The sequence below is a fragment of the Ranitomeya imitator genome, chromosome 10, assembly GCF_032444005.1.
Source record: "Ranitomeya imitator isolate aRanImi1 chromosome 10, aRanImi1.pri, whole genome shotgun sequence".
In the NCBI taxonomy this organism is placed as follows: domain Eukaryota; kingdom Metazoa; phylum Chordata; class Amphibia; order Anura; family Dendrobatidae; genus Ranitomeya; species Ranitomeya imitator.
In genome coordinates, this window is record NC_091291.1 from 16,028,980 (window position 1) to 16,096,557 (window position 67,578).

The 67,578-nt window shown below is 46.8% G+C and overlaps 1 protein-coding gene across 2 annotated transcripts; it reads right to left on the bottom strand.

The window, feature by feature from the left end:
- Window positions 1–5,983: 5,983 nt before the first annotated feature.
- GSK3A (glycogen synthase kinase 3 alpha) lies at window positions 5,984–47,618 on the bottom strand. 2 transcript variants are annotated; one of them, XM_069741851.1, is made up of 11 exons: window positions 19,184–19,435; window positions 13,392–13,579; window positions 12,710–12,793; window positions 12,508–12,618; window positions 12,297–12,427; window positions 12,095–12,201; window positions 11,629–11,726; window positions 10,508–10,603; window positions 10,242–10,428; window positions 10,068–10,136; window positions 5,984–8,486 (listed from the first exon to the last, which is right to left on the bottom strand). In XM_069741851.1, the coding sequence occupies exons 1-11, from the start codon at window positions 19,314–19,316 to the stop codon at window positions 8,422–8,424; spliced, it is 1,269 nt and encodes a 422-aa protein (XP_069597952.1). In that variant the 5' UTR covers window positions 19,317–19,435; the 3' UTR covers window positions 5,984–8,421. The 2 variants fall into 2 exon arrangements, with proteins under 2 accessions (XP_069597952.1, XP_069597953.1); XM_069741852.1 differs by lacking the exon at window positions 19,184–19,435 and adding an exon at window positions 47,502–47,618 and having other exon boundaries at window positions 8,279–8,486.
- Between the last annotated feature and the right edge of the window lie 19,960 nt (window positions 47,619–67,578).

The window sequence follows — 67,578 nt, forward strand, 5'->3', positions numbered from 1 at the left end:
GTAGTTATAGGTTTCCTACTGGCCAGCAGGGTAGAAATTAGATTTGAAGAAAATCCCTTTTTTGTTAACAGTTCCCTTTCAAAAGCCAGGCCGTCATGTGCAAACTTTTTAATTGTGGGTGATTCACTGGCCCTTGATGCAGAAGGTCTGGGATATCTGGGAGTACCCATGGATCCGCTATGGACATTAGGCGTAGCCATGGGAACCATACTCTTTTCGGCCAGAACGGAGCTATCAATATCACTTTGGCTCTGTCTTCCCTGATTTTCTTCAAGACTAAGGGAATTAGAGCTATCGGAGGAAACACATAAGCTAGATGGAACTTCCATGGAATTGACAACGCGTCTATAGCCACTGGACTCCCCCGAGGATCTATCGAGCAGAAGGCCTCCGTTTTCCGATTTTGATTGTTTGCAAATAGATCTATATCCGGGGCCCCCCCAAAGATCCACTATGCGTTTGAATATTCTTGTATTTAACTCCCATTCCCCCTGTTTTAATTGGGTTCTGCTTAGAAAATCTGCAGTTTGATTTTCTGACCCTTTTATGTGAAGGGCTGTCAGGGAGGACAAGTTGGCTTCTGCTTGTGACATGATGAAATTTGTCACTTTCATTAGGGATTGAGACCTCGTCCCTCCCTGATGATTTAAATATGCTACTACCACCCTGTTGTCCGTCAGTACTCTCACGTGGTGGGAACGGAGGGATGTTAAAAAATGATTGATGGCGTACTGAACTGCTAAAAGCTCCTTCACGTTTGAACTAAGGTCTTTTTCTTCCCCTGACCAAGGACCTTGGGCAATTTGCCTGTTTAGGTGGGCCCCCCACCCCCAAGGACTTGCGTCTGTGGTCAGGATTATCGAGACCGGCCATACCCATGGAACCCCTCTCCTGAGGTTGGATGGATTTGTCCACCAGCTTAAGGAAGTTTTTGTCCGAGAGGATATTTTTAATTGCGTCTCTAAATTTCCTCCTGCGTGGGATACTGCTTCTAGTATTTCCCACTGGAGATCTCTCGAGTGGCTCTGAGCCCACTGTACCGCTGGGATACAGGATGTCATTGACCCCAGTATGGACATGGCTTTCCTTAGAGAGATCAGAGGCGAGATACTCAACTGATTCACTAGATGTATCATGTTGGATACTTTTTCTTCTGGTAGACGACACTCTTGCTTTGTCGAGTCTATTACTATCCCTAAGTACAGCTGCACTTGAGACGGGATAAGCCTGGACTTTTCCAGGTTCAGAAACCATCCTAGATTCGATAGGGCTACCATCACTGTCTAGTTGCTGGCTGCAATGAAGAGAGTTACTGCCCATCACTAGTAGGTCGTCCAGATAAGGCACAATCAATATGTTTTGTTCCCTTATATGGGCCATTACTTCCGCCATTAATTTTGTAAATACCCTTGGGGCAATGGCTAGACCAAACGGAAGAGCTCTGTATTGGTAATGTTTTAATCTCCCTTGTATCATCACTGCCACTCTGAGGTACTTTCGGAACTCCGGATGTATTGGCACGTGATAATACGCGTCTTTTAGGTCTATTACAGTCATGAAACAAGACGGGATAAGGGATCTGACACATGATTTTATGGTTTCCATTTTGAATTTCTCTATCACCAGGTATTTGTTTAGTTGTTTCAAATTTATTATCACCCTGAAAGTCCCGTCCGGCTTCGTTCGAAGAAAAAGTGGAGAATAAAATCCCCTCGTCTCTTCCTGTTGTGGAACTTCCTGTAAGACTTTCTTCTCCAGAAGACTGAGAACTTCTCTCTGGATGCTCAGTTGCTCGATCTCCGACTTTCTTTGTGGTGTAACCACAAACTGACTGTGTGGCATTGTGTGAAAGGCTGGTTTTAGGCCCGTCTTTATGATGTTTAGAGTCCAGGCACTTCCAGAAATTTTTTCCCAGGTTTGAAGAAAGTGAGTCAGTCTCCCTCCTACCTGGGGCACACCCTCATTGTGGCTGTTTTTTATTCTCCGGTTTGTTAAACATAAACCCTCCTTTTTTGAATTTTCTGTCTTCCCACCCCTCCTTTTGGTTTTTTGGGGGGCGTCTTTGTGTGAACCTTCTCCCTCGAAAGGGCCGCCTGTAAGACTGATTTGGGAATCCTGGAAAGGCTTTCTTTTTATCCACCGCTTTTTCGAGGACATCGTCTAGGGTGGGACCGAACAAATATTCCCCTTCACACGGTATGGAACACAGCTTGGCTTTAGTTTGCAGATCCCCCGGCCAGCACTTCAGCCATAATGCTCTCCTAGCCGCATTTGAGAAAGAAGCTGATCTTGCCGTCAGCCTGAGTCTATTGAGGCATCTGCTAGATACGCAGCGGCACCTCTCATTGCTGACACTGAGTCCAGTATAGACTCTCTCGGGGTTTTATTTTTTAATTGAGTCTCTAAATGATCTAGCCAGACCATCAGAGCTCTCGCTGTACAAGTAGCAGCAATACCGGGTTTTAGCCCCCCGCTGGCGGCCTCCCAGGACCCCTTTAGAAAGACATCGGCCTTTTTATCCATAGGATCCTTGAGGGTTCCCATGTCCTCAAAAGGCAGAGCGAATTTTTTGGAGGCTTTCGCAATGGCGTCTTTCCCCATGATGCGCAGGCTGGGTCGTCAAATGGGTATTTCCTTTTGGGTGTCAACAGTACTTTTTTGTCTGGTCTTTTCCACTCCTTTTTTATTAGGGTTTGTATTTTTTCGTTTAATGGGAATACTCTGTACTTCTTTTGTTCCAGGCCACTAAACATTAGATCTTGTACGGATTTTTTGGAACGAGTGTCCGCCAGGCCCATTGTTGCCCTAACCATTTTTACCAGTGCATCCGTTTCATCTATTGGGAAACAGTTGCAGCCGCTCTCTGAAGATGCGGAGGAGGATGATGAAGCTGTAGAGCTATCTGAATCCTCACTCGTGCTATCTCCCTCGCTGGAGCTGTAATCTGGAGTTTTTTCTTTACGTTTTCTTTTACGGTTTTTTACGCTTTTTAGTGCGTCTGCCACCTGGGTTTTAATTAAGTCTTTTAATTCAGATGTGAAACTCGGCGTCTCCTCATTAATGGTGTTCCTAATACATGACGCACGGAGTTTTTTAACCCACAAATCTGGCAAATCTGCTGAACAAAGCGGGCACACTGTTTACTTTTCCCTTGGCATTTCTTTCCCTAGGAAACAATAAACCCCTATTAGGATATACACTTTCACGGAGGTCACTTACCCTCCTAATGTGAGGAAGATACCGGTTGTGGCTTTGAGGATGCCTCCTCCACTTGAACCACCGTCTCCCTCCTGGATCCACCAGAGCCTCTGCTGCGCTGGGATCCTGAGCTGCTGCGCTGCGTAGGTTTCCGTGACGAATGGCGCTCCTTCGGATTCTTTGTCACAGGGGCCTGTGAAATTTCTTCCACCGACTGCTCTATTCCACTCATGGTGGTAATTACTGAGCAGCGGTATGCCCCTTTTTTCCCGGTTTTATGCTGACAGAGCGGCGCCAGGTAACTTCCGGTTTACCCAGAGGTACCTTGCGCCGACCCCGGAAGTGACCCCCACGCCTGCGCAGTAAGTTGCCGGACCTCGTGCGCGCGCTCACTACTTGCCGGCTCACAGGAGGGACGGAGCTTCTGCAGCCGCTGCTGCTCCCAGCGTCCTGCCGCTTGTCGGTGACCGGCGTCACCACCCCCTGTGCGCCTCATGGACCGGCGGAGGAAACCTCCAGGTAGCCGCCGCTACCTATTACCGACCACTCCATTGAAGAGAAGAGGCAGGCTCGGTAACCTCTTCACTGCCTCCCCTCCGCGCATATCCACGAGGCCCGCCGACCCCGGAACGCGCCTTCAGGGAGGAATCCACCTGAGACCGTGGCAGGGCCCCCCGCTGCCTGAACTCGGCCCGATGGTCCCTGGACTCCTGAATGGTGAGCTGTGGGATCCCCGTCGGGGACAGGAAACCGAACTGAGGTGGAGGAGAGGTCCCGCCTTTTTAACCTGTGGGTTTCCTGTCCCTGAGGGCGGATCCCTCTCGTTAGTGCCGTTATGGGGTAAGAGAAATCATTTTTGTGGAAAAAAAATAATTTATTTTCACGGCTCTGTTATAAGCTTCAGTGAAGCACTTAGGCGTTCAAAGTGCTCACCACACATCTAGATAAGCTCCTTGGGGGGGGGGGGGACTTGTTCCAAAAATGGGGTCACATGTGGGGGATTCCACTCTTTAGGCACATCAGGGGCAACTGCAAACACAACATGACAACTGCAGACCATTCCATCAAAGTCTGCATTCCAAACGGCGCTCCTTCCCTTCCGAGCTCTGCCATGCGCCCAAACAGTGGTCCCCCCCACATATGGGGTATCAGCGTACTCAGGACAAATTGCACAACAACCTTCATGGTCCAATTTCTCCTATTACCCTTGTGAAAGTAAAAATTTTGCTGTGAAAAGATCATTTTTGTGGAATTTTTTTTTTTTCACGGCTCTACATTTATAAGCTTGTGAAGCACTTTGGGGTTCATCATGCTCACCACACATCTAGATAAGTTCCTTGGGCGTCGATTTTCCAAAATAGGGTCACTTGTGGGGGAGGGGGGGTTGTTTACTGTTTTAGGTACATCAGGGGCTCTACAAACGCAACATGATGCCCGCAGACCATTTCTCAACGTCTGCACTTTAAAACATCACTGCTTCCCTTCCGAGCTCTGCCATGCGCCCAAACAGTGGTTCCCCCCCGCCCCCCCCATATGGGGTATCGGCGTACTCAGGACAAACTGAACAACTTTTAGGGTCCAATTTCTCCTGTTATCTTTTTGAGGAAATTTTTTTTTATTTTATTTTAACGGCTCTACGTTAGAAACATCTGTGAAGCACTTGGGGGTTTAAAGTCCACACCACACATCTAGATAAGTTCCTTAAGGGGTCTAGTTTCCAAAATGGGGTCACTTGTGAGGGGTTTCCACTGTTTAGGAACATCAGGGGCTCTCAAAATGCAACATGGCGTCCGATCTCAATTCCAGCCAATTCTGCGTTGAAAAAGTCAAACGGCGCTCCTTCTCTTCTAAGCCCTGCCGTGCACCCAAACAGTGGTTTACCCCCACATATGGGGTATCGGCGAACTCAGGACAAATTGCACAACATCTTTGGTGGTCTAATTTCTCCTGTTACCATTGTGAAAATAAAAATTTGGGGGCGAAAAGATCGTTTTTGTGAAAAAAATATGATTTTTATTTTCACAGCTCTTTCTAAACTTCTGTGAAGCACTTAGGCGTTCAAAGTGCTCACCACACATCTAGATAAGCTCCTTAAGGGGTCTAGTTTCCAAAATGGTGTCACATGTGGGAGGTTTTCACTGGTTAGGCACATCAGGGGCTCTCTAAATGCAACATGGCGTCCGACCTCAATTCCAGCCAATTCTGCGTCGAAAAAGTCAAACAGCACTCCTTCCCTTCCGAGCTCTGCCGTGTGCCCAAACAGTGGTTTACCCCCACATATGTGGTATCTGCGTACTCAGGACAAATTGCACAACAAATTTTGTGGCTCATTTTCTCTTTTTACACTTGTGAAAAGAAAAAATTGGTTCTGAAGTAAAATGTTTGTAAAAACAAAGTTAAATGTTAATTTTTTTCCCTTCCACATTGCTTCACTTCCTGTGAACCACATAAAGGGTTAATAAAAGTGGTGTCACGTTTGGGTATTTTCTGTCATGAACAAAATTTACTGCTTGGAACTTCAGAGACCTGTCAGAATTTTATAGAACAAAAGATCAATTTACATTTTACTCAAAAATATACCTATAAAGAGAAAATCAGACAAACTGAACATTTTGCAGCGGTCTCTTAATTTTTGCCAGAGCTGTATATATCGTTTTTACAATAATTGTACTTTGTGTACCAGATTCACCTCCATTTTCCAGGACTCTTTCCAATGGGAATATAATGGACAAAACAATAACCAGACACTACAGAAATCAGCGGAGAAAAACAGAAGTGAAACGTCTTCATGCCAATAATTTATTGAAGATTGCTGTACATTTCCAGAAACCACAGCAGCCCAGTGACAGGAGGCCGGGCTTCTACCATACTACATCCTGGCTTGGTTTTGTGTTTTGTTTTTTTTTGCATCTACAACAATACAGTATTTCACGTCTTGATTCTAAAACAGGAATTAAAAAGGATGGGGATGGAACAAAAAAAAAAAATTTGATTTTTTGTTTGTTTTTTTTTTGGAGGGAGGGGTGAAACAAAAGAGGCTAAAAATAAGTAAAAAGGGAGGAGAAAAAAAAAAAAAAGTGGACTCTACATCTTCATTAAGAAAAAAAAATAAAATAAAACAAATGAACATATTTACAAAGAAATCAACAGCTACATCTTCTCCGATACAAGAAATTGTAGTAGGCAGAAATATATATATTTACAAGAGGAAGTTGGAGAGGGGGAAGGAAGGAAGGAAAAAAAAAATAAGAGGCTGGGTGCAAATTCCAAGATGGGATTTTAAAGAAATAATATATATAGGATGTAACTTGTGATTGGAAATAAGAAAAAAAAAAAAATTTTTTTTTACAAAATTCTACCGGAGTGTGGTAGGGATAAGTGACGTACCCAAATGCACTGGAATCTGAAGAATACGGGAAAAAGTGAAGGTGACTATGGTTTCAAAGTCGCCCCGGGAGGGAATTTGCGGGAAAAGATTCTGTAGAAATGATGGGTGTACTTACTTTACTGTACTATAGTGCCAGAGAAGGGCAAAACCCATGCAATGATGAGATGAATGGTGTTTCCACAGAGGAACTGGACTTAAGACAAGTGGTAGAATCTAGAATTCCAGCTGAAAGTCTACACTAGGGGGAGCTGTGGAGCTGTGTGAAGACAGATCTCCATCAGATGGAGGGTAGAGCACATGGCGCCACGGTCCACGCTCGGGGCGGGCTTAGAAGACATCACGCTGGAGTGGCGCCTTGTAAATTGCCAAGCTGTGCAATAACGAGCCACTATGGGCCAATGACATCCGTGTGATTGTCAATAAGCACTGCCAAGACCACAAATTAAAAAGGGAAATGCGAGATTTACACCGCCAACCTCAAGGATCAGAGCGAAGAACGTTTCGCCATTGCTCGAAGGCGCCATTTTTTTCTTACATTTTTTATATTGACTAAAATGAATTTTTGTCCCGACCTACCAGAAACGAACGCCGCTTCTCTCTGACATAATCCCCGCACCCCCCCCAAAAAAAGGATCAGGACAACATCCATTCTGGACACTAATATGGCGACGCCGTAAAAATTAACAAAACACCGAAAAATTTGAGACGTGATTTTTTTTTTTTTTAAACCTACAAATTTTAGGGAGAAAAAACAAAAAACAAAACAGGAGGTTAAAAACCTTTTAATATCCAGCATCGCACCCTCCTTACTGTCTAAGGAGATCAGATCCCGGTAACATCTACAGCTAATAAAACCCGACGAAAAACACATGGGGGAGAACGGCACGGAGAAGTAAGTGGACCGGGGAATGGGGAGCGGTGCGATCTTCTCTAAGGACACCATGAGCAGAAGTAGATGCAAAACCCAAACTAAATAGGACCTATAGTCTTCAAAGCGGCCTTTTCTGTTAGTCGCATCCATAACTAGACGAGGCCTGCTGGGAGTAGTAGTGGCAAAGCAGCACGAACTTCACTAAAGGTGGAGCTGACCGGTATGGAAGCCTATGGGGCAATAATGGCTGCAGGTCTTAATGGTGACACCGCAGCGAGGATCTGGGGTCCAGCAATTCCCCCCATAAAAGCAGCAGAAGGAGTCAAGTATTACCTGTGTCTGTGGCCCCTATAGACTGGGGGGGGGCAGATACAAACGGATAGTTTAGGGGAAGCCTTTAACGCTATATGGAGGACTGGCCGCTTTATTCGGTAAAATAAAATCACAGAAGAAAAAAAAAAAAAAAAAAAAAAAAAAAAAAAAAAAAAAGGAGTTTGCACCTTTGCCCGGTTCAAAAAAACAAAACAAAAAAACAAAACACTTTACAACATGATCAGAGTCTGCAAGGAACCTGTCGAGGAGGAGAATATATCAGTACTAAGATGTCCAGAGGAGGATCAGGCGGGAAGCCTCGACCTTCACATCAATGCTTGGAGGTATCCGGAGCTGCGCTCTACAGTGCTACAGGCAGTTCGTTTCTGTGCGGGGGGGAGGGGGGTAGAGGGATCCATGACTTCTGACCAATAAACTGGGGGAGGATGAGGGGGGAGATCGGGGGGATTAAAACCCATCTGAGGATGACCACAACAAGAGCCATCGAAAGTCCGTGACCAGGAGCGGAAGAGACGTGATCTCCCCCACGCCGACCGAGCTCGTCTCCCACACGGCGAGTGTAAGATGTCAGCTGGGAGAAGGATGGGGAGAGGAGCTGGAGAAGGATGGGGAAGGGGACGAGGAGCGCTCCTCAGGAGGTGCTCAGTTCTGCTACGTCGCTGGTTTTGAGTCTGTCTGATCCAGTTCTCCCTTCACCTGTAGGGAAAAAAAAAATATATAAAAAAAAAATAAAAAAAAATATATATATATATATATATACCTGGTGCTGACATACTTGACCAGAATACATATACCGTATATACTATAGAGTATAAGCCGACCCCCCCTAATTTTGCCACAAAAAAACTGGGAAAACTTAATGACTCGAGTATAAGCCTAGGGTGCGAAATGCAGCAGCTACCGGTTAATGTCAAAAGTAAAAATAGATACCAATAAAAGTAAAATTAATTGTGACATCAGTAGGTTAAGTGTTTTTGAATATCCATATTGAATCAGGAGCCCCATATAATGCTCCATAATGTTTATGATGGCCCCATAAGATGCCCCATATTAAAATATGCCCCATATAATCCTGCATAAAGGTTAATAATGGCCACATAAGATGCTCCATACAGACATTTGCCCTATATAATGCTCCACAAATGTGGATTATGGCCCCATAAGATGCCCCATACAGATAATTGCCCCATATAATGCTGCACATGGCCCCATAACATGTCCCATACAGATATTTGCCCCCATATCATGCTGCACTTGGCCGGATAAGATGCCCCATACAGATATATGCCCCAATATAATGTTGCACATGGAAACATAAGAGGCTCCATACAGATGTTTGCCCCATATGCTGTTGCTGCCATAAAAAAAATATTACATACTCACCTCTCCAGCCCTTGTCACTTGCTATACTCACCTTTCCCGTTCCACCGCTGACTGCCGCTGTGTCTTCCCATCCTCTGCGCCGACGTTCAGGAAGAGGGCGGCGCGCACTAATCGCGTCACTGCGCCCTCTGACCTGAGCGTCACTGCGGAAGACACAGCGGCACCGACGGTGGAACGAGGAGCAGGTGAGTATCGCTCACTGCCCCGGTCATACTTACCTACTCCTGGCGCCGTCGCTGCTCGTCTGTTCCCTGGCGCTGCATATTCTTCCTGTATTGAGCGGTGACAGTTACCGCTCATTACAGTAATGAATATGCGGCTCCATCTCTATGGGAGGTGGGGCCGCATATGCATTACTGTAATGAGCGGTACCATGTGACCGCTCACTACAGGAAGAAGCTGCAGCGCTGGAAGAAGCAGGGACCGCGCCAGGAGTGGGTGAGTATAATTAGACAGCCCCCGCTCCCCCTTCCCTGCGTATGACTTGAGTATAAGCCGAGAGGGGGACTTTCAGCCCAAAAAAGTGGGCTGAAAATCTCGGCTTATACTCAAGTATATATGGTATATTCCTCTTCTACATTGCAATAAATGGGATGGATTCTAGGGAGTACAGGTCGTCCACTTCAGCCGTGCACCCACGAAGGAGCAATCCTAAATAACCCCCATTATAATGATGCATCCATCTAGGATATGGCTGCATTACGATTACCTATATGGAGTAGTAGAATGGGCAACCAGTGCTCCCTGTAATTAATCCTAATTGTTGCAGAGAGCTATATCTCTGGTACAGATCCACTAGACGATATGTACCCTCGAGATCAGGACACAATTGTAGCCCACCCACCACACAGAGTCCATACAGCACACCGCTCCTCTGCCCACCAAGTCACCTACCGTGCAACTGAGTCTGGTGCAGGTGCGGAGGTATGAGGACGGTGTTCAGCAAGGGCTCGATGGCAAGCTCTGCAAAAGAAGCTACAATCATTTCCGAGACCCTCCACCACCGAGTGTCGTCACAATGATGGCAGCAGCCCCGGCACAGTCACTGCACCGCTGCGCCAGACTCACCTACAGAGCTGAAGTTGAAGATGGGAGGCAATTCCCTGCCGCTCGGTAGACGCGCATTGGGGTCCCGGAGCTCGTCGAAGAAGGAGTGTGCACAGGCTTGTAGAGGGGAGAGGCGGGTGTCTGGGGTGTACTCCAAGAGCCGGCTGCACAACGTGATGGCTTCCGGAGCGGTGCGGGGTTTAAAGACCTGTCAGTGAGGAAACAAGAATAGTGAGGAGGAGAACAGCAACGGCCATGACAGTGGTCGGCAACTCCTCGCTCCTTACCTTCGTCCAGGGATGTGCTTTGATTTGTGGGAATTTGAATTCGGTATAATTTGGATTCATTTGTCTGATTTGTTCCCGTGTGGGAGTTCCCAACACCTGCAGAAATAAAACAGAGAAGGATTTTTAATTCTGGAGTCTAAATCCCCCCCCCCGTAACGTACGGAGGATGCAGACAGTTCACAGTTTATAGAACGTCACTCTTGAGCCAGCCTTGTTACTCCCTCTCTTTACAGCCCCAGAGAAGGGTCCGTACCGTCCAAATTACAGGATTATCATCCAGAGCAAAGTTTTCAGGTACGTTTAGACTTGTGGCGCTAATGAGGTGTTTAACTTAAGAAAATGGACCCCAAATGTTTTTATTACCACCGACCGTAGGCACCCGTTCCCCCCACCAGGGGTGCCGCACAGTCACGTCAACAGCTCACATCATGGCGGTAAAACAATCGCCGAGCTCCACAGGAAGGCACAGACCGCTGCGCTCAGTCATTGGCTGAAGCTCTGATGTGAGCAGTCGACGTTACGTCACCTCCTCTGCAGCGAGGATCTATAGAAGCAGCAGAGAAGAGCCAGAAACGGACCAGGGAAAGAAAAGGGCGAGTCTGCTTAGTTTATGTATTTGGAATTCACTTTTCTTGAACTGGAAAACCCTTTTAAATTGCCCCTTTAATAGCCGATCACAATTCCCAGGCAAGCGTTCTGTGCTCACCATTGTCCTCACCAGCGCAGGTCCTGTTTGCATTGGACAATGTGCTGCCGAGAACGATAATCCAAAACAATTGTTTGTCGGGTGAAACCATTATCTCACTTGAAAATCAGAAATATCTGCACTTTATAGGTTTTGCTTTTACCTTATGGTCTCATTTAGGTAAATGATGTTGTGAGACCCTGCAGACAATCTGCAGCTAATGAGCTCCGTCCCCGTCCCCTCCCAAACCTGGTTACAAGCAGCCACCCCATCACTTACAATCCCGACCCCCTTTGCACCTTGATTGTTGTCCTCACCTGCTCCAACCCGATAAACTGTAAAAACTACAGAACTATTCACCTCTGATGAATCACAATGTGCATATTCTGGAAGTCAATGAGCCACAATGGTCGCCCCGCTCCGTGGTTGGACTCACCTTTATGATTTCCACCAACTGGTCAACGCCGCTGTCCCCGGGGAAGATCGGCTGACCTAGGAGAAGCTCCGCCAGGACACAACCTGCCGACCATATGTCTAGACACAGAAAAAAAAAAAAAAGTACTAAATATGATAATCCACAGGCAAATAAACTTTGTTTTTTTTGGAGGGGGCATATGACCCAATATTGCACGAGTGGCTGCTATTTGTAACGGTTAGTGCCAATCATTGCAAAAACTATAAACCTACATCTGACGGCACAGGACATAAACAGCCATTAAGGGTCCGTTTACATAATTAGTTTAATGCGATGGACAACTCTGTGCACATTTTTTTCCGCAGCTTGGGACTATGATCTTAGTGCAGTGAGACCCCCTCCAGCTCTTCATTCTCTGGGGGTCAGACCCAGCGACAAGTCAAAGAAAAGACCCCCTGCATACGTTCAGACTTGAGGTCCGTCTTACCAATGTTTGCAGTATAATCTGTGGCTCCAAATATGAGCTCGGGCGCCCGGTAATATCGTGAGCAGATGTAGGACACGTTCGGCTCTCCTCGTACCAACTGTTTCGCGCTGAAAAAAAAAAAAAAAGAAGCGTTGAGGGTTAGTCTATGCGCCACATGATGCACAGATACGTCACCGTTCTATCCTCCACATCCAGGACTCACCTGCCGAAGTCACAGAGCTTCAGCACGGCTGTGTCGGGATCCACCAGGAGGTTCTGCGGCTTTATGTCCCGGTGGCAGACGCCTTGAGAATGGATATAAGCCAGGCTTCGGAATAGCTGATACATGTACACCTGTGTGTGAAGACGACGCAATAAATCCACCCATCCCGCGAGCATAAAACCACCCTCCGCCAAAGACCCAAACGCCCCACCTTCACGTAGACGGACGGCAGCATGGATTTGGCTTTTGCAAAATGTCGTGCGACGCGATACACCGTTTCTGGGACAAAATCCAGAACCAAGTTTAAGTAAACTTCATCCTTCTGTAGGAAAAAAAAAAAAAAAAAGAAATAGAAAAATAATGATGGATCTGCAACAACATGGGGAAAGCAGAAGTCTGTCCGCGGCCCTCACCTTCTCTCCGCTGGAATAGAAGAAGTACCGCAGACGCACAATGTTACAGTGATCCAGTCTGCGCATGATCTGAAGTTCACGGTTCTGGGGAAAAATAAAAAAAATGAATTAAAAAAAATTGGGTTAGAAGGTTAGATTCCACCACCACAAACCCCTTAAGTGTTGCAGTCACCCATGTAAAATGGCCGAGCAGCCGCTGCAAGAAGAGCACTGGTCCCAGTCTATACAGGGGGTCAAAAAGACCCCAAACAGTTGGTCGCCCCTTCCCGGTGTACATCCCCTTTAACCAGGTGTCCAGCGCTTGTATCAAGTGTTACATTCAGCGATCCGCTTACAGATTTCACAGCTCCGTGCCAAAACTCGCTGAAACGCCCGAGTGCTTTAGACACATTGCGCCAGGGGAGCATCAGCTGATGTAAGACCACCGCTTGTGAGGACAACGCGAGGACCGTGCACACTGGAAGCGTTATACAGCAACGCCCAGAGTGATGGGGCGGAAAGACGTGGACGGAAAACGTCAGGTTATAAGTGAGAAGCAAGAAATACGAGTCTCAACCTGGAAAGGATGCAGTCGGGGGGCCACAGACATGTGAAGGGCCAATGGTCCAAGTCCGCAGGCCCTCCGGGGATGTACACCATGCATGGACATTGCAGAACGCCGTCATCTCGAGAGCACATTTACCTTAAACCTCTTGTCCTGCAGGACTTTCTTGATTGCCACCATTTCTCCGCAGTCCACAAGCCTCGCCTGATACACCACTCCGAAGGAGCCATTGCCAATGACCTTGATGTCCGTGTAGGACACTTCCTGTGGACGGTCTGGCCCCTGACCCGGAGTGGCCACCACCGTGGTCACTTTTCCATTGTCCCCTGGGAAACCAACAAAATTTTAAAAAAATAAAGAGAATTATATATAAATGAAAGAAATGACCTATAAAAGGTCAAAGAAACTCTGCAGCGTCTGGGGCGAGAATCCACAACACCAGCCACACGTGTAAGACTTCACATATTTCTACTAATCCTGTATTATACCCCAGAGCTGCACTCACTATTCTGCTGGTGCAGTCACTGTGTATATACATTACTGATCCTGAGTTACCTCCTGTATTATACCCCAGAGCTGCACTCACTATTCTGCTGGTGCAGTCACTGTGTATATACATTACTGATCCCGAGTTACATCCTGTATTATACCCCAGAGCTGCACTCACTATTCTGCTGGTGCAGTCACTGTGTACATACATTACTGATCCTGAGTTACCTCCTGTATTATACCCCAGAGCTGCACTCACTATTCTGCTGGTGCAGTCACTGTGTACATACATTACTGATCCTGAGTTACATCCTGTATTATACTCCAGAGCTGCACTCACTATTCTGCTGGTGCAGTCACTGTGTACATACATTACATTACTGATCCCGAGTTACCTCCTATATTATACCCCAGAGCTGCACTCACTATTCTGCTGGTGCAGTCACTGTGTACATACATTACTGATCCTGAGTTACATCCTGTATTATACCCCAGAGCTGCACTCACTATTCTGCTGGTGTAGTCACTGTGTACATACATTACTGATCCTGAGTTACCTCCTGTATTATACCCCAGAGCTGCACTCACTATTCTGCTGGTGCAGTCACTGTGTACATACATTACATTACTGATCCTGAGTTACATCCTGTATTATACCCCAGAGCTGCACTCACTATTCTGCTGGTGCAGTCACTGTGTACATACATTACTGATCCTGAGTTACATTCTGTATTATACTCCAGAGCTGCACTCACTATTCTGCTGGTGCAGTCACTGTGTACATACATTACTGTTCCTGAGTTACATCCTGTATTATACCCCAGAGCTGCACTCACTATTCTGCTGGTGCAGTCACTGTGTACATACATTACATTACTGATCCTGAGTTACATCCTGTATTATACCCCAGAGCTGCACTCACTATTCTGCTGGAGCAGTCACTGTGTACATACATTACTGATCCTGAGTTACCTCCTGTATTATACCCCAGAGCTGCACTCATTATTCTGCTGGTGCAGTCACTGTGTACATACGTTACATTACTGATCCTGAGTTACCTCCTGTATTATACTCCAGAGCTGCACTCACTATTCTGCTGGTGCAGTCACTGTGTACATACATTACTGATCCTGAGTTACATCCTGTATTATACTCCAGAGCTGCACTCACTATTCTGCTGGTGCAGTCACTGTGTACATACATTACATTACTGATCCTGAGTTACATCCTGTATTATACCCCAGAGCTGCACTCACTATTCTGCTGGTGCAGTCACTGTGTACATACATTACATTACTGATCCTGAGTTACATCCTGTATTATACCCCAGAGCTGCACTCACTATTCTGCTGGTGCAGTCACTGTGTACATACATTACTGATCCTGAGTTACATCCTGTATTATACCCCAGAGCTGCACTCACTATTCTGCTGGTGCAGTCACTGTGTACATACATTACATTACTGATCCTGAGTTACATCCTGTATTATACCCCAGAGCTGCACTCACTATTCTGCTGGTGCAGTCACTGTGTACATACGTTACATTACTGATCCTGAGTTACCTCCTGTATTATACTCCAGAGCTGCACTCACTATTCTGCTGGTGCAGTCACTGTGTACATACATTACATTACTGATCCTGAGTTACATCCTGTATTATACTCCAGAGCTGCACTCACTATTCTGCTGGTGCAGTCACTGTGTACATACATTACATTACTGATCCTGAGTTACCTCCTGTATTATACCCCAGAGCTGCACTCACTATTCTGCTGGTGCAGTCGCTGTGTACATACATTACATTACTGATCCTCAGTTACATCCTGTATTATACCCCAGAGCTGCACTCACTATTCTGCTGGTGCAGTCACTGTGTACATACATTACATTACTGATCCTGAGTTACATCCTGTATTATACCCCAGAGCTGCACTCACTATTCTGCTGGTGCAGTCACTGTGTACATACATTACATTACTGATCCTGAGTTACATTCTGTATTATACTCCAGAGCTGCACTCACTATTCTGCTGGTGCAGTCACTGTGTACATACATTACTGATGCTAGTTGTGGGTGCCTTCCTTCTCTGGTGGTGTGTAAGCCATGAGTACACGGCGTGTCGGGGGTCCCTGTATAAGCCCCCACATGACTGAGCTGTTGCACATGATGAAAGCTCTGGGCCGATCTCTTGACGTCTCCGTGTGACAGAGGACTCGGGTGTGACCGGGGCCTTATGTGTCCGGACTTGTATCTGATCCTCCTGGACGAGTGCGGGGACGGCTCTACCTCTGTATAACCCCCAGCCGCGTTCTCTCCCTCATTGTCGCGAGTCTTAAAAATATCCTCAGCCGGAAATAAAACATGGGATAAGAGTCAGAAAACTAATAACCATGAGCTCAGCGGATAGAAACCATCCTGACGACATGCCCGGCCCTGCAGAAAACCAAGTGTCGCCACCTCGGGCACAATAATAGTGGACGCACGCGACGGTTTACAGCACCGCACTAGGGTCCAGCTGCGCCAAATTTGGCAGTTTCCGCAATACGACGTACGGACGCCGTGTGCCGCCAAAAGGCCCCATATGCCATGTTCAGTGAGGAGCACATGTTGATTGGTGGGGGTCCGGCACATGAGACCCCCCCCCCCCCCAGCGGATCTGTGGCGGTATCCGGCTGCGTTATTACAGGAGAGGGGGCAGGCGAATGCACTTATACGCGGGGTGGAACCAGCACCCATCATAAATCCTAAAAGAGCACGTTACACCCCCCCACCCTTGAATAATTTCCTACAGGGGGTCCTATGGAACCTGTATCCCCTCCATGAAATAGACGGGGTTTCCACAGCACGGCCCCCTTCCACCGGCGTTTTCATTGACGCCAGCTCCGCTTCATCAAGTGGAGAACAAAATAAGCGGCAGGAAAAAAAAAAAAAAAAAAAAGAAGTTTCTTGGATCAGTTTAATTGGCGCAAATGCTAACGAAACGGAATTCCAACGGCCGAGGAAAGGAGTAAAAATAAATAAATCTAAATAATTTTTTGAACCCACTGATTGCCCCAAATTTGTTTCATGCACCTTTAATTACCGCGGCGGTTTATAGAGAATCCGACCAATGGGAACTTCCGGTAGGACGTGTTGATACGGGGGGGGGGGGGGGTCACCATGGATGAAGAGAGGTCGTGGGGTCCGGCCGCCATAATACAGTGGGGTCCTTAGCGATGGCCCCAAGGACACCCCGCTCCCCCCCCAGGACGCCCCGCACTCCTAGGTCCTAAGGGCCCCCACTGTTTGGCTTTCAGTACGCCCCGCCGCCCCCCCCAGGACGCCCCGCACCCCTAGGTCCTAAGGCCCCCACTGTTTGGCTTTCAGTACGCCCCGCCGCCCCCCCCAGGACGCCCCGCACCCCTAGGTCCTAAGGCCCCCACTGTGGCTTTCAGTACGCCCCGCCGCGCCCCCCAGGACGCCCCACACCCCTAGGTCCCAAGGGCCCCCCACTGTTTGGCTTTCAGTACGCCCCGCCGCCCCCCCAGGACGCCCCACACCCCTAGGTCCTAAGGGCCCACCACTGTTTGGCTTTCAGTACGCCCCGCCGCCCCCCCAGGACGCCCCGCTGCCCCCCCCCAGGACGCCCCGCGCCCCTAGGTCCTAAGGCCCCCACTGTGGCTTTCAGTACGCCCCGCCGCCCCCCCCAGGACGCCCCGCTGCCCCCCCCAGGACGCCCCACACCCCTAGGTCCTAAGGGCCCCCCACTGTTTGGCTTTCAGTACGCCCCGCCGCCCCCCCAGGATGCCCCGCTGCCCCCCCCCCCCCCAGGACGCCCCGCACTCCTAGGTCCTAAGGCCCCCACTGTTTGGCTTTCAGTACGACCCGCCCCCCCCCCCCAGGACGCCCCACTGCCCCCCCCCCAGGACGCCCCGCACTCCTAGGTCCTAAGGGCCCCCACTGTTTGGCTTTCAGTACGCCCCGCCGCCCCGCTCAGGACGCCCCGCACTCCTAGGTCCTAAGGCCCCCACTGTTTGGCTTTCAGTACGCCCCGCCGCCCCCCCAGGATGCCCCGCTGCCCCCCCCCCCCAGGACGCCCCGCACTCCTAGGTCCTAAGGCCCCCACTGTTTGGCTTTCAGTACGCCCCGCCGCCCCCTCCCAGGACGCCCCGCACTCCTAGGTCCTAAGGGCCCCCACTGTTTGGCTTTCAGTACGCCCCGCCGCCCCGCTCAGGACGCCCCGCACTCCTAGGTCCTAAGGCCCCCACTGTTTGGCTTTCAGTACGACCCGCCCCCCCCCCCAGGACGCCCCACTGCCCCCCCCCCAGGACGCCCCGCACTCCTAGGTCCTAAGGGCCCCCACTGTTTGGCTTTCAGTACGCCCCGCTCAGGACGCCCCGCACTCCTAGGTCCTAAGGCCCCCACTGTTTGGCTTTCAGTACGACCCGCCCCCCCCCCCCCAGGACGCCCCACTGCCCCCCCCCAGGACGCCCCGCACTCCTAGGTCCTAAGGGCCCCCACTGTTTGGCTTTCAGTACGCCCCGCCGCCCCGCTCAGGACGCCCCACTGCCCCCCCCCAGGACGCCCCGCACTCCTAGGTCCTAAGGCCCCCACTGTTTGGCTTTCAGTACGCCCCCCCCCCCCCCCCCAGGACGCCCCGCACTCCTAGGTCCTAAGGCCCCCACTGTTTGGCTTTAAGTACGCCCCGCCGCCCCCCCCAGGACGCCCCACTGCCCCCCCCCAGGACGCCCCGCACTCCTAGGTCCTAAGGCCCCCACTGTTTGGCTTTAAGTACGCCCCGCCGCCCCCCCCAGGACGCCCCGCTCAGGACGCCCCGCACTCCTAGGTCCTAAGGCCCCCACTGTGGCTTTCAGTACGCCCCGCCGCCCCACACCCCTAGGTCCTAAGGGCCCCCACTGTTTGGCTTTCAGTACGCCCCGCCGCCCCCCCAGGACGCCCCACACTCCTAGGTCCTAAGGGCCCCCACTGTTTGGCTTTCAGTACGCCCCCCCCCCCCCCCAGGACGCCCCGCACTCCTAGGTCCTAAGGGCCCCCACTGTTTGGCTTTCAGTACGCCCCGCCGCCCCCCCAGGACGCCCCGCACTCCTAGGTCCTAAGGCCCCCACTGTTTGGCTTTAAGTACGCCCCGCCGCCCCCACTGTCTGGTATAGGGGGCTCTACAGGAATTCTAGGGGCACAATGTCTCGTCCCATTTGGAGGGGCTCTCCAGAAAGTTAATCTGGGGGCTCACCTTTATACATGTGGCCCCCAAAACCGACTGTGAAGAGGGCAACACAAGAGCCCCCTCAGAACCCAGGATGTTCTGCAGCAGCTCAGCGCCCCCCAGAGGTCACAGCTGGCTACTGACCACGGCCGGGGGATTAGGGGCCTTTATGACAGAGCCGCAGACCGCCACCTCCCGCCGCCATGTTTACCCCCCCACAGCCTCAGAGACTCACTGCCCAGCTTGATGGCGCTGAAGCCCGCAGGCACAGAGGAGGCGCCCCCCGTAGCTCCTCCGGGACCCTTCCCAGCTCCAGACGGATTTTGGTCACCGAAGACGTCGCCCCGGTTCCGGTTGCCGCCGCTCATGCTGATGAGCGAAGCGCACAGACGCTGAATGGTGGCCGGGCTCGGCGGCTCCCTCCCCGCGGCCGCCACACACACTCAGCCCCGGGGGCTCCAGGCCGCTTCGCTGAGCTCTCTGGGAAACAGAGTCCGTATCTACCTTCCACCAATCACAAGGAACACCTCACCGGACTACAATTCCCGGCATGATCTGCGGGGTAAGAGGAGGGGGAAAACGAGGGGAGAAGACGATTTAGACGCAAAGCATGCCGGGAGCCCGAGTGCACGTAAGATCAGGAGACGAGTACAGAGGTGACAAAATGAGACTACAACTCCCACTGTGCTTTGCAGGTAGCGGAGGACGTATGGAACGTAAGTTACGGGAAAATACGTCGCGCTGCGTTTGGTCGTCATGATCGGAAATGGGAATAACTACGATACCCAGAACACACCGCGGCAGACAAAGAACTATAAAAGCGACGTAGTGAATTGAATGGGCGTGGCGATCGCGGTGGGCAGTTGCCCGCGGCCGCCATTTTGAATTTGGGCGGAAGAATGGAAAAGCGCGGGAAATCAGTATTTTGGGGGGATTGAACCCGTGTACAGTGAACAGTAAAAAAAAAAATGAAGATCAAATTCACCATTGTGATAGTAAAATATAATAAAAACTTCAGATTTTCACCTCACAGTAGCCCATGAAGTACGTTACCACCACCAGGGACTTGTTTACATCGCAAGGCCGTAAATGACTGTTAGCTCCACAGAACAGAAGCCTCCTGAGTGATACCGCAAAACGCACGATGGGGCGGTGGAGGATCCTCATTACAACCGAGCCACCAATCTAAGGGTCTACTGCGATTCTTCATTGATGCCTTTCATGCACGCTTTTAGGCAGCACCGTACTCCATATGTACTTGAAAAGATAGTGCTGAGGTTCCACGTAATGTCAACTAGACAGCTCAATTTTATATGGTGGAAAAAATGGTGTATTTGGCTATGTGCACACGTTGCAGATTTGCCTGTGGAATTTCCTGTGCAGATTCTGAATTTCTTGGCAGAAAACGCAGGTCAGAATCTGCTCCTTTTTTTGGTCTGTGCACATGTTGCAGATTTTTGTGCGGATTTCTTCCTTTTTTTACCCCTGCAGGTTTAGATTATGGAATTTGTGCAGAAACGCAGCAGAACTGCACAAAAGTAGTGACATGCTCCTTTATTGAATCTGCTGCGTTTTCAGTGCAGATTTTTCCGCACCATCAGCACAGCATTTTTATTTTGCCATTGATTTACATTGTACTGTAAATCACTTGCAGATCTGCAGCGTTTTTGCGCGGAAAAAAAAGCTGCAGTTCTGCAGGAAATCTGTAACGTGTGCACATAGCCCTATTCTCCCATTCCGAGTTGGCATTGCAGGTTTCCCCCCCAACAAGCGGTAACACCCCCCTCAACGAGCAGTAACCCCCCTCAACCAAGCCGCACCGAGCGGTATCCCGCGCACCGAGCGGTATCCCGCGCACCGAGCGGTATCCCGCGCACCGAGCGGTATCCCGCGCACCGAGCGGTATCCCGCGCACCGAGCGGTATCCCGCGCACCGAGCGGTATCCCGCGCACCGAGCGGTATCCCGCGCACCGAGCGGTATCCCGCGCACCGAGCGGTATCCCACGCACAGAGCGGTATCCCACGCACAGAGCGGTATCCCACGCACAGAGCGGTATCCCCCACCCACGAAGCCCAAACCAGTGGTAACCCCCCCACCACCAAGCCCCAACGAGCGGTAACCCCACCACCAAGCCCCAACAAGCGGTAACCTTCCCCACCAAGCGGTAACCACCCATACCAAGCCCCAATGAAAGGTAGAAATAGAAAAGCTGAGCGCCATTTTCTGGAAAACCTCTGAAAACTGAGCAAGTTGGAATAAATTGACAATTTCTGAAGCTCAGTGTTCGAGTGTCGTGTGCAGAATACTCTGTATACAGCAGAACTTCTGACCTAGGTGCCAACCAGCAAAACCCACCAAGGAGCACGGGCATCCACATTTATCACCCTCATGGAGTCACCATTGTTTACATGCAACTCCCTGAAAATAAAGGAGAACGTCTACACCGAACGGAGGGGATGAAGAATAAAAAAGAAAAAAAAAAATTAAGAAAGGTTCCAGAAAACAGCGTCAAACTAGCAAGACTCTGGGTTGCCACTGAGGTCTCAGAAAGCAGTAATAGAGGGTTTTAGGTCGCGCTCATGGACTTCATAACTGGCATCCTCAGCTGGAAAAACGAATGAATCTGCTGTAGACTTGTTGGTGCGGTCTGGGCCGGATGGAGAACAAAATAGAAAAGGAATAATGAGAGATGTCACTTGAGACTTGCTGGCTGGCGTTACCACTCTTACGTAGGACTGCAAATGACCAACTAGATCTGCAGAAATAAGTCTTCTTGCAGCACGCTGCCATTCTTGTACCACCCTTTAGGCAGTTTCCAAAACTTGGGAATTCTTCCATTATGAAGCGCTGGTTGGAGAATACGGTAATGCCATTTAGCATCATGAAGGTGCCATTAACTAAACCCATCCCCCCCCCATGCAGGAGAACCTTTTTTAGATCTTGCAATCTTCCATCACAAGGTTATAATCGCTACAAAGGAAAACCTCAGATGAAGCAGCAGTTTCTATCGCTCGCCATCATTGCAGATCAGCAGGTGGAGATCGGAATCTCGCCGCACGAGAACAGCGAAAAGGCGAATTTCCAGTGTGCGGAAGCGGTGAACCAAACCTAAACAACTCACATTGTGTGATGTCTATAGGGGCCGATACTTCCAGCCAAGACCGAACCACATGATACAGACACCTTCCCCTCTGCTTCCTGCTCAACTTCCCCTCATTCTAATATCACAGCAATTATCTGCAACGATTACATGTGCTGGTGCACGAGTGCGTAATATGACCATTATAGAGAGCATACCGAAGACGAGTCACTGAGCACTCACCCGATGTAGATCCGGAGATACATCCTGTATTATACCCCAGAGCTGCACTCACTATTCTGCTGGTGCAGTCACTGTGTACATACATTACATTACAGATCCTGAGTTACATCCTGTATTATACTCCAGAGCTGCACTCACTATTCTGCTGGTGCAGTCACTGTGTACATACATTACATTACTGATCCTGAGTTACATCCTGTATTATACCTCAGAGCTGCACTCACTATTCTGCTGGTGCAGTCACTGTGTACATACATTAAATTATTGATCCTGAGTTACATCCTGTATTATACCCCAGAGCTGCACTCACTATTCTGCTGGTGCAGTCACTGTGTACATTGTCACGATTCCCCTGACCGCTGTCACCACCGGGTCAGGATTCCCACCGTGACCGTCACCCCTACGTCACAGATTGAGGTGACTTTAGGCCAACAGACGGCTATCACATGTGCAGGGGGGCTTATCTTAGTTATCCCTCCACTCCACGATGTGATGAAAAACCACACACAAGGCTATTGACCTCTTAGTTTACAGCAGGGGCTTATTCTAGGTATCCCACTGCTTTCAATATACCACAAACTGCAGGGATTTATGTATATCCCGCTTACAGTTCCACTTAACACTTGCAGCTCTCTGGCGCCCCCCTTACTCAGGTCAGATTAGGTACTGCACCCTGGGTAATTAGTCGCCAGAACGGCTGCCTGCTATGTACTGGCTATTGGGCACGCTGCAGCGACGCGATAACTAGTACATAGCAGGCAGTCTGTCTGGCGACTAATTACCCAGGGTGCAGTACCTAATCTGACCTGATAGTAAAGGGGGGCGCCAGAGAGCTGCAAGTGTTATGGGGAACTGTAAGCGGGATATACATAAATCCCTGCAGTTCGTGGTATATAGAAAAGCAGTGGGATACCTAGAATAAGCCCCTGCTGTAAACTAAGGTCAATAGCCTTGTGTGTGGTTTTTTCATCACATCGTGGAGTGGAGGGATAACTAAGATAAGCCCCCCTGCACATGTGATAGCCGTCTGTTGGCCTAAAGTCACCTCAATCCGTGACGTAGGGGTGACGGTCACGGTGTGAATCCTGACCCATTGGTGACAGCGGTCAGGGGGAATCGTGACAATTGGTGGCAAGGCGGTGGGATATCTTAGAGCATTAGTGATTTGGTTTGAGTAATCATTCCTCACTAAAAACTTGCAGAAAGTTCTTGCGAGGACTCTGCGCAAATAAGTTTGGAGAACGAACTCAGTGCTTTTTAGTTGTGAGACAATTGTGTACGGGTAATTATCCCCTCCCTTTCTCTTCGTTTTTCTATCCTATCTTTTATTTGGCAACCATGGCTGCGAAAGGGGAAGCCTGGTACAACCAGCAGAAGGACATTCTTGCTGGGATATGCACGTACCATGGCCTGAACCCCCAGGGCAAGACCAAGATTCAAATGGTCGCTGAACTGGTGCAATTTGAAGCAGACCAAGCCAGGTCACAGAGCCCAGAGGCCGCAGAAGCCAGCACAAGCGAACATGAGGCTGCAGCAGAGGTCCAACCACTGAATACGGGCCCTACTGGCAACCAGGGGGGTGCAGACCTCCTCCTGCAGCTGGCTCTGCAACAATGCTCCGCAGATGACCTAGAGAGACGTCTGCAGCTGATCCAGCAATACCAGGAGCGAGCCGAGCGAGAGGCCCAGGCCCAGCGCGCCGAGAGAGAGGCCCAGCGCGCCGAGAGAGAGGCCCGAGCTGAGCGAGAGGCCCAGGCCCAGCGAGCCGAGCGGGAGGCTGAGAGAGCCGAGCGCCAAGCCCAGCGAGAACATGAACTGGAGATGCTCCGGCAGGGGGGGATGCCCTCCACCGCCCAGAGACGTGAGCCCAGCAGCGCTCAGATACCTAAGCCCCGGCCCGATCACTTTCCTGTTATGGAGAAAGACGGGGACTTGGACACTTTTCTGCGGGCCTTTGAGAAAGCCTGCAGACAGTACCAGCTGCCTACAGATGAATGGGCCCGATACCTGACACCAGGGCTGAGAGGCAAAGCTCTGGAGGCATTTGCTGCCCTCCCTCAAGAACAAGATGGTGACTATGAGGCCATCAAGCAGGCTCTGATAGCCAAGTACCAGCTTACACCCGAGGTGTACCATAGAAAGTTCGGGACCCTCCAACGTGGCCCACACGACAGTTACAGTGATGTGGTGCATGGACTGGGGACCCACTTTGACCAGTGGACCCAAGGACTGTCAGTGACCACCTTTGCACAGCTGCGAGACCTGATGATCAAAGACCAGTTCTTTCATCTTTGCCCAGCTGAGGTGCGACAGTTCGTGATGGACAGAGAACCCAAAGACGTGACGAAAGCAGCACAGATTGCCGATGCCTATGAGGCCAACCGTAGATCGGAAGTGCTGAAGCCAGTCGCCACCAGCTGGAGAGGGGGTAAGCCTGCAACCAACGCCAGTACCCCTGCCAGCCAACACACCAGAGGTCCTGGCCCCGTGGCCAACAGCACCAGACGACCACCGAACCTCGCACGTGTTACACCTGCCATCAGACTGGTCATATCAGTCTCTCCTGCCCAACCAAGCAGAAGAACACCCAAGCCAAGGCCCCAGGGCCTAATGCAGCAGTTCTTTTGGTGGGTGGTGTGGTTGGGAGGGTGTGTGACGACGTACAGCACGTCACTGTGGGAGGCCATGTTGCTACAGGCCTCAAGGACACCGGGGCTGAACGAACCCTCATCCGACCCGAACTGGCGGCCCCTGAAGAAATCACTCCGGGGAAAACCCTAACTGTCACTGGGATTGGGGGCATCAGCTGTCCCTTACCGATGGCCCAGGTTTATATTGATTGGGGTGCCGGGAGCGGGGTGAAGGAAGTGGGGCTGTCTGATAATTTGCCCACTGATGTTTTGTTGGGGACTGATTTAGGGAGGATGGTTGCATACTACGTCCCTGACACCCCTCCCCAATCTACTAATAAGGGTAAAGTTAACCCTGATGATGATGATGATGGGAAATCGCATGTGTTACCTGACCATGCTTTATCTTGTAATGATGCATCTAATAACCATTTTTTCCATAGGATTGATGGTGAAAATGTTGTACCTGTGCCAGCTGAACCTTTTAATGATTTTTCTGTGAAGGTTAATGTGTCCATAGGTACAGGCATGCCCAGCCACGTCGCTCTGCGGAGTGAGACGGCTGAGGAACCCCTAACAGGGGCAAGTGTCGGTGCTACAGGAAATGGGGAGATGCATGGGAACCGTGAGGAAGGTGATGCCATGAAAGTGACCAGTGCCACCGAGGAAGGTAACTGGCCCATAAGTAGCACAGCCCCTGGAGTGTTGGGGGTGGATGGGGAGGTAGAGCCCATAGCAGCGCCGGCTGATGGGCCTGTAGAAATCCCCGGGGAGACAGCCTACGTAGCTGCTGTCACCCGCAGTCAGAGTGCCCGGAACGCAGATGCCTGTCGGCCTTCCGGACCCTCCTCAGTCACCAGTGTGACTGAACCAGAGGTGGACACAGAGCAGGTCCAAGAGGGTTCCCGTGGGGAAGGGACCCTGACGTCGCTTTTGGCTTCCCCTAGCCAGGAGTTTCAGGCCGCTCTGCACACAGATGCGAGCCTAGAGAGTTTGAGACAACTCGCCGGGACGCGCTTCTCCGAGACCGATAAGGAGAAGGTGTTCTGGGAACGAGGAAGGTTGTACCGGGAGACAGTACCCGGAGAATCACAAAAGGAGTGGTTGAGGGAAAGACAGCTGGTCGTCCCGCAGCAATTCCGGGGTGAGTTGTTACGGATTGCCCATGAGATCCCGCTAGCTGGACACTTGGGGATCAGCAAAAACTAAGGCCCGGCTGTCTCAACACTTCTATTGGCCTAAGATAGATGTGTCAAACTACTGCCGCTCCTGTATCACTTGTCAAAGAGTGGGGAAGGCGGGGCCTGCTATTAAGGCTCCCCTGATCCCTTTGCCAGTGATAGAGGAGCCTTTCCAGAGGATCGCGGTGGACATTGTGGGCCCGCTGGCCGTCCCCAGCAGCTCTGGAAAGCAATACATCCATACTGTGGTAGACTACGCTACCCGGTACCCAGAGGCAGTAGCTCTGTCCTCAACTAGGGCAGATAAGGTGGCAGATGCCCTTTTGGCCATCTTTTCACGTGTAGGATTTCCCAGGGAAATGCTTACTGATCAAGGGACCCAATTTATGTCTCGCCTAATGGAGGCTCTCTGTAAGAGAATGCAGGTGAAGCACCTGGTATCGAGTGCGTATCACCCACAGACCAATGGCTTGTGTGAACGCTTCAATGGTACCCTCAAACAGATGCTACGCATGCTGGTTGAGACTCAAGGGTGCGACTGGGAGCGGTACCTCCCACACCTGCTGTTCGCTTACCGAGAAGTTCCGCAGGCCTCGACGGGGTTCTCCCCCTTCGAGCTCCTGTACGGCAGGAGAGTCCGGGGACCCCTTGGGTTGGTAAGAGAATCCTGGGAAGAGGAGCCGAACCCTTCTGAAGTGTCCATAGTGGAGTATGTCATGCGCTTCCGTGACAAGATGCAGACCTTGACGCAGTTGGTGCATGACAACATGACGCAGGCTCAGGCTGATCAGAAGCACTGGTACGACCAGAACGCCCGGGAGCGGACCTACCACGTGGGTCAAAAGGTGTGGGTGCTGGTCCCCGTACCAACGGATAAGCTTCAGGCAGCCTGGGAGGGCCCGTACGTCGTCCACCAACAGCTCAACCCGGTCACTTACGTGGTCACGCTTGACCACGCTCGGGGTAGGCGAAAGGCCTTTCACGTCAACATGATGAAGGCTCATCACGAACGTGAACCTTTCGTCCTACCGGTCTGCAGCTTGCCCGAAGACGGTGAGGAAGACACCCTCCTGGACATGCTGGCCCAAGCCAAGGCCAATGGGTCCATTGAGGACGTGGAGGTAAGCGCCTCGTTAACTGAACCCCAGCGGTTGCAGTTGCAAACCACACTGGAACCCTTCCGGGTCGTGTTCTCCAACCGACCTGGGAGGACTGAGTTAGCCGTCCACGAGGTGGACACCGGGAATCACGCCCCACTACGGCGAACGCCCTATCGAATCTCTGACCAGGTGCAGCAGATTATGCGCCAAGAGATCGATGAGATGTTACAGCTGGGGGTGATTCGACGGTCAAAGAGCGCGTGGGCATCACCTGTAGTTCTCGTGCCAAAGAAGGACCGGACCACACGGTTCTGCGTGGACTACAGGGGGCTCAACGCCATTACAGCCTCTGACGCGCACCCCATGCCGCGCATCGAGGAGCTGCTTGAGAAGTTAGCTGGCGCAAATTACCTAACAATAATGGATCTGAGTCGGGGATACTGGCAGATTCCCCTGAGCCCTGAGGCACAGGAGAAGTCCGCCTTTATCACACCCTTTGGACTGTACGAGTCCACGGTCATGCCCTGCGGCATGAAGAATGCCCCTGCCACTTTCCAGCGGATGGTCAACCTCCTGCTTCAGGGACTGGAGACGTACGCCGTGGCGTACTTGGATGACATTGCCATCTTCAGTCCCTCCTGGAAGGAACACCTGCAGCATCTCGAGGAGGTGCTCAGGCGAATTCACCAAGCAGGACTGACTATCAAGCCGGGAAAGTGTCAGATGGGCATGAGGGAGGTTCACTACCTGGGGCACCGGGTAGGCGGGAACACCCTGAAGCCAGAGCCTGACAAAGTGGGAGTGATCGTGAACTGGCCCACTCCCGTGACCAAGAAACAGGTGATGTCCTTCTTGGGCACTGCAGGGTACTATAGGCGCTTCGTAAAGCACTATAGTAGCCTGGCAAAACCTTTGACGGACCTCACCAGGAAGAAGCTACCTCACATTGTCAACTGGACAGATGGCTGTGAGGGGGCCTTCCAGGCGTTGAAAACCGCACTGTGCAACGCCCCTGTGTTGAAAGCAGTCGACAGCAGTCGACCGTTCTTGGTGCAGACCGACGCCAGCGAGTTTGGCCTTGGTGCTGTGCTCAGCCAGGTTGACTCGGAGGACCAAGAGCACCCCGTGTTATACCTGAGCCGGAAACTTTTGCCGAGGGAAGTGGCCTACTCCACAATTGAGAAGGAGTGCCTGGCCATAGTCTGGGCCCTGCAGCGCTTGCAGCCCTACTTGTATGGTCACACCTTCACTGTGGTGACCGACCACAACCCTCTGCGCTGGCTAAATGCCATGTGTGGAACCAACGGCAGGTTGCTACGCTGGAGCCTTGCCCTTCAGCAGTTTGACTTCACCATTGAACATAAAACGGGCAAAGAGCATGGGAATGCAGATGGACTCTCCCGCCAGGGTGAACCTACTGAGGTGCCCATGGAGGCATACCGTGGGGTACTGCCTCCCTAGCGCACACCAAAAGGGGGAGGTGTCACGATATGGTATGAAATATCGTATAAGTTTAGTTGCTCGTCAGCTCATGAGGTGGGCTAAACCCCCCCTTCACTAGCTGACTCTACTTGTTTCTCTCTGGGCTACGGACTGTATGCTAGAAGGGGTTTTTATTGCCCTGGGGTCGTAAATTCCAGGCTCAGAGGAAAGTCCCTCACCCCTCCCACCTTCACTAGTCAGAACTGGTAAAGTGGCTCCAAAATTCATGAAAGATCCTTTGTTTGGTTTTGGTACGATATTATGCACCATGTTTACGGTAAGAACACGAAAATATATATTCGTATTCCCACTCGGTGTAGGTACCCATCCCTTTAAACTCGGGCTTCTAACTCCGTCTGGTAAAGAAGTAGGGTTTTCTCTGTAAATATGTATCCCAGATAGGACATATTTGATCTCATTAGAATGCTCACGTTAACCCGAGATGATTGATGGGTTTGTTAGAACTATGACGTGTTTTGTAGTGAAGTTATAGAAATTAGAGAGAATAGTTTAAAGTTTAGGCAGAATGTAGAGAGAGGAGGGTCTGGATAAGCCAGCCCTTCTGTGATGTCAAAGCCTTAAGGTATTAAGTTTGTGGCAGGAGCCCCAGCTCACTCTCTTCTGCTGATTACTCCTGCTGGACTGCTTGTCTTCTGAAGCCAGCAGCACGTCCAAATGAGCTGGGACATATGGAAAAACTCCACTAGCCTGGATGCCTGTCATGCTTTAAACATGTGAGTGTTGCTTTTCTCATTTATTCCCTTTATGTTATAATTACCCATGTACATATTTGCAATTGTCTCATTTGTAACATCTTTATAAACTATTTTTGATAAAGCACTGCCTAATTTTTATGGGATATAATATATATTAGTCCGTTCTCCTGTTCTAAACCGTACCCTAAGTCTTCTGAAGTGAAATACGCTACTGTTACTGTTGTGTTGGGTTAGCTTCGGACCCGTTTAATCGAAGCTGGTGGCAGCGAAAGTGTGCAGACTGTTGAGTGCTGCTGTAGTGACTGCGGGGTTCATAATTATTGTTCCTGCCTGTGTGGGAGTAGTTATCGCGTCGCTGCAGCGTGCCCAATAGCCAGTACATAGCAGGCAGCCTTCCTGGCGACTAATTACCCAGGGTGCAGTACCTAATCTGACCTGAGAGTAAGGGGGGCGCCAGAGAGCTGCAAGTGTTAAGGGGAACTGTAAGCGGGATATACATAAATCCCTGCAGTTCGTGGTATATAGAAAAGCAGTGGGATACCTAGAATAAGCCCCTGCTGTAAACTAAGAGGTCAATAGCCTTGTGTGTGGTTTTTCATCACATCGTGGAGTGGAGGGATAACCAAGATAAGCCCCCCTGCACATGTGATAGCCGTCTGTTGGCCTAAAGTCACCTCAATCCGAGACGTAGGGGTGACGGTCACGGTGTGAATCCTGACCCATTGGTGACAGCGGTCAGGGGGAATCGTGACATACATACATTCATTACATTAATGATCCTGAGTTACATCCTCTATTATACTCCAGAGCTGCACTCACTATTCTGCTGGTGCAGTCACTGTGTACATACATTACATTACTGATCCTGAGTTACATCCTGTATTATACTCCAGAGCTGCACTCACTATTCTGCTGGTGCAGTCACTGTGTACATACATTACATTACTGATCCTGAGTTACATCCTGTATTATACTCCAGAGCTGCACTCACTATTCTGCTGGTGCAGTCACTGTGTACATACATTACATTAATGATCCTGAGTTACATCCTGTAAGATGAAATTCAAAAGCAAAAATGTGTCCCTTCAAAGTGAGTACACCAGACTTGTCAGGTCCAAGAAAGCTGTTTAATAGTTCTTCCTTAATCTTGTGTTTACGGCTCCGGTATCTGCGCATTCCTCCTGACTAATGAAGGAAGCCATTGTGCTACATTTACGTAATACAGGACCTAGAGGGTTCAAGGAGAACACAGTCAGTGTGTTTCTCTGATACAGGTGAGCTCACGTGCCTGCTGGGAGTTGTAGTTGTAGAATCCCAATCGGAAAGCTTTGTTACAGATTTTAATAGAACGACATCACACCCTAAAATGGCGAACAATTGGCCTCAAAGATTAAGAAAAATATCTGTCCTTCAGTAAAGCCCTTAATGATAAGAAAAACAGTTTACCCAGTCACTCCTCCCAGCATAATCCCATCAGCTCCCATTGTCCCCCGGTCCATTGTTTCCACCATACACAGATCAGATTCCCAGATGCAGGAGAGGCCGGTAACCTTGTCATTCTGATTAATAAGCAACTGCACTAATCCCAGAGAAGTCACCACCTGAAAGGTAAATGTATCCGAGGCCGCAGGTAAACAATCACTGCCCTGATCTGTTCTCCACAAGTCACTGACATTCCAAGATGGAGACCCTTCACCCGGAACCACGGCTCGCGGAACAAGCGCCCCACCACCACCAAGGAACAGGCTGTGTCTCCTCTGCTCCAGCATGAACCCCAAGAATAAGGCAGCGTTCACACAGGCGAGGTTTACACCCCAACCACCCCTGCAAAACAGGAGGCTATAATGTCATCTCTCCTCCTGTACTTGTGTATGCCTTGTTTTACTCCTGTTTATTGTACTTGTCTATATTTGCCCTGTTCACATGTAAAGCGCCATGGAATAAATGGCGCTATAAAAATGTATAATATAATAATAATAATAATAATAATAATAATGAGGTCATGCATCGTTTTGGGGCATAAATGCCTCCTGGAGGCGGACACACGGATGTACGACAGAGCACACCTTGACTGTCGGTACCATCGAGGAATAGGTCCGAATAGAGTTTAGCAGGAGTCTCGGATCTAAGTCCTGACGGGGCCACTGTACGGATAACAAACGCAATGCGAAAGTACCCAAGTGACAAGCACATCTCCCTACATAAAAAGGGACTATAACTACTATAATACTGCCCCTATGTACAAGAATATAACTACTATAATACTGCCCCTATGTACAAGAATATAACTACTATAATACTGCCCCTATGTACAAGAATATAACTACTATAATACTGCCCTTATGTACAAGAATATAACTACTACTAGATGGTGGCCCGATTCTAACGCATTGGGTATTCTAGAATATGTATGTATGTATATAGCAGCCACATAGTATATAGCACAGGCCACGTAGTATATAGCAAATACTACGTGGCCTGTGCTATATACTACGTGGCCTGTGCTATATACATACATACTGTAGAATACCCGATGCGATAACAGCCCAAACAGTATACAACACAGCCCAAACAGTATACAACACAGCCCAAACAGTATACAACACAGCCCAAACAGTATACAACACAGCCCAAACAGTATACAACACAGCCCAAACAGTATACAACACAGCCTGTTATGGACCTGGTGGTTAGGAGCACCCGGAACGACCTGATGGTTAAACTCACACAGGACAAGCTCTGGGAAGTGGGAGCTCTGCTGACCGCAACCACTAATCCTATCACACAACTAGAAATAGCCGTGGAGCGCTCCTGACCAGGCCTAGACGCCTCTTCACAGCCTAAGAGCTAACTAGCCCTAGTGACAGAAAATAAAGCCTACCTTGCCTCAGAGAAATTCCCCAAAGGAAAAGGCAGCCCCCCACATATATTGACTGTGAGTTAAGATGAAAGTCACAAACACAGAAATGAAACAGGTTTCAGCAAAGGGAGGCACGACTTAAGGCCCCTTCACATTAAGCGACGCTGCAGCGATACCGACAACGATCCGGATCGCTGCAGTGTCGCTGTTTGGTCGCTGGAGAGCTGTCACACAGACAGCTCTCCAGCGACCAACGATGCCGGTAACCAGGGTAAACATCGGGTAACTAAGCGCAGGGCCGCGCTTAGTAACCCGATGTTTACCCTGGTTACCATGCTAAAAGTAAAAAAAAAACAAACACTAGATACTTACCTACCGCTGTCTGTCCTCCAGCGCTGCGCTCTGCTTCTCTGCTCTCCTCCTGTACTGTCTGTGAGCCGGAAAGCAGAGCGGTGACGTCACCGCTCTGCTTTCCGGCTCACAGCCAGTACAGGAGGAGTGCAGAGCACAGCGCTGGAGGACAGACGGCTGTAGGTAAGTATGTAGTGTTTGTTTGTTTTTTTACTTTTAGCATGGTAACCAGGGTAAACATCGGGTTACTAAGCGCGGCCCTGCGCTTAGTTACCCGATGTTTACCCTGGTTACCAGTGAAGACATCGCTGGATCGGTGTCACACACGCCGATCCAGCGATGTCAGCAGGAGTCCAGCGACGAAATAAAGTTCTGGACTTTATTCAGCGACCAACGATCTCCCAGCAGGGGCCTGATCGTTGGTCGCTGTCACACATAACGATTTCATTAACGATATCGTTGCTACGTCACAAATAGCAACGATATCGTTAACAATATCGTTATGTGTGAAGGTACCTTTACTAAACAGACTGAGGATAGGAAAGGTATCTTTGCGATCAGCACAAAAAACTACAAAAAGACCACGCAGAGTGTGCCACTCTGCATCCCAGAGCATCCAGCTAGCGAGACAAAATCATGATAACAAGCTGGACAAGGAAACAATGAACAAATAATTAACTGGCAGGGACTAAAGGCCCCGTCACACATAGCGAGATCGCTAGCGAGATCGCTGCTGAGTCACAAGTTTTGTGACGCAACAGCGATCTCAGTAGCGATCTCGCTATGTGTGACACGTACCAGCGATCAGGCCCCTGCTGTGAGATCGCTGGTCGTGTCGGAATGGCCTGGACCATTTTTTGATCGTTGAGGTCCCGCTGACATCGCTGAATCGGCGTGTGTGACGCCGATTCAGCGATGTCTTCGCTGGTAACCAGGGTAAACATCGGGTAACTAAGCGCAGGGCCGTGCTTAGTAACCCGATGTTTACCCTGGTTACCATCGTTAAAGTAAAAAAAAAAAAAACGCTACATACTTACCTACCGCTGTCTGTCCCCGGCGCTGTGCTCTGCTCTCCTCCTGCACTGGCTGTGAGCGCCGGTCAGCCGGAAAGCAGAGCGGTGACGTCACCGCTCTGCTTTCCGGCCGCTGTGCTCACAGCCAAACCAGAGAAGCAGAGCGCCGGGGACAGACAGCGGTAGGTAAGTATGTAGCGTTTGTTTTTTTTTACTTTAACGATGGTAACCAGGGTAAACATCGGGTTACTAAGCGCGGCCCTGCGCTTAGTTACCCGATGTTTACCCTGGTTACCGGGGACCTCGGGATCGTTGGTCGCTGGAGAGCTGTCTGTGTGACAGCTCTCCAGCGATCAAACAGCGACGCTGCAGCGATCCGGATCGTTGTCTGTATCGCTGCAGCGTCGCTATGTGTGACGGGGCCTTTAGCTTCTGCTGGAGTAGACAGGTCACCAAAAAGATCCAAGAGCGAACTGAACCAGTACAAGAACATTGACAGCTGGCATGGAGTAACGATCAGAGTGGAGTTAAATAGAGCAGCCAACCAAAGACTAAACTACGTCACCTGTGGAAGGAACCTCAGAAGCAGCAGCTCCACTCACAGCCACCAGAGGGAGTCCATGGACAGAACTCGCCGAAGTACCATTCATGACCACAGGAGGGAGTTCGACAACAGAATTCACAACAACAGCCCAAACAGTATATAACACAGCCCAAACCGTATATAACACAGCCCAAACAGTAGGGCTGTGGAGTCGGAGTCGTGGAGTCGGTAGAAATGTACTGACTCCAGCTTTAAAAAAAATAAAATAAATGTATTAATATTTCATAATTGAACTTTCATATGAATTTTATAAATGTTACTGAAATATATATGTTCTATCAAACTATGAACAGTGATAAGCAGTTCTGCTGGAGATAGAGACATTTCTTACTTCTTGTGTGTCACTGTTCTCCACTGCCCTTATCTAATCTTATACTTGGTTAACCTCATGCTGCCCCAACCCCCTACTTACAATGTAGTAAACTGAAAGTGAAAATGTGTTGCAAATTCTTAGTAGTAAAGCTCCTCCTCTAGACTAGATGTTTGGTGTGTGTCTTCCAAGCATCTCACAGCTGCTACTCAGACTAAGAAGTATTATCCTTTCAACAAACTTTGCATCAGTTAACTGAGTACATGAGGAATAACAGTATTACTGACCACTATATCAGTTGTACGACCTGGCAATAATTTTGTACAATTGTTTTTAGGAAAAACAATGGTCATTTGGATTGTGAAAGCAGAATTAAAAACCTGAGAATGTCAAAGAAGCGTCACATTAAATCAGCTGTATTTGAACATTTCACCATCATTCAAGATAGAAAACATTATGTCAGTGTATGACAAATGATCCAGCCGAAAACAAATGCTGTGAAGCCAAGATCAGTGCATATTCAGGCAAAGATAAAAATGCTCCTACCAGAGCTTCTAATCTAATGAGACATTTACAGCGCTTTCATCCAGAAGTACTGAAAGCAGTGGATGAGAAAGACTGCATCCAAAACAATGAACCAGTGCCCAGCTCTTCCAGCCAAACAAAGGAGCAGAGAACTTTGCAGCCATCAGTTGCAAGATATTTTGTCAGTGACAAAGTTACTGTGAAAATGACAGATACATTTAAAAAAAAACAGAACATAGAGCTTGTTGTAAAGGATAGTGTGCCTATTTCATTATTTTCACAACCAGCTTTTGTGTGTCTGAATAGGGAAATGGCCCGCAAGCTTGGTGTTTCTCTGGAGAGAGACAGTATTAGAAAATTAGTAATCGAAGAAGCTTTTAAACAAAAGGAAGAACTTAAAAAAACTCTCAAGGGACGCTTTCTGTTTCTTAAAATGGATGCCTGCACACGTCACAGAGTGAACTATTTTGCCATCAATGTCCGATTTGTTTGTGACAAATGTTTGAAATAGAGGAACACAGTATTGTAACTGAGGAGCAAACTAAAGTTGCTTCAGATGAACAGCAACATGATAGTTTAGATGATCTTGTTGAAACTGTCAATACGTTCTCTCATTCATCGCATGCGCTGTGTTGTGCATACGCTACAGCCGGCTATAAGAGACAGTCTGCAGGAAGGACATGCTGCTGCACTGATTGGCAAGGTGAGAACATTGGCTACTGTTGCCAGAACCCCTAAAGTTGACTCAATTTTGAAGGGACGTGCTGGAAAAGGGGCAATTATTGATCCAGCCACACGATGGGGCAGTACTTACTTAACCCCTTTACCCCCAAGGGTGGTTTGAACGTTAATGACCGGGCCAATTTTTTACAATTCTGACCACTGTCCCTTTATGAGGTTATAACTCTGGAACGCTTCAACGGATCCCGGTGATTCTGACAATGTTTTCTCGTGACATATTGTACTTCATGATAGTGGTAAAATTTCTTTGATGTTACCTGCGTTTGTGAAAAAAAAAAGAAATTTGGCGAAAATTTTGAACATTTCGCAATTTTCCAACTGAATTTTTATGCCCTTAAATCACAGAGATATGTCACACAAAATACTTAATAAGTAACATTTCCCACATGTCTACTTGACATCAGCACAATATTGGAACAACATTTTTTTTTTTTTTTGTTAGGGAGTTATAAGGGTTAAAAGTTGACCAGCAATTTCTCATTTTTACAACACCATTTTTTTTTTTAGGGACCACATCTCATTTGAAGTCATTTTGAGGGGTCTATATGATAGAAAATACCCAAGTGTGACACCATTCTAAAAACTGCACCCCTCAAGGTGCTCAAAACCACATTCAAGGAGTTTATTAACCCTTCAGGTGTTTCACAGGAATTGTTGGAATGTTTAAATAAAAATGAACATTTAAATTTTTTTTTCACAAAAATTATCTTTTCGCCCCCAATTTTTTATTTTCTTAAGGGTAAGAGAAGAAATTGGACCCCAAAAGTTGTTGTACAATTTGTCCTGACTACGCTGATACCCCATATGTGGGGGTAAACCACTGTTTGGGCACACCGCAGAGCTCGGAAGGGAAGGAGCGCCATTTGACTTTTCAATGCAAAATTGACAAGAATTGAGATGGGACACCATGTTGCGTTTGGAGAGCCACTGATGTGCCTAAACATTGAAACCCCCCACAAGTGACACCATTTTGGAAAGTAGACCCCCTAAGGAACTTATCTGGATGTGTGGTGAGCACTTTGACCCACCAAGGGCTTCACAGAAGTTTATAATGCAGAGCCGTAAAAATAAAACAAATTTTTTCACACAAAAATTATTTTTTAGCCCCCAGTTTTGTATTTTCCCGAGGGTAACAGGAGAAATTGGACCCCAAAAATTGTTGTCCAATTTGTCCTGAGTGCGCTGATACCCCATATGTGGGGGGAAACCACCGTTTGGGCGCATGGGAGGGCTCGGAAGGGATGGAGCGCCATTTGGAATGCAGACTTAGATGGAATGGTCTGCAGGCGTCACATTGCGTTTGCAGAGCCCCTAATGTACCTAAATAGTAGAAACCCCCCACAAGTGACACCATTTTGGAAACTAGACCCCCTAAGGAACTCATCTAGATGTGATGCGAGAGATTTGAACCACCAAGTGTTTCACTACAGTTTATAACGCAGAGCCGCGCAAATAAAAAAAATTTTTTCCACAAAAATTATTTTTTTAGCCCCCAGTTTTGTATTTTCCCAAGGGTAACAGGAGAAATTGGACCCCAAAAGTTGTCCAATTTGTCCTGAGTATGCCGATACCCGATATGTTGGGGTAAACCCGTGTTTGGGCACACGGGAGAGCTGGGAAGGGAAGAAGCACTTTTAGTTTTTCAACACAGAATTGGCTGGAATTGAGATCAGACGCCATGTCGCGTTTGGAGAGCCCCTGATGTGCCTAAACAGTGGAAACCCCCAATTATAACTGAAACCCTAATCCAAACACACCCCTAACCCTAATTCCAACGGTAACCCTAACCACACCCCTAACCCTGACACACCCCTAACCCTAATCCCAACCCTATTCCCAACTGTAAATGTAACCTAAACCCTAACTAACTTTAGCCCCAACCCTAACTGTAGCCTTAACCCTAACCCTAGCCCTAACCCTAACCCTAGCGGGAAAATGGAAATAAATACATTTTTTTAAATTTTTCCTTAACTAAGGGGGTGATGAAGGGGGTTTGATTTACTTTTATAGCGGGTTTTTTAGCGGATTTTTATGATTGGCAGCCGTCACACACTGAAAGACGCTTTTTATTGCAAAAAATATTTTTTGCGTTACCACAGTTTTGAGAGCTATAATTTCCATATTTTGGTCCACAGAGTCATCTGAGGTTTTGTTTTTTGCGGAACGAGTTGACGTTTTTATTGGTAACATTTTTGGGCACGTGACTTTTTTTATCGCTTTTTATTCCGATTTTTGTGAGGCAGAATGACCAAAAACCAGCTATTCATGAATTTCTTTTGGGGGAGGCGTTTATACCGTTCCGCGTTTGGTAAAATTGATAAAGCAGTTTTATTCTTCGGGTCAGTACGATTACAGCGACACCTCATTTATATCTTTTTTTATGCTTTGGCGCTTTTATACGATAAAAACTATTTTATAGAAAAAATAATTATTTTTGCATCGCTTTATTCTGAAGACTAACTTTTTTATTTTTTGCTGATGCTGTATGGCAGCTCGTTTTGTGCGGGACAAGATGACGCTTTCAGCGGTACCATGGTTATTTATATCTCTTTTTAATCGCGTGTTATTCCACTTTTTGTTCGGCGGTATGATAAAGCGTTTTTTGCCTCATTTCTTACGGTGTTTACTGAAGGGGGTTAACTAGTGGGACAGTTTTATAGGTCGGGTCGTTACGGACGTAGTGATACTAAATATGTGTACTTTTATTGTTGGTTTGTTTTTTATTTAGATAAAGAAATGTATTTATGGGAATATTTTTTTTCATTATTTAGGATTTTTTTTTATTTATTTTTTTACACGTGTGTACATTTTTTTTTTTTTTTACTTTTCTTACTTTGTCCCAGGGGGGGACATCACATATCGCTGATCTGACAGTTTGCACAGCACTGTCAGATCACTGATCTGACTAAGGCTGGGGTCACATTGCGTTTTGGTCAGAGAGCTAAGGGACAGCGTTGCACGGCGAAATTAACGCCATGCAACGCGTCCGTTAGCGCTCCCATTGCCCGCAATGTACCAGCGCATTGCTAGCACGTGTCATTTTCGGCACGCGCTAGCGACGCGCCAGTCTTTTGTAGCGCGCCTAGGACGCTGCTTGCAGCGTCCGCGGCGCGCCCGAGGTCCGTTCCCCGCTCTCGCAGATCGGGGATCTGCGAGAGCGGGGACGTTAACGCGACCCCGAAACGCGGCCCTTTAAAAACATTGCGTTAGCGCAATCCGCTAGCGCTAAACGGATTGCACTAACGCAATGTGACCCTAGCCTTACAGTGCTGCAGGCTTCACAGTGCCTGCTCTGAGCAGGCTCTGTGAAGCCACCTCCCTCCCTGCAGGACCCGGATGCCGCGGCCATCTTGGATCCGGGCCTGGAGCAGGGAGGGAGGTAAGGAGACCCTTGCAGCAACACGATCACATCACATTGCTGCGGGGGCCTCAGGGCAGCCTGCAGGGAGCCCCCTCCCTGCGCGATGCTTCCCTGTACCGCTGGCACACCGCAATCATGTTTGATCGCGATGTGCCGGGGGTTAATGTGCCGGGGGCAGTCCATGACCGCTCCTGGCACATAGCGCCGGATGTCAGCTACGATAGGCAGCTGACACCCGGCCGCGATTGGCCGCGCTCCCCCCGTGAGCGTGGCCGATCGCTCTGGACGTACTATTCCGTCCTTGGGAAGTAGGGCCCACCTCACATGGACGGAATAGTACGTCCAGTGGCAGAAAGGGGTTAATGATTCAGCGCTTGGTTGAACTGAAAACCTTTCTTGTAGACATGGCTAACCCTCAACTGACGCTAAATGAAAGTCAGTGGAATCAGGTGACTGAGCTGGAAAAATTGCTAGAGCACCCATTTACAGTGACTAAAAAAATGACAAGCAGAGGACTTAACTCCAGGTATGTTCTTAAAGGAGTGGAAGAACCTGATGTTTCGCCTGTCCCAAAGAGGAGGGATAATTGCAAGTGGCATTGCTGCATCAATGAAACGGAGAGAGGAGCTACTATTACAGAATAACATTTTTTTGGCAGCTGTTTATGTAGACCCAATGCATCGGATTCTTCTAGATGATCAACAGCTAACTAAAGGAAAAGAAGCTCTGTTTGAAATCGCAGTAAGGATGAAAGGGTTCAGAACAGTCAGGAGGAACAAGAAGAATTTGGTCGATCTGCAGCATCTTCACCCTCATCAACTGATGAAGATTTTAATTTAAAAAAATATTTGGATCACAAGGACCGTGCAAAGCGTTCCCGCATAGAAGAGTCATCCCCATCACAGAACACGGCCAGGACATTTCAGCAGAATCTTTCATGTGCACTAAAAGAACTTGAGAAATTTGACCGTTCATCAAAAATAACAACAAGCGATTCCTCTGTATCCGGACATTGTCAGAGATGTTGCCCGAGTGGTCACTGCTTTGCCACCAACCCAAGTTAGTGTGGAGCGGTCGTTCTCTGCTCTCAGAATAATTAGATCAGATTTGAGGGCATCCATGAAGGAGGATCTGACAGAGGCAATACTTTACTGAGGACAAATTTATAGATTTCTTCTAATTAACTGCAGAACAGTGTTTATTGCATATTTACTTACAAAAGTTTAGAAAAGTTTATAAAAGTTATTTGCTATATTCTAATTGTATTCTAATAAATACAGGTCCTTCTCAAAAAATTAGCATATAGTGTTAAATTTGATTATTTACCATAATGTAATGATTACAATTAAACTTTCATATATTATAGATTCATTATCCACCAACTGAAATTTGTCAGGTCTTTTATTGTTTTAATACTGATGATTTTGGCATACAACTCCTGATAACCCAAAAAACCTGTCTCAATAAATTAGCATATCAAGAAAAGGTTCTCTAAACGACCTATTACCCTAATCTTCTGAATCAACTAATTAACTCTAAACACATGCAAAAGATACCTGAGGCTTTTATAAACTCCCTGCCTGGTTCATTACTCAAAACCCCCATCATGGGTAAGACTAGCGACCTGACAGATGTCAAGAAGGCCATCATTGACACCCTCAAGCAAGAGGGTAAGACCCAGAAAGAAATTTCTCAACAAATAGGCTGTTCCCAGAGTGCTGTATCAAGGCACCTCAATGGTAAGTCTGTTGGAAGGAAACAATGTGGCAGAAAACGCTGTACAACGAGAAGAGGAGACCGGACCCTGAGGAAGATTGTGGAGAAGGACCGATTCCAGACCTTGGGGAACCTGAGGAAGCAGTGGACTGAGTCTGGTGTGGAAACATCCAGAGCCACCGTGCACAGGCGTGTGCAGGAAATGGGCTACAGGTGCCGCATTCCCCAGGTAAAGCCACTTTTGAACCATAAACAGCGGCAGAGGCGCCTGACCTGGGCTACAGAGAAGCAGCACTGGACTGTTGCTAAGTGGTCCCAAGTACTTTTTTCTGATGAAAGCAAATTTTGCATGTCATTCGGAAATCAAGGTGCCAGAGTCTGGAGGAAGACTGGGGAGAAGGAAATGCCAAAATGCCTGAAGTCCAGTGTCAAGTACCCACAGTCAGTGATGGTGTGGGGTGCCATGTCAGCTGCTGGTGTTGGTCCACTGTGTTTCATCAAGGGCAGGGTCAATGCAGCTAGCTATCAGGAGATTTTGGAGCACTTCATGCTTCCATCGGCTGAAATGCTTTATGGAGATGAAGATTTCATTTTTCAGCACGACCTGGCACCTGCTCACAGTGCCAAAACCACTGGTAAATGGTTTACTGACCATGGTATTACTGTGCTCAATTGGCCTGCCAACTCTCCTGACCTGAACCCCATAGAGAATCTGTGGGATATTGTGAAGAGAAAGTTGAGAGACGCAAGACCCAACACTCTGGATGAGCTTAAGGCGGCTATTGAAGCATCCTGGGCCTCCATAACATCTCAGCAGTGTCACAGGCTGATTGCCTCCATGCCACGCCGCATTGAAGCAGTCATTTCTGCCAAAGGATTCCCGACCAAGTATTGAGTGCATAACTGAACATTATTATTTGATGGTTTTTTGTTTGTTATTAAAAAACACTTTTATTTGATTGGATGGGTGAAATATGCTAATTTATTGAGACAGGTTTTTTGGGTTATCAGGAGTTGTATGCCAAAATCATCAGTATTAAAACAATAAAAGACCTGACAAATTTCAGTTGGTGGATAATGAATCTATAATATATGAAAGTTTAATTGTAATCATTACATTATGGTAAATAATGAAATTTAACACCATATGCTAATTTTTTGAGAAGGACCTGTATAGTTTTTGCTCTAAGTGGTCTGATTACTTATATGATGGTGAGAAACTGAATAAGCAAGATGTTATTATTTAACAGTAAATTTATTGTAGGAGTCGGAACCTGATAAAATCCAGGAGTCGGAGTCGCAACTGTGGCTTACTGACTCCACAGCCCTGCCAAACAGCGCATCACGCAGCCCACGCTGTATCTAACAAAGCCCAAGCAGTATTTAGCAGTGTGGGCACCATATCCCTGTAAAAAAAATAAATAAATTAAAATAAAAAAAATATTTATATTCTCAACCCCTAGGATCCAGCGAAACTCTGGCGATGCGCGCGCGGCTGCCATCTTCCGTTCCCAGGATGCATTGCGAAATTACCCAGATGACTTAGCGGTCTCGTGAGACCGCTAAATCTTCTGGGTAATTTCGCAATGCATCTCTGGGAACGGAAGATGGCGGCCGGTGCGAGCGCATCGTCGGACAACGGAAGGTGAGAATAGCAGGTTTTTTAAATTCTTTTTAACATTACATCTTTTTACTATTGATGCTGCATAGGCAGCATCAATAGTAAAAAAGTTGGGGACACACAGGGTTAATAGCAGCGGTAACGGAGTGCGGTACCCGCGGCATAACACGGTCCATTACCGCCGGCATTAACCCTGTGTGAGCGGTGAGTGGAGGGGATTACAGAGCGGGCGTCGGGCAGTGAGTGCAGGGGAGGGACTAATCGGACTGTGCCCATCGCTGGTTGGTCACGGCAGCCATGACAGGCAGCTGCCGAGACCAATCAGCGACACAGGATTTCCGTTACGGAAGTTGCCGACAGAAAGACGGAAGTACCCCTTAGACAATTATATGTATATATTAATGCTCCTATGTACAAGAATATAACTACTATAATACTGCCCCTATGTACAAGAATATAACTACTATAATACTGCTCCTATGTACAAGAATATAACTACTATAATACTGCCCCTATATACAAGAATATAACTACTATAATACTGCTCCTATGTACAAGAATATAACTACTATAATACTGCCCCTATATACAAGAATATAACTACTATAATACTGCCCCTATGTACAAGAATATAACTACTATAATACTGACCCTATATACAAGAATATAACTACTATAATACTGCCCCTATGTACAAGAATATAACTACTATAATACTGCCCCCTATGTACAAGAATATAACTACAATAATACTGCCCCTATGTACAAGAATATAACTACTATAATACTGCCCCTATGTACAAGAATATAACTACAATAATACTGCCCCTATGTACAAGAATATAACTACTATAATACTGACCCTATATACAAGAATATAACTACTATAATACTGCCCCCTATGTACAAGAATATAACTACAATAATACTGCCCCTATGTACAAGAATATAACTACTATAATACTGACCCTATATACAAGAATATAACTACTATAATACTGCCCCTATGTACAAGAATATAACTACTATAATACTGCCCCCTATGTACAAGAATATAACTACAATAATACTGCCCCTATGTACAAGAATATAACTACTATAATACTGCCCCTATGTACAAGAATATAACTACTATAATACTGCCCCTATGTACAAGAATATAACTACTATAATACTGCTCCTATGTACAAGAATATAACTACTATAATACTGCCCCTATATACAAGAATATAACTACAATAATACTGCCCCTATGTACAAGAATATAACTACTATAATACTGCTCCTATGTACAAGAATATAACTACTATAATACTGCTCCTATGTACAAGAATATAACTACTATAATACTGCCCCCTATGTACAAGAATATAACTACTATAATACTGCTCCTATGTACAAGAATATAACTACTATAATACTGCCCCTATGTACAAGATTATAACTACTATAATACTGCTCCTATATACAAGAATATAACTACTGTAATACTGCCCCCTATGTACAAGAATATAACTACTATAATACTGCTCCTATGTACAAGAATATAACTACTATAATACTGCCCCTATGTACAAGATTATAACTACTATAATACTGCTCCTATATACAAGAATATAACTACTATAATACTGCTCCTATGTACAAGAATATAACTACTATAATACTGCTCCTATGTACAAGAATATAACTACTATAATACTGCCTCCTATGTACAAGAATATAACTACTATAATACTGCCTCCTATGTACAATATAACTACTATAATACTGCCTCTGTACAAGAATATAACTACTATAATACTGCCCCTATATACAAGAATATAGCTACTATAATACTGCCCCTATGTACAAGAATATAACTACTATAATACTGCCCCCTATGTACAAGAATATAACTACTATAATACTGCCCCTATATACAAGAATATAACTACTATAATACTGCCCCTATGTACAAGAATATAGCTACTATAATACTGCCCCTATGTACAAGAATAGAACTACTATAATACTGCCCCTATGTACAAGAATATACTATAATACTGCCCCCTATGTACAAGAATATAACTACTATAATACTGCCCCCTATGTACAAGAATATAACTACTATAATACTGCTCCTATGTACAAGAATATAACTACTATAATACTGCCCCTATGTACAAGAATATAACTACTATAATACTGCCCCTATGTACAAGAATATAACTACTATAATACTGCCCCCTATGTACAAGAATATAACTACTATAATACTGCTCCTATGTACAAGAATATAACTACTATAATACTGCCCCCTATGTACAAGAATATAACTACTATAATACTGCCCCTATATACAAGAATATAACTACTATAATACTGCCCCTATGTACAAGAATATAGCTACTATAATACTGCCCCTATGTACAAGAATAGAACTACTATAATACTGCCCCTATGTACAAGAATATACTATAATACTGCCCCCTATGTACAAGAATATAACTACTATAATACTGCTCCTATGTACAAGAATATAACTACTATAATACTGCTCCTATGTACAAGAATATAACTACTATAATACTGCTCCTATGTACAGGAATATAACTGATATAATACTGCCCCTATGTACAAGAATATAACTACTATAATACTGCTCCTATGTACAAGAATATAACTACTATAATACTACTCCTATGTACAAGAATATAACTACTATAATACTGCTCCTATGTACAAGAATATAACTACTATAATACTGCTCCTATGTACAAGAATATAACTACTATAATACTGCTCCTATGTACAAGAATATAACTACTATAATACTGCCCCTATGTACAAGATTATAACTACTATAATACTGCTCCTATGTACAAGAATATAACTACTATAATACTGCCCCTATGTACAAGATTATAACTACTATAATACTGCCCCTATGTGCAAGAATATAACTACTATAATACTGCCCCTATGTGCAAGAATATAACTACTATAATACTGCCCCTATGTACAAGAATATACCTACTATAATACTGCCCCTATGTACAAGAATATAACTACTATAATACTGCTCCTATGTACAAGAATATAACTACTATAATACTGCTCCTATGTACAAGAATATAACTACTATAATACTGCTCCTATGTACAAGAATATAACTACTATAATACTGCTCCTATGTACAAGAATATAACTACTATAATACTGCCCCTATGTACAAGATTATAACTACTATAATACTGCTCCTATGTACAAGAATATAACTACTATAATACTGCCCCTATGTACAAGATTATAACTACTATAATACTGCCCCTATGTACAAGATTATAACTACTATAATACTGCCCCTATGTGCAAGAATATAACTACTATAATACTGCCCCTATGTGCAAGAATATAACTACTATAATACTGCCCCTATGTGCAAGAATATAACTACTATAATACTGCCCCCTATGTACAAGAATATAACTACTATAATACTGCTCCTATGTACAGGAATATAACTACTATAATACTGTCCCTATGTACAAGAATATAACTACTATAATACTGCTCCTATGTACAAGAATATAACTACTATAATACTGCTCCTATGTACAAGAATATAACTACTATAATACTGCCCCTATGTACAAGAATATAACTACTATAATACTGCCCCTATGTGCAAGAATATAACTACTATAATACTGCCCCCTATGTACAAGAATATAACTACTATAATACTGCCCCTATGTACAAGAATATAACCACTATAATACTGCCCCTATGTACAGGAATATAACTACTATAATACTGCCCACTATGTACAGGAATATAACTACTATAATACTGCCCCCTATGTACAAGAATATAACTACTATAATACTGCCCCTATGTACAAGAATATAACCACTATAATACTGCCCCTATGTACAAGAATATAACTACTATAATACTGCCCCTATGTACAAGAATATAACCACTATAATACTGCCCCTATGTACAAGAATATAACTACTATAATACTGCCCCTATGTACAAGAATATAACCACTATAATACTGCCCCTATGTACAAGAATATAACTACTATAATACTGCCCCTATGTACAAGAATATAACCACTATAATACTGCCCCTATGTACAAGAATATAACCACTATAATGCTGCCCCTATGTACAGGAATATAACTACTATAATACTGCTCCTATGTACAAGAATATAACTACTATAATGCTGCCCCTATGTACAGGAATATAACTACTATAATACTGCCCCCTATGTACAAGAATATAACTACTATAATACTGCCCCTATGTACAGGAATATAACTGATATAATACTGCTTCCCATGTATAGACGGTGACCCCGGTGTTGCACACAGTGACGCACGCCCTCCTGATAACAGAGGAATAAGTGACTTATTCTGTCTCTGAACAAACAAAGCTTTGGGTAACTCCATAGTGAGCGCTGACAGAATCGGAGGCACAGACGCTACACGAAGAACGGCCATAGTGCGCGGGTTACTGCCACATAGGGGGTCACAGGCCCATTACAGGCTGCGGAGGCCCCCTACATGTCTACAGGGGCAAGAGGGAATGGAGAAAAAAATGAAATAAAAGCTAGACATGGGAGAGGGGAGCGCACGGGCTCCGCATACAGCGCACGTACAGCGCATGGGCTCCGCATACAGCGCACGGGCTCCGCATACAGCGCACGGGCTCCGCATACAGCGCACGGGCTCCGCATACAGCGCACGGGCTCCGCATACAGCTCGGCCCTCACCCTTCACACACAATGCTCATACATGAAGCAACATCTTTCCCCCTACAACTAAACAAAGCACGCCACCATCTTGCTACACCCAGTGCTCCACGTGTCTACGTACACCCGGAAGTGCCCCCGTCACCATCTTCCTACACCCAACGCCCCCCGCAGCGATGACCTCTCTGAAGGCCATTCCCGTCCCGCCGCGCAGCGGTCACACACACGGGCAGAGCGCGGCCCGCCACATCTCCGCCGTATCACACTCACAGTGCGGACGCTTCTCCCGGTATTTCTTATGGACAAACATCTTGCGCGTTCCTCTTCCGGGAGCATTAGGCTGGGCTTTATAAAGACGATGAGAACTACACCTCCCGGCACGCATCGCGAGACCACAGTGACGTTGTGACGTTACGCGAGAGACGGCTACAAGAGGGAGAAGTTATAGGGGAAGTACTAGTCACGTGTCTGTCTCCAGCGCAGCGGACATTTTGTTGAGGTTTTACTTTTTTTTTTCTTATATTCTCTGTTTTGAGCTTCCTGCACTGCACAGGGGCCCTATGCGCCTTCCCTAGGAATGCTCTTAGGATTACTCCTTACGCCCATTATTTTTTAAAGCAGGATTATTATGGCCCATTTTTACTTTTGAACTTTATTATTCACAGATTTATATAAGAATCACTATTTTTTTATCAGTGACTCCAAATATGTTAATTTTATTAATTTATCCACTGGTTAAAACGGAAGTCTATTATTTGTATATATAATTTTGCATTCTTTGCAATTTAGTTTTTTATAGTTTTTTTTACATCATATTATTCTTTATACATTGTAATGCTGCAGTGACGTTATCTATTCTGATGCCAGAGATAGGACTGCTTCACATGTGGCAAAACCAAATACATTACATATTTATATATATATATTTATGTATATATATATTATGTGCTTGGGATTTTTTTTAACTTTTTTCCTACTTTTTAATACATTTTTAAAGTGTGTGTATATATATATTTATAAGGCATCGTGATTATGCGCTAATCCCACCCCCTGCACAGTTGCTCCACCTCCCAACACATCAGCACACACAATCCTGCCCCCCCCCCACCACATTACGACACATAATCCCCCCCACCACATCACCACACACAATCCCCCCCACCACATCACCACACATAATGCCGCCCCCCCACCACATTACCACACATAATCCCCACCACATCACCACACATAATGCCGCCCGCCACCACATCACCACACACAATCCCCCCCACCACATCACCACACACAATCCCGCCCCCCCACCACATCACCACACACAATCCCCCCCACCACATCACCACACACAATCCCGCCCCCCCACCACATCACCACACATAATCCCCCCCACCACATCACCACACACAATCCCCCCCACCACATCACCACACATAATGCCGCCCCCCCACCACATTACCACACATAATCCCCACCACATCACCACACATAATGCCGCCCGCCACCACATCACCACACACAATCCCCCCCACCACATCACCACACACAATCCCGCCCCCCCACCACATCACCACACACAATCCCCCCCACCACATCACCACACACAATCCCGCCCCCCCACCACATTACCACACATAATCCCCACCACATCACCACACATAATGCCGCCCCCCACCACATTACCACACATAATCCCCACCACATCACCACACATAATGCCGCCCCCCACCACATCACCACACATAATCCCGACCCCCCACCACATCACCACACACAATCCCCCCCACCACATCACCACACACAATCCCGCCCCCCCACCACATCACCACACACAATCCCCCCCACCACATCACCACACACAATCCCGCCCCCCCACCACATTACCACACATAATCCCCACTACATCACCACACATAATGCCGCCCCCCACCACATTACCACACATAATCCCCACCACATCACCACACATAATGCCGCCCCCCCACCACATTACCACACATAATCCCCACTACATCACCACACATAATGCCGCCCCCCACCACATTACCACACATAATCCCCACCACATCACCACACATAATGCCGCCCCCCACCACATTACCACACATAATCCCCACCACATCACCACACATAATGCCGCCCCCCACCACATTACCACACATAATCCCCACCACATCACCACACATAATGCCGCCCCCCACCACATCACCACACATAATCCCGACCCCCCACCACATCACCACACACAATCCCCCCCACCACATCACCACACACAATCCCGCCCCCCCACCACATCACCACACACAATCCCCCCCACCACATCACCACACACAATCCCGCCCCCCCACCACATTACCACACATAATCCCCACTACATCACCACACATAATGCCGCCCCCCACCACATTACCACACATAATCCCCACCACATCACCACACATAATGCCGCCCCCCACCACATTACCACACATAATCCCCACCACATCACCACACATAATGCCGCCCCCCCACCACATTACCACACATAATCCCCACTACATCACCACACATAATGCCGCCCCCCACCACATTACCACACATAATCCCCACCACATCACCACACATAATGCCGCCCCCCCACCACATTACCACACATAATCCCCACCACATCACCACACATAATGCGCCCCCACCACATCACCACACATAATCCCGACCCCCCACCACATCACCACACACAATCCCCCCCACCACATCACCACACACAATCCCGCCCCCCCACCACATTACCACACATAATCCCCACTACATCACCACACATAATGCCGCCCCCCACCACATTACCACACATAATCCCCCCCACCACATCACCACATATAATCCCCCCACCACATCACCACACACAATCCCGCCCCCCCACCACATCACCACATCACCACACACAATCCCCCCACCACATCACCACATATAATCCCCCCACCACATCACCACACACAATCCCGCCCCCCCACCACATTACCACACATAATCCCCACCACATCACCACACATAATGCCGCCCCCCACCACATTACCACACATAATCCCCCCCACCACATCACCACACACAATCCCCCCCCACATCACCACACACAATCCCCCCCCCCACATCACCACACACAATCCCCCCCACCACATCACCACACACAATCCCCCACCACATCACCACACACAATCCCCCCCACCACATTACCACACCCAATCCCCCCCACCACATCACCACACACAATCCCCCCCCACATCACCACACACAATCCCCCCCACCACATCACCACACATAATCCCCCCCACCACATCACCACACACAATCCCGCCCCCCCCCCACAACATTACCACACATAATCCCGCCCCCCATATTACCACACACAATCCCCCCCACCACATCACCACACATAATCCCGCCCCCCACCACATCACCACACATAATCCCCCCCACCACATCACCACACATAATCCCCCCACCACATCACCACATATAATCCCCCCACCACATCACCACACACAATCCCGCCCCCCCACCACATTACCACACATAATTCCCCCCACCACATCACCACACATAATCCCCCCCACCACATCACCACACACAATCCCCCCACCACATCACCACACACAATCCCGCCCCCCCACCACATTAACACACATAATCCCCCCACCACATTATCACACATAATCCCGCCCTCCCACCACATTACCACACATAATCCCCCCCACCACATTACCACACATAATCCCGCCCCCCCACCACATTACCACACATAATCCCCCCCACCACATTATCACACATAATCCCGCCCCCCACATTACCACAAATAATCCCCACCACCACATTACCACACATAATCCCGCCCCCCACCACATTACCACACATAATCCCCACCACCACATTATCACACATAATCCCGCCCCCCACATTACCACACATTATCCCCCCACCACATTATCACACATAATCCCGCCCCCCCACCACATTACCACACATAATCCCCCCCACCACATTATCACACATAATCCCGCCCCCCACATTACCACACATAATCCCCCCACCACATTATCACACATAATCCCGCCCCCCACCACATTACCACACATAATCCCCCCCACCACATTATCACACATAATCCCGCCCCCCACATTACCACACATAATCCCCACCACCACATTACCACACATAATCCCCACCACCACATTATCACACATAATCCCGCCCCCCACCACATTACCACACATAATCCCCCCACCACATTATCACACATAATCCCGCCCCCCCACCACATTACCACACATAATCCCGCCCCCCACATTACCACACATAATCCCGCCCCCCACATTACCACACATAATCCCGTCCCCAACACGTTAAATTGTACCTGGTAGAAGTCAAGGAAAGATCTTTGAAAATGACGATAATGACTATACATTTAATTGTGTTTACAGAGAAATTTTAACTTCATTTATGTTTCGTTATGAAATTTGTTTAGATGCTGAAATGAAGAAAAAAAGGAACATCTTACTGAATCCAGTTTGTTTTTATTTTACACTGTGAATAAAATGTATTATTAGTATTATTCAGATTTTTAATTATTATTGTTATTAACTTCATTTTAAGTTGATTTACCACCTGCATAAGCGCTATTTAACCCCTTTCTGCCATTAGACGTACTATTCCGTCCATGTGGGATGGGCTTTACTTCCCACGGACGGAATAGTACGTCATAGGCGATCGGCCGCGCTCACGGGGGGAGCGCGGCCGATCGCGGCCGGGTGTCAGCTGCTTATCGCAGCTGACATCCGGCACTATGTGCCAGGAGCGGTCACGGACCGCCCCCGGCACATTAACCCCCGACACACCGCGATCAAACATGATCGCGATGTGCCGGCGGTGCAGGGAAGCATCGCGCAGGGAGGGGGCTCCCTGCGGGCTTCCCTGAGACCCCCGCAGCAACGCGATGTGATCGCGTTGCTCCGGGGGTCTCCTACCTTCCTCCCTGCAGAAAGTCCCGGATCCAAGATGGCCGCGGATCCGGGTCCTGCAGGGAGGGAGGTGGCTTACCAAGTGCCTGCTCAGAACAGGCACTTGGTAACGCTGCACTGCTCTCAGACAGATCGGTGATCTGTCAGAGTGCTGTGCAAACTGGAAGATCACCGATCTGTATTGTCCCCCCCTGGGACAAAGTAAAAAAGTTAAAAAAATTTTTTTACAAGTGTGTAAAAAAAAAAAAAAAAAAAAATCCTAAATAATGAAAAAAATAAAATAAATATTATTCCCATAAATACATTTCTTTAAATAAAAAACAACAAACAATAAAAGTACACATATTTAGTATCGCCGCGTCCGTAACGACCCGACCTATAAAACTGTCCCACTAGTTAACCCCTTCAGTAAACACCGTAAGAAAAAAAAAAAAACGAGACAAAAAACAATGCTTTATTATCATACCGCCGAACAAAAAGTGGAATAACACGCGATCAAAAAGACAGATATAAATAACCATGGTACCGCTGAAAGCATCATCTTGTCCCGCAAAAAACGAGCCGCCATACAGCATCATCAGCAAAAAAATAAAAAAGTTATAGTCCTCAGAATAAAGCGATGCAAAAATAATTATTTTTTCTATAAAATAGTTTTTATCGTATAAAAGCGCCAAAACATTAAAAAAATGATATAAATGAGGTGTCGCTGTAATCGTACTGACCCGAAGAATAAAACTGCTTTATCAATTTTACCAAACGCGGAACGGTATAAACGCCTCCCCCAAAAGAAATTCATGAATAGCTGGTTTTTGGTAATTCTGCCTCACAAAAATCGGAATAAAAAGCGATCAAAAAATGTCACGTGCCCGAAAATGTTACCAATAAAAACGTCAACTCGTCCCGCAAAAAACAAGACCTCACATGATTCTGTGGACTCAAATATGGAAAAATTATAGCTCTCAAAATGTGGTAACGCAAAAAATATTTTTTGCAATAAAAAGCGTCTTTCAGTGTGTGACGGCTGCCAATCATAAAAATCCGCTAAAAAACCCGCTATAAAAGTAAATCAAACCCCCCTTCATCACCCTCTTAGTTAGGGAAAAATAAACAAAAATTAAAAAAATGTATTTATTTCCATTTTCCCATTAGGGTTAGGGCTTGGGTTAGGGTTAGGGCAAGGGTTAGGGTTAGGGTTATGGCTAGGGTTAGGGTTAGGGTTAGGGTTAGGGCTATGTAACCTCATAAAGGGACAGTGGTCAGAATTGTAAAAATTGGCCCAGTCCATAACATGCAAACCACCCTTGGGGGTAAAAGGGTTAATGTTGTCATTATTTACTTTACTTTAATCACCAGCAGCGTTAATTAGATAGCAATGAGCGTGCCGAGCGTTAGCTGGCTGGAAACAGCTAGTTATATATATACATACACACTGCTCAATTAAAATAAAGTGAACACAAACAACAGACTATAACGCCAAGTAAATCAAACTTCTGTGAGATCACACTGTCCACTTAGGAAGCATCACTGATTGACAATCAATTTCACATGCTGTTGTGCAAATGGAATAGAAAACAGATGGAAATTATTGGCAATTATCAAGACACCCTCAATAAAGGAGCGGTTCTGCAGGTGGGGACCACAGACCACATCTCAGTACCAATGCTTTCTGGCTGATGTTTTGGTCACTTTTGAATGTTGGTTGTGCTTTCACACTCGTGGTAGCATGAGACGGACTCTACAACCCACACAAGTGGCTCAGGTAGTGCAGCTCATCCAGGATGGAACATCAATGCAAGCTGTGGCAAGAAGGTTTGCTGTATCTGTCAGCGTAGTGTCCAGAGGCTGGAGGCGCTACCAGGAGACAGGCCAGTACACCAGGAGACGTGGAGGGGGCCGTAGGAGGGCAACAACCCAGCAGTAGGACAGCTACCTCAGCCTTTGTGCAAGGAGAAACAGGAGCAGCACTGCCAGAGCCCTGCAAAATGACCTCCAGCAGGCCACAAATGTGCATGTGTCTGCACAAACGGTTAGAAACCGACTCCATGAGGATGGTCGGAGTGCCCGACGTCCACAGATGGGGGTTGTGCTCACAGCCTAACACCGTACAGGACGCTTGGCATTTACCACAGAACGCTAGGATTGGCAAATTCGCCACTGGTGCCCTGTGCTCTTCACAGATGAAAGCAGGTTCACACTGAGCACATGTGACAGAGTCTGGAGACGCCGTGGAGAGCGATCTGCTGCCTGCAACATCCTTCAGCATGACCGGTTTGGCAGTGGCTCAGTAATGGTGTGGGGTGGCATTTCTTTGGAGGGCCGCACAGCCCCCCATGTGCTCGCCAGAGGTAGCCTGACTGCCATTAGGTACCAAGATGAGATCCTCAGACCCCTTGTGAGACCATATGCTGGTGTGGTTGGCCCTGGGTTCCTCCTAATGCAGGACACTGCCAGACCTCATGTGGCTGGAGTGTGTCAGCAGTTCCTGCAAGATGAAGGCATTGAAGCTATGGACTGGCCTGCCCATCCACCAGACCTGAACACATCTGGGACATCATGTCTCGCACCATCCACCAACGTCACGTTGCACCACAGACTGTCCAGGAGTTGGTGGATGCTTTAGTCCAGGTCTGGGAGGAGATCCCTCAGGAGACCATCCACCACCTCATCAGGAGCATGCCCAGGCATTGTAGGGAGGTCATACAGGCACGTGGAGGCCACACACACTACTGAGCATCATTTTCTTGTCATGAGGAATTTCCACTGAAGTTGGATCAGCCTGTAACTTCATTTTCCACTTTGATTTTGAGTATTATTCCAACTCCAGACCTCCGTGGGATATTAGTGTGATTTGCGTTGATCATTTTTAGGTTTTATTGTTCTCAGCACATTCCACTATGTAATGAATAAAGATTTACAACTGGAATATTTCATTCAGTGATATCTAGGATGTGGGATTTTAGTGTTCCCTTTATTTTTTTGAGCAGTGTATATATACACCGTATATCCTCGAGTATAAGCCAAGATTTTCAGCCCATTTTTTTAGGCTGATTAAGCCGAGAGGGGCACTTACTTGAGTCTTTGTCCCAGGGGGTCAGCGGGGAGAAGCAGGAGAGGCAGCTGTCACATCATACTCACCTGATCCCGGCCGTCTCTGCACTTACCTGTTTCATTGATGGTCTCCGGCAGCTTCTTCCTGTGTTCACGTGGTACCGCTCATTAAAGTAATGAATATGGACGCGACTCCACTCTCATAGGAGTGGCGCGCATATTGCTTTAATGAGTGGTACCATGTGACTGTTGAACACAGGAACAAGCTTGCGGAGAAGCAGGGACCGCGCCACGATGGCGAGAATAACGGGGGAGGGTGAGCCATGCGATATTCACCCGTTCCAGCGCCATGCTCTGTCTTCTGCGTCCTCTGTGACTTTCAGGTCAGAGGGCACTATGACGTGGTTAGTGCGCACCCTCTGCCTGAACAGTCACTGAAGAGACCCGGAAGACAAAGCGGCGCGCTGCGGCGGAACGGGGACAGGTGAATATTGCAAGTGCCTGTGGCCTGATCCAGCGGCGACTCCGGCACCTGACCCCCATAGCACACCGGTGACCCCACCTGCTCAGGCCCCCGTCACCAGACTCCCAGCGACGAGAGGCGAGTAGGTCATTTTATTTATTTTTTTAAATTGCAGCAGCATATGGGGCATATTATTCTATTCATCCTTATGGGGCCATCAACCTTTATGGAGCATTATCTGAGGCATAATATTCTATGGAGCATCTTGTGGGGCCATCAACCATTGTGCAGCATTATGTGGGACATAATATTCCATGGAGGAGCATCTTATGGGGCCATCAACCATTGTGCAGCATTATGTGGGGCATAATATTCTATGGAGCATCTTGTGGGGCCATCAACCTTGATATAGCATTATGTGGGGCATAATATTCCATGGGGCATCTTATGGGGCCATCAACCATTGTGCAGCATTATGTGGGACATAATATTCCATGGAGGAGCATCTTATGGGGCCATCAACCATTGTGCAGCATTATGTGGGGCATAATATTCTATGGAGCATCTTGTGGGGCCATCAACCTTGATATAGCATTATGTGGGGCATAATATTCCATGGGGCATCTTATGGGGCCATCAACCATTGTGCAGCATTATGTGGGACATAATATTCCATGGAGGAGCATCTTATGGGGCCATCAACCATTGTGCAGCATTATGTGGGGCATAATATTCTATGGAGTATCTTGTGGGGCCATCAACCTTGGTGCAGCATTATGCGGGGCATAATACTCTATGGAGCATCTTATAGGGCCATCAACCTTGATATAGCATTATGTGGGGCATAATATTCCATGGGGCATCTTATGGGGCCATCAACCATTGTGCAGCATTATGTGGGACATAATATTCCATGGAGGAGCATCTTATGGGGCCATCAACCATTGTGCAGCATTATGTGGGGCATAATATTCTATGGAGTATCTTGTGGGGCCATCAACCTTGGTGCAGCATTATGCGGGGCATAATACTCTATGGAGCATCTTATAGGGCCATCAACCTTGATATAGCATTATGTGGGGCATAATATTCCATGGGGCATCTTATGGGGCCATCAACCATTGTGCAGCATTATATGGGGCATATTTTAATATGGAACATCTGATGGGGCCCATCATGAACTTTATGGAGCATTATATTGGGCGTATTTTGTATGGAGCCATTAACCTTTTATGCAGCATTATATGGAGCTCCTGCTTCAATATGGATATTCAAAAACACTTAACCTACTGATGTCTCAATTACTTTTACTTGTATCTATTTTTATTTTTGAAATTTACCAGTAGCTGCTGCTGCATTTCCCACCTTAGGCTTATACTCGAGTCAATAAGTTTTCCCATTTTTTTGTGGCATAATTAGGGATCTCGGCTTATACTCAAGTATATATGGTGTGTACCTGCCATGACCATTGAATTGAATTGGGGGAGCTTACAGGGATCAATCAGAGCACATCCTCCCATTTCGGATCTCCATACTCTTTGTGCTGTGTAATGTAGACAAAAGGGGTCATATTTCAAACCATAGGGTCGTAAAAAACTCCCATCCAGATGTTTTTTTTTTTGTTTTGTTTTTGTAAACTTGCTTATCACTGTACCCCTTTGGGGTTGCAAAATGACTGCTTCAATCTGAGCGAGGGTCAGGGGCTGGCTGTTTTATACAGCAGGAAGTAAAATGGCACACAGAGGCGTCAATTAACATATGGAATAAGTGGGCACTTTTCTGGGTTCACTGGGAGCTTAGCAATTGATTGGAAAATCATCATCGCTGGAAACTAGGAGAGGAACCTGGAATCAGTAAAGGGACCATGGCCAATCATAGGCCCGTACCAAAGCTCCATTTTCCCTTTTTGGTCCAGTATATTGAGAGTCCCAATAACCTTGAACAGGACTAAGAAATGTCTGCAAATGTCACTGCTCATCAGGAACCATCCAGATGTTCTGTGTTTGGATAAATGTAGACTTTTATCAATGTAAATTCACATAATCTGCTTTATTCCATTGACAACATGAAGGTCCTGCACGCCCAAACCTAAACTCCAAAGTCACCATTTACTGTGTGGTTGAATGCAATCCATTGTTCCTTGTTATCAGCCATCCTCTTCCATCATCATCATCTACCGCATTTCCCTGATCCACCCAGTCAGTGACTTTGTCATCGAAGGAAATTAGATTAGTCTGGCATGACTTGTTTGGTAGAAACCCATGCTGGCTCTGGTTAATTACTGCATTCTTAGCCAAGTAATTATATACATACTGTTTAATAATTTGTTCAAATATCTTTCCTGGGATAGAAGTAAGGCTCACTGGCCTGTAATTTCCTGACCTCGATCTTCTTTCTTGATGATAGGGACAACATTTGTTCTCCTCCTATCCTCTGGGACATACCGTAGCAGTATTATAGCAGCTGTATTCTTGCACATAGGTGCAGTATTATAGCAGTTGCATTCTGTACATAGGGAGCAGTATTATAGCAGTTATATTCTTGTACATAGGGGCAGTATTATAGTGGTTATATTCTTGTACATAGGAGCAGTATTATAGTAGTTATATTGTGCAAAGGAGCAGTATTATAGTAGTTATATTCTTGTACATAGGAGCAGTATTATAGTAGTTATATTGTGCAAAGGAGCAGTATTATAGTAGTTATATTCTTATACATAGGAGCAGTATTATAGTAGTTATATTCTTGTACATAGGAGCAGTATTATAGTAGTTATATTGTGCAAAGGAGCAGTATTATAGTAGTTATATTCTTATACATAGGAGCAGTATTATAGTAGTTATATTCTTGTACATAGGGGCAGTATTATAGTAGTTATATTCTTGTACATAGGGGCAGTATTATAGTAGTTATATTCTTGTACAAAGGAGCAGTATTATAGTAGTTATATTCTTATACATAGGAGCAGTATTATAGTAGTTATATTCTTGCACATAGGGGCAGTATTTATAGTAGTTATATTCTTGTACATAGGGGCAGTATTATAGTAGTTATATTCTTGTACATAGGGGCAGTATTTATAGTAGTTATATTCTTGTACATAGGGGCAGCATTATACTAGTTATATTCTTGTACACAGGGGCAGTATTATAGCAGTTGTATTCTTCCACATACAGTTGGTGTGAAAAAGTTTTGGCCTACTTCCTGATTTCCTGTTCTTTTGCCTGTTTGGTGACCTGAAACATTTAATTTTCACAAACATATTTAAATATTTTAGAAAGATAACACAAGTAACCACAAAATGCAGTTCTTAAATCAAGGTTTTTATTATTAAGGGAAAAAGAAATCCAAACCTACAGGGCTCTGTGTGAAAAAGTGAAAGCTGATAACATGATACTGTATGGGGATCTGTTAGTGATCTATTAGTGATGGTTCTGTCCCATCATTATTCCTCAGCTGGTGGAAAGAGGCCGGGAAACAAGCGTTGAACAACTTCAGTATTGTCGATCAAACTCATTTAGCGGCCTGAGATCAGTGCGTGTAAATACAACCGAAATGCTTCTGTGTGATGTGCAATATGTTAGCATTTGGGGCCACATTTTAAACTTTGCCTGGGGCCCCACTTTGCCTAAAATCGGCCCTGCCTACAAGTGTACAAAGATATTATACAGTCACCATGTGACAAGTGGGCCTGTGTAACTTCAAATGCCAGGGCGGAATTTTAGTCCCAGTCCGGCCCGCTTTGTCCTACTCCAAGCTGTTCAGGCTGAGAGCCAACTACCAATTCAGTAAATCCGGTGATTGTATCTCTGTAATGAGGAGGGGTGTTGTCTAATGACATCAGAACCCTATATGAGGTGTGCTTAATTATTAGGCAATTTCCTTTCCTTTGGCAAAATGGGTCAGAAGAGAGATTTGACGGCTCTGAAAAGTCCAAAATTGTGAGATGTCTTGCAGAGGGAGGCAGCAGTCTTGAAATTGCCAAACTTTTCAAGCGTGATCACCGAACAATCAAGCGATTCATGGCAAATAGCCAACAGGGTCGCAAGAAGCGTGTTGGGCAAAAAAGGCGCAAAATAACTGCCCATGTATTGAGGAAAATCAAGCGTGAACCTGCCAAGATGCCATTTGCCACCAGTTTTGCCATATTTCAGAGCTGCAACGTTACTGGAGTAACAAAAAGCACAAGGTGTGCGATACTCAGGGACATGGCCAAGGGAAGGAAGGCTGAAAAACGACCACCTGTGAGCAAGAAACAGAAGATAAAACGTCAAGACTGGGCCAAGAAATATCTTCAGACTGACTTTACATAGGTTTTATGGACTGATGAGATGAGAGTGACTCTTGATGGGCCGGATGGATGGGCCAGAGGCTGGATCAGTAAAGGGCAGAGAGCTCCACTCCGACTCAGACACCAGCAAGGTGGAGGTCGGTACTGGTATGGGCTGGGATCATCAAAGATGGACTTGTGGGACCTTTTCGGGTTGAGGATGGAGTGAAGCTCAACTCCCAGACCTACTGCCAGTTTCTGGAAGACTTCTTCAAGCAGTGGTACAGGAAGAAATCGGTATCGTTCAAGAAAAACATGATTTTCATGCAGGACAATGTTCCATCACATGCCTCCAACTACTCCACAGTGTGGCGGGCCAGTAAAGGTCTCAAAGAAGAGAAAATAATGACATGGCCTCCTTGTTCACCTGTTCTGAACCCCATAGAGAACCTGTGAGATCTACAGGGAGGGAGCACAGTCCACCTCTCGGAGCAGTGTCTGGAGGCTGTGGTGGCTGTTGCACACAATGTTGGTCGTAAACAGATCAAGCAACTGACAGAATCTATGGATGGAGGCGGCTGAGTGTCATCATAAAGAAGGGGCTATATTGGTCACTCTTTTTGGGGTTTTGTTTTTGCATGTCAGAAAAGTTTATTTCTAAATTTTGTGCAGTTATATTGGTTTACCTGGTGATAATAAACAAGTGAGATGGGAATATATTTGGTTTTTATTAAGTTGCCTAATAATTCTGCACAGTAATAGTTACCCGCACAAACAGATATCCTCCTAAGATAGCCAAATCTAAAAAAAAACCACTCCAACTTCCAAAAATATTAATCTTTGATATTTACGAGTCTTTTGGGTTGATTGAGAACATAGTGGTTGATCAATAATAAAAATAATCCTCTAAAATACAACTTGCCTAATAATTCTGCACACTGTGTTATATAGTATGGATGAGCGGTATCGGGCACACGTTCTTGTCCATAGGGGGCAGTATGAGGCTAGATTTACAAACAGAACACTTGTGCTACAGAAACAGGTTTGCATATATCAAAACGCGCCCACTCATGTTTTGTAATTTGTGAAATCAACTCAAATTTCCACTTTTTTTTTTAAATTTTAAAACTTTTTCAAACGCGCCTTATTGCGTTTTTTTGGGGGGCAGATTTTCGGTGCAGAAGCATATGCCAGAATTCCATTTTTTCAGGAGCCTTGGAGGGTGGGCTGGGAATTTGTAGTATTTCGGTGGAGTTGCCCTTTTAGTAATTCTCCGGTCCGTGCCGTAGTTTGCCCATTCATACCGTACAATGACTTCCGTGATTCACCGGTGACGGATCTATCATGGCAGCCCGCGAACAGGTTAATGATAATCGGCGCAGGATCGCCCGCATCTTCCACCCTTTGTTGTGATAGTAAGAACGTCGCCCTCCCACGGGCCCCGGAGAAATAAAGCAGCACATGCTGTAATTGTTGCATAAGCCGGATTGCTCATGGGGAAGGCAGTCGTGGGATTTGGAGCGGCGTCTGAAGGCAGAGGACTGCGTTACGAGAAGTCGACGTGAATAAAAGATCCGTCCTATGCATATGTAAGACGGACCCTTGGATAATAGGAGACCCAGCTGGATCGACTTAAAGTGACTTTCCACCTCCAGGAACAATTTTTTTAATTTTTTATTTGGGGATAAAAATCATTTTTGCCATTTGGTTTCATTAAAAAAATTTGGTTTTGACAGGGTCCCTTTAAATGTGATTATGGCTATAGAAGAGTTAATAAAAAACAGTTAAACTCCATTTTAAAAACATCAGAACGAGCTCGCTGACTGATTCTCCGTTAACTCATTTTGCAAAATTTTTAGTGCCAAAAATTACATTAAAAAATGGACGCCCCCTTTAAGACATCTAGAGAGAAATCCTTAGGCTGGCTGAACAATTGTGGGACTAGTCACGGAAGTCGGCGCACGCGTCTACTCTTCCTGAAGCCGATCAAAGGTGACAGCTGGTCAATAAATGGCCTTGGAAATTCTATGTAAAAGGTCTGTGAGAAAGTTTGAGCGCAGTCACGCAGGTGTCGTTATCTCTCTCCTTGGCGATAAGGGTGTATTCAGAGATAAATCACATCAAACAACGCCATATGCGCAAAGGGGTTGTCCCATAAACATATAGAACCCAAAATGTAGGTTTACTGGGGGTCTGACCGATGGAACATCCACTGATCACAAGGACGGGGGTCTCAGCCTATTCTGTGAGTGCAGTGGTAGTGAGCATGTGCGACCACTGAGCCAGGAATGATGGTCGCACATGCTCAGTATCACTTCAGCCTCTTCTTAGGATCAGTAGAGATCTCATTGATCAGATCCTCTTTTTAGGATTAGGAGGGATCATACAAATCATTATCAAACCTATAGACAATGATGTTCATCGGACAGCCAGTTTACGTCACATCAAGACATTTTTTTGCACTAGCGCTTTCCTACTGTTCTTCTTCTGTGTCGGTTGTCACGGCTGTGGAATGTTATTCGTGCATTAGGAATTAACATTTCTATTCCTTTTTCCAGGCAGGAGAGAATGGCAGTAATGTCAGCTGATTTCCAGTACAGATCCTGCACAGGACTAGAAAGGAGCGAGTCTCCATCTGTGGAGGATCAGATCTACCTCCTAGAGCCGATTCCCAGCAGGCAAGATGGTTTATTACACAAACGCGCCTGACAGTCGGGAAAGTGTAAAATCCCTTTCACGTCACCTGATTTCCTTTAAATTGTTTCAGATACCAAGGGGAGCCTGCCTGGTAATTAAGGCAATTAGTGAAATGTTATTTAAGCAATTTGCTGTTCATTAATGCAAAGCTGCTCCACTTCTGTAAGTCGGTATTCGGAGACGGGCGCTTTTTTCTTTTTTTAAAGTAGTTGTAGGTGGTTTAGTAAGACAGTCATTTGATAGTTATCAAGTGATCCATGGACTAAAGCTGATGCATACAGGCCAACCGATGCTGGAAACTACCGCCCATCGGGCCCGGCTGTAACTGACAGTGGTGGGGCCGAGCGCAAACGGCGGAGGGGGCCGAGCGCAAACGGCGGAGAGGACCGAGAGCAAACGGCGGAGAGGACCGAGAGCAAACGGCGGAGGGGGCCGAGAGCAAACGGCGGAGGGGGCCGAGCGCAAACGGCGGAGGGGGCCGAGCGCAAACGGCGGAGAGGACCGAGAGCAAACGGCGGAGAGGGCCGAGAGCAAACGGCGGAGAGGGCCGAGAGCAAACGGCGGAGAGGGCCGAGAGCAAACGGCGGAGGGGTCCGAGCGCAAACGGCAGAGGGGACCGAGCGCAAACGGCGGAGGGGACCGAGCGCAAACGACGGAGGGGACCGAGCGCAAACGGCGGAGGGGACCGAGCGCAAACGGCGGAGGGGACCGAGCGCAAACGGCGGAGGGGACCGAGCGCAAACGGCGGAGGGGACCGAGAGCAAACGGCGGAGGGGACCGAGAGCAAACGGCGGAGGGGACCGAGAGCAAACGGCGGAGGGGACCGAGAGCAAACGGCGGAGGGGACCGAGAGCAAACGGCGGAGGGGACCGAGAGCAACATAAAATAAAAGTGGACCAATTCATCAAGACAATGTTTTGGACACTTGTCTTTATCCATAGTCCACTGTTGTGCCAAATTGTTCAAGAGGCGCTCGTGTATTTTTACATCTTTTAGCTGCTGTTTTCCAGTGCTAGAAATGAGGCTAAATTTTGAGCTTAAAAAATTGGTGTCTGAGAATTGCAACAGTTTCACCACATAAGACAGAAAACAAAAAAACACTTTGGAACCAAAAGTGAAATTCCAACTTTTTTTTTTTTTATTGTTTTAAGATATACATTCTTAAATGTGAACAGACTTTTGCTAAATATATTTACAATCTGTGTATACAGGGGAACTTTTTTTTTTTTAATATACAGAATGAAGTTAAACCTGACATTTCTACCCGTCCCAAAGCAAGACCACCCACCCTGCCCCGGTGCCCACTCGCATTGCCAATTTGGTATGCACTCTGCCATAGTTCAGCGCCATGAGGTTTTTTCTTTTTCTCCCTCCCCAGACACTAGGCCGGCAGTGAGATAGTTAAAAACCCCACAGACGCTTATGAGGTTACTAAAGGTCCTGAGGATTAGCGGAGAATGGTGGCGGAGGCTCTTGGCAGGAACAGAGTTAATCGTGCCGTATGTTCTATGGAGAAAAGACACGTCTCCAAGTCAGTCTTTAAATTAATAGGGTGTCAGATTAAAATGAACAAGATTGGCTTTTACAAAAAAACAGCGCCACCCTTGGCCAGTGGCTGTGTATTGTATTGCAGCTCAGACCTATTCGCCTAGAATGGTACGATACTGTAATACCCAAATGCAGTCACTGGGCAGGAATGGCAAATTTTAGGGGACATTTTTGTTTTAAATCTTATACAGAAACTTAAAAAAAAAAACATTTAATAAAAGGAACAGCAACATCTTAAAAAGGAAATTCCCCATCTCAATTTATATTAACAAAATGCTGATCAACATAAGAGAAACCATCATTTAACAATTCCAAAACTTTTTTTTATAGAAAAATTTTGCCTTAAAAAAAAAAAAAATTAAAAAAAGGGGGTTGTCCATTTTTTTTTTTCTTCTTGACTAGTAAATGCTATTGACTAATCAAAATGTCCAATCAAATTAGTCTAGTAAATTGCTTGCCCCGGACTCCAGTGATGTAGCCCCACAACCGCTCAGTCTGTGCGTGTGTATATATATAGCAGAGTTGTGCGTGCTCGCTCCTGTGTGTATAGCAGAGCCGTGTGTGAACGCATGCGTGTGTGGAAAGGAAAAAAAAAAAAAAAAAAAAAATAATATATATATATATATATATATATATATATATATATATATATATATATATATATATATATATATATATATATATATATATACATAAACTTGGCACTCAACTTCTAGAATATTTTTGTGGATTTTTAATTCAGAAAAAAAAAAAAAAAGTCGACAAAAATATTCTAGAAGTTGAGTGCCAACTTTTCTTTATTATACATGTATGGTGTGGGGCCCTACTTGAGCACCTTCTGAGGTTGTGCATACGGTGTTTTTCATGTGCATATCTGTATATCAGCTGTGTGTGAGTGTATGTGAAGCAGAGCAGTGCTTGATTGCCTGTGTATGTATATAGCAGATCTGTGCGTATGTATATAGCAGTGCTGTGAGTGCTCGCTCCTGTGTACAGCAGAGCTGTGCATGAACACGTGCGTGTTTGTATGATTGATTGTTTGTATGTATATATAGCAGAGCTGTGTGCGAGCATATGTGTAGCAGAGCTGTGCTTAATTGCCTGTGCGTGTGTAAGCCCTTGTGCCCGTGAATATATATACCAGAGCTGTGGGTTATCCCATGTGTATGTGTATACAGCAGAGGCGTGAACGCATGCGTTTTCTGTGTATAGCAGAGCTGGGTGTGAGTGCCAGTGTGTGTGCGCATGTGTATAGCAGAGCTGGGTGTGCGAGCCAGTGTGTGCGCGCATGTGTATAGCAGAGCTGGGTGTGAGAGCCAGTGTGTGCGCGCATGTGTATAGCAGAGCTGGGTGTGAGAGCCAGTGTGTGTGCGCATGTGTATAGCAGAGCTGGGTGTGAGAGCCAGTGTGTGTGCGCATGTGTATAGCAGAGCTGGGTGTGAGAGCCAGTGTGTGTGCGCACGTGTATAGCAGAGCTGGGTGTCAGAGCCAGTGTGTGTGCGCACGTGTATAGCAGAGCTGGGTGTCAGAGCCAGTGTGTGTGCGCGCACGTGTATAGCAGAGCTGGGTGTGAGAGCCAGTGTGTGCGCATGTGTATAGCAGAGCTGGGTGTGAGAGCCAGTGTACGCGCATGTGTATAGCAGAGCTGGGTGTGAGAGCCAGTGTACGCGCATGTGTATAGCAGAGCTGGGTGTGAGAGCCAGTGTGTGCGCATGTGTATAGCAGAGCTGGGTGTGAGAGCCAGTGTGTGTGTGCGCATGTGTATAGCAGAGCTGGGTGTGAGAGCCAGTGTGTGTGTGCGCATGTGTATAGCAGAGCTGGGTGTGAGAGCCAGTGTGTGTGTGCGCATGTGTATAGCAGAGCTGGGTGTGAGTGCCAGTGTGTGTGCGCATGTGTATAGCAGAGCTGGGTGTGAGAGCCAGTGTGTGCGCATGTGTATAGCAGAGCTGGGTGTGAGAGCCAGTGTATGCGCATGTGTATAGCAGAGCTGGGTGTGAGAGCCAGTGTGTGTGTGCGCATGTGTATAGCAGAGCTGGGTGTGAGAGCCAGTGTGTGTGTGCGCATGTGTATAGCAGAGCTGGGTGTGAGAGCCAGTGTGTGCGCATGTGTATAGCAGAGCTGGGTGTGAGAGACAGTGTGTGCGCATGTGTATAGCAGAGCTGGGTGTGAGAGCCAGTGTGTGTGTGCGCATGTGTATAGCAGAGCTGGGTGTGAGAGCCAGTGTGTGCGCATGTGTATAGCAGAGCTGGGTGTGAGAGCCAGTGTGTGCGCATGTGTATAGCAGAGCTGGGTGTGAGAGCCAGTGTGTTTGTGTATATAGCAGCACTAGATGTGATGCGAGCATCCATGTGCTGTGTGAGAGCGTCCGTGTGTTTTAATCACCAGTAGTATTTTTCTATCTACTGGTATACAACCCTTGGATGCATCTTTAGTCCGTGAATAAAGGCAAAAATATAAAAAATGTCCCCAAAAAGTGGACAACCCCATAAAACTACATTATATGAAAAAAATCATATTAATACTGCAGGATGAGACGTGCTGTGCAACTCTGAGCCGGGTGATTTTTATTCTTGCAGACTAGATATAAGCGACCTGCTGCCAAACACATCTTACAAAAAAAAAACAAAAAAAAAAAAAACTAATTGATAAATTGAACTATAGGAACAAAGTCAAATCACTCAGTAAATCTCATGCTGCAGAATTAATCCGATTTTTATAAAAAATAATTTTAAAATTCCGATTTTTGTCCTGTTCGATTCTCTTATGCCTTTATTTTTTTTTATGGTTTCTTACATCTCCATTGATTTATTTCAGAGTAACCGTCGTTTAACTTAACTTTCATAAATCAATAAATAGTGAAAAATAAAAAAAACTTTGTAATTTTAGGAGAAATCTGCTTATTTCTCATCCTGGACTGATCTTTCATTCTCAAATCACAGGTGAAATGTGTCCTCCGTGAATGCAGATGTTCCCATTACTGAGATAAGAGAGGACAGTTGGTGCTCAAAGTTCTATGGAGATCTGTGGCTCCTCCCACTTTCCATTGGTGCTCATAAAGTTCTATGGAGATCTGTGGCTCCTCCCACTTTCCATTGGTGCTCATAAAGTTCTATGGAGAACTGTGGCTCCTCCCACTTTCCATTGGTGCTCATAAAGTTCTATGGAGAACTGTGGCTCCTCCCACTTTCCATTGGTGCTCATAAAGTTCTATGGAGAACTGTGGCTCCTCCCACTTTCCATAGAATCTCATGAGCACCAACTGTCATCCCTGAATAAACATTTTACCCATGAATTGAGAATGATCGATCGATCCAGAAGGTGAAAGAAGCAAAT

What these genes read in the sequence shown, in the direction of transcription:
- GSK3A (XM_069741851.1), bottom strand. Translation starts at nt 19,316, where the DNA reads ATGAGCGGCGGCAACCGGAACCGGGGCGACGTCTTCGGTGACCAAAAT. An exon ending in AGTTGGTGGAAATCATAAAG is followed by an intron (nt 10,604 to 11,628) that starts GTGAGTCCAACC and finishes TTATTTCTGCAG; the next exon opens with GTGTTGGGAACTCCCACACG. An exon ending in CTTCAACTTCAGCTCTGTAG is followed by an intron (nt 10,137 to 10,241) that starts GTGAGTCTGGCG and finishes CTTCTTTTGCAG; the next exon opens with AGCTTGCCATCGAGCCCTTG.